The 72,089-nt window shown below is 34.4% G+C and overlaps 4 protein-coding genes and 2 pseudogenes across 6 annotated transcripts; 3 read left to right on the top strand and 3 right to left on the bottom strand.

The window, feature by feature from the left end:
• Positions 1-3,449: 3,449 nt before the first annotated feature.
• On the top strand, positions 3,450-11,281 carry LOC143613399 (zinc finger protein BRUTUS-like At1g74770). The gene is made up of 11 exons (XM_077087110.1): positions 3,450-3,977; positions 4,546-4,767; positions 7,202-7,396; positions 7,502-7,854; positions 7,916-8,147; positions 8,231-9,756; positions 9,842-10,063; positions 10,152-10,289; positions 10,355-10,589; positions 10,666-10,797; positions 10,875-11,281. The coding sequence occupies exons 1-11, from the start codon at positions 3,723-3,725 to the stop codon at positions 10,974-10,976; spliced, it is 3,612 nt and encodes a 1,203-aa protein (XP_076943225.1). The 5' UTR covers positions 3,450-3,722; the 3' UTR covers positions 10,977-11,281.
• A 36-nt stretch (positions 11,282-11,317) lies between these two features.
• LOC143613400 (pentatricopeptide repeat-containing protein At1g74750 pseudogene) lies at positions 11,318-15,212 on the bottom strand (annotated as a pseudogene). The gene is made up of 2 exons (XR_013150110.1): positions 15,183-15,212; positions 11,318-13,968 (listed from the first exon to the last, which is right to left on the bottom strand). The product of XR_013150110.1 is annotated as a pentatricopeptide repeat-containing protein At1g74750 pseudogene (transcript).
• A 29,157-nt stretch (positions 15,213-44,369) lies between these two features.
• On the top strand, positions 44,370-48,336 carry LOC143613407 (calcium-dependent protein kinase 10-like). The gene is made up of 7 exons (XM_077087116.1): positions 44,370-45,195; positions 46,568-46,711; positions 46,805-46,957; positions 47,041-47,156; positions 47,255-47,422; positions 47,509-47,736; positions 47,842-48,336. The coding sequence occupies exons 1-7, from the start codon at positions 44,532-44,534 to the stop codon at positions 48,013-48,015; spliced, it is 1,647 nt and encodes a 548-aa protein (XP_076943231.1). The 5' UTR covers positions 44,370-44,531; the 3' UTR covers positions 48,016-48,336.
• A 470-nt stretch (positions 48,337-48,806) lies between these two features.
• LOC143613406 (protein NRT1/ PTR FAMILY 2.10-like) lies at positions 48,807-51,974 on the bottom strand. The gene is made up of 4 exons (XM_077087114.1): positions 51,881-51,974; positions 50,598-50,815; positions 49,867-50,414; positions 48,807-49,782 (listed from the first exon to the last, which is right to left on the bottom strand). The coding sequence occupies exons 1-4, from the start codon at positions 51,972-51,974 to the stop codon at positions 48,879-48,881; spliced, it is 1,764 nt and encodes a 587-aa protein (XP_076943229.1). The 3' UTR covers positions 48,807-48,878.
• A 4,753-nt stretch (positions 51,975-56,727) lies between these two features.
• LOC143613405 (uncharacterized) lies at positions 56,728-58,682 on the top strand. Its single transcript, XM_077087113.1, has 2 exons — positions 56,728-57,173; positions 58,230-58,682. Exons 1-2 carry the CDS (start codon positions 56,728-56,730, stop codon positions 58,669-58,671), a joined length of 888 nt encoding a protein of 295 aa, XP_076943228.1. The 3' UTR covers positions 58,672-58,682.
• Positions 58,683-58,798: 116 nt separating this feature from the next.
• LOC143613404 (protein NRT1/ PTR FAMILY 2.9-like) lies at positions 58,799-66,069 on the bottom strand (annotated as a pseudogene). The gene is made up of 4 exons (XR_013150111.1): positions 65,917-66,069; positions 65,550-65,767; positions 64,709-65,268; positions 58,799-59,825 (listed from the first exon to the last, which is right to left on the bottom strand). The product of XR_013150111.1 is annotated as a protein NRT1/ PTR FAMILY 2.9-like (transcript).
• Positions 66,070-72,089: the final 6,020 nt, after the last annotated feature.

Genomic DNA, 72,089 nt, shown 5'->3' with positions numbered 1-72,089 from the left:
AATGAAATAGAAGGCATATGGGAAACAAGATGCGTCGCTGTCTCTTTTGAATTGCAAAAAACCACTTTGATGACGATACAACACCGATCTCATTCATATAAGAGACGAGATGGTCTAGAAGTTAACCCAACTTCAACTATAGTTGATAAACATACAAGCCAAGTATACTGTCACACCCTCAAAATCCACTAACGGAGTTTTACCGTCAGAGAGTGTGAACTAACAGGATCGGAATCATTAGTTATAATCAAACACCAAAAATAAAGTTTTCAAACAACCAATACATCAAGTATTAAGTAAAATGCGGAAGCGTAAATCGTAAACCAAAACAGTTGCGCCACACAGGACGACTTAAAAACACAAGTTGTCAAGACAGAAATTAAAAGCAGTTTTTAAAACAATGATGTTTAGCGAATGCATGTCCTAAAGCGCCTGCCCCCCTCGGTTACCTGAGAATAACATACTAAAAGTGTCAACACAGGGTTGGTGAGTTCACAAGTTTATATAAATAAAGCGTTTGCGTTTATGTTTTGCGTTTGCGTTTGTGTTTGCGTTACCAGATAGTGTTAAGTCAATTTATATATCAATAGGTAGCTAACCTATCAACAAGTATTACTAAGTGTTCGACACCGAAGCTGACTGTTTATCAACTGCCTTGCCACCATGTCAACCACGACCATGGTAATGTGTTAGCCAAGATTACACCCACTCGACCTACAGTCGAGTTTAGAGTTGGGTGGGGTTTGTCAAACCCAGTAGTACTACTCAACAGTGACTCGCTATTATCCAAATATTAACCGGTTCGATGTTATGAAGGACTTTAGTTGGTTTATTTGCCACTTAGCCTTACAAGTGATATATAAAAACTAAACAAAATCTACAACATTGGAGTATGTTATCTCCCCCAAATAAAAGCGTTTAAAAAGAGTAAAAAGGGGACGTGAAACTCACTGTTTGCGAAGATAACCAAAAAGATCCGAGAAAAGATGTGCGTCATATAAAATCCTCACTAGTGTTCTAAAAACAAAAACGAGATTTTATAAGTATTTAAACTACGAGTGAGTCCCTAGACTCGACACATACAACTTATGCATGAGATGCGTTTCGTGTTTCGTTTGTGAAATAAGTGCGACTCGACAAACACGTTGGTGATACGTTACATGTGTGAATAACTACTTAAGTGTCAAGTATTAACATTGTACATTACTAGCAATTATCTCCCACAAGGGCAATTTGGTCAAAACATAGCAAACATCGATCGGTTATGCACTTTTCATGACAATTTAAATAATACAGCAGCTAAATTATCCATGCAGATTTTCACTCGACAAGATTACTCTTATTAATAAATTCTAACAAGTCAAATAAATCACCAAAAATTGTCACAGAAGCACACGTGAGTTAGGTTTCTATACATATTTTTATTATATTTTTATCATATATGGTTTTATCACAAAGATCAAAACATCACAGCAAACACACAACAGTCATTATCATGCGCAACAGAATGTTATTTATTATTCCCGTTAAATGAAAAATCCAATTAATGTAAGACCAATTGGGTTAGGTTGCTAACTCAATGTATTTTCTTCCAGAAGTGGAACCAACCCATTTGGTCTTGTAGTTTATGAGATATCTTAGTCACAAAACATCCTAACAGCAGGTCTCCCAAATCAGCCTTGCACAACAGTTTTGTAAAATAATAAAAACAAACTTTTATACGTCCAAAAATTACAAACTCAGACTTTTCAGAAACTAGACTCGACCTAGTATATTATAGAATCAACAATCGCATCAAAACATAACATTAACATCGAGTTACAGTCGTCCAAACACGAATTCAATAATCTGTCCAGCATCAGTTTTCATCAAAACTCAATAAACAATTAACCTATGAACTAACAATCATGCATGTAACCCTAAATCATCAACAAACAACATATTTAACACTTAGGGTTTATGTTTACAGGTTTAATCATACAATTAAATGATAGAATAAATTAGATATGAAGCTTATTTACCTAGTTATCACCTAGATCCTTTAACAACCTTGTAAACAACTTGTATGTGTATGTGTGTGTGTGGTAATCGGCCAAGAATGGTGAAGGGGGGGGGGGGGGGTGGGCTGCCGTCGTGTAGGGGGGAGGGAGAGAGTGGGATTAGGGTTGGGTGATTATGTTGTTTATATATTTATTAAATATAATACATGTTACAAATCGCCCCCAAAACTTCAAGTGAACTTAATTCTAGCATAACTAGTTTATAATATCCATAATAAGAGGTTATACTATGCAAGCACACAATCATATGTCAACATAACACATATTTATACCGAGCACTTGTTTATATTATATATTGTTTGTTCACCAACGGTTTGAGTCGACTCGTGTGTGTCTCGATGGAATTCTGAAAGACTACTTGTGTAGTGATTGTCATGCGTCATCTAAACCCTAGTTTAAATGTAATGAGATATGCGTTACAGTTCGTGTGATCTTAAGTTTGAATTAACGGAGTTCGGATTAACGGAGTTAACCTGAAATTGACGAGTGTCACATAGACTCCACTAGACATGTCTACTCTGAACTTGAAAGCTCAACACGTTTTCAACTCGAGTAATTTTTATAGTTCTAAAATAATAGTAGGTTACAATAAATAAATAAATAATCTTAGATTACAAAAGTGTAAACAAGAAATTAGACTATCGATATTAAGAGCATTCACAGTCCAATCTCCATCTTCATTTTTATAATTATACTAAAAACATCATCTTTTTCCTCTTATTTTTAATTAAATAATATTTTTTTATACTTTTATCATTACATTTTCTCTTTCCTTCGTTAACAATCACTTTCAAAAACATTAAAAAAGGTTTGGGTTCTTTATTGCTACGTAGCACCCCACAACCTTTTCTTTCAACTATGAGCAAATGGTACTAGTACTGATTCGGTAGCAATTCAATACCAACTTTTTGAAATTTTGGGATCGATGCGGTATATTTTGCTGAATTTGTCTTTGCAACCGAGATTGTACTGTGCCTTTAAAACGAGACTCGTTTTTTACGAATTTCGTTATCGATATTTCCAATATCGTTACCGAGCTCAACTCTAGAACCGGGTTATATATGTTTATTCATGTGTTATTTCTTTTTGTAATTAAGATTTGTACGTAATAGTTTTTTTTTTTGTTTTTGTTACGATTAAAATTTCTATTTATCATGTGACTCATAATATGAGTTTAAACTAAAGTAACATGCATAGTAGTTTTCCTTTTTGTCGCAGAGTGACAATTTGTAGTTTAGTTATCATCAGAATAATAGGCGCGTGAGGCGAGTGGGCAAGACCAGAACCCACAGCATGTTTAACGCCGCTTCCTCTCTAACCCACAGACAAACGTGGAAGCCTTGCGCCGTTAAATAATAATAAGCGTTGGCCGTTTGGTATAACGTCCCAATCATCACACACATACACCCAAATTAAATAATCCCAAATAAACAATTAAAATAAACAAATACACACACACACACACACACAAGCCTTTGAACGGCCAATACCACAACAGGAGTCGTTATATTCACCACAACTTCCATGCCGGAACCTCCCGTTGTTGCCTCGCTTTCCTTTCACCCTTTCCGACGGCTTCTATGGCCGCCGAATAGAACACTTCCGCCCCTCACGAGGCGGCGGAGATAACGTCTCAACTAATTATTATTATTAGTTTTTCTAATGTCGGATTCCGAACTAACTGTTATTCCTGGTGCACGTCTCCGTGAAGCTCCTATATTGTTGCTGCTACACTTTCATAATGCCCTACGGCAAGAGCTCGCGGACCTCCGCCGTCTTGCGGCAGAGGCCTTGGACGGTACGAACTATGGTGGTATAGTTCCTCCTACCATAGTTCCAACCGTCATCCGCGAGCTCCGTCGTAGGTTTGAGTTTCTGAAGCTTGTTAATAAGTATCACTCCGTTGCTGAAGACGAGGTTTATTCATTTCCCCCTAAACACAAATTGTTTTACATCCAAAATAGAAGGCAAACCCCCCTAGCCCCTTTTTTTACAGCAAAACTAAGTCGTCTAAAAATTACATTCATATATCTTGTAACATTACTATTCATGACTCATGAATAGTAATGTTGCGACCTCAATGATATATGAATGTAGTTTTTAAACGACTAAGTTTTGCTGTAAAAAAGGGTTAAGCGCAGCTTGTTACCCATTTGCCTTCTATTTTGGATGTAAAATAATTTAACTTCATATATCTTCTTAGTTGATTTCAACTGGTAGAAGGCAAATGGATAACAAGTTGCGCCCCTAGCCCTTTTCTTTACAACAAAACTAAGTCGTTTAAAAATTTCATTCATATATCTTGTAACATTACTATTTATGACTCATGAATAGTAATGTTACGACCTCAATGATATATGAATGTAGTTTTTAAACGACTTAGTTTTGCTGTAAAATAAAGGGTTAGGAGCGTAACTTGTTGCCCATTTGCCTTCTGTTTTGGATATAAAAATGATTTTGTTTGTAATTGTTTATGTAATTTTAGGTGATTTTTAGAGCGTTGGATGTACATGTGAAGAATGTGGTGTCTGCATATACACTAGAGCATACGAGCACGAATGATATTATGGACTTGATATTTCATTACCTGGATGTGTTGAAGAAGGAAGATGAAAGACACATTTCGAAGGCGTTTCAAGAGCTAGTGTATTTTATTGGGACATTGCAGACTAGCATTTGCAAGCATATGGCCAAAGAAGAGGAGCAGGTACCACACATTATTATTGCTTACATTACAATCATAGATATATAGTAAACATCACTTTTACTTTCACTACACACAAAATTACACATATTACACAATGAGGTGAGCCAAACTAAGCTCAAGTTTGGATTGTTTAATTTAAAATCTTGAGTTTGAGCTTGGCTCATTTAGAGCTCTATCTCCAATAGTCGAGTTTGGATGTCTTGGCGTATGGAATATTGAAATTTTAAAGCCGAATTAGTACGTAGATTAGATTCAAAAGACCGATTTGAATTCAGAAAACTCGCACTAAAAAAATCAAAATTCTAATCGATCTGAGTTCTAATTCCAATTTTTAATCCAACAACAATAATAATAATTTATTTGCCTATATAGTTATTTTTTTATACAGTTATAGTTAAATATATAAAGTGATAAAACATAATCTAAATCTTTCATAATCACTATGCATAATAATACTTATTACGTAATTATCAATATTATTTACTGGCTTGTTTAGACTCTTAGAGTCTAATCAAGCTTGGTGTATGAAGCTCAAGAATCAAGATTGACCTTGATTATTAAACAAGCTCGAATATAGGTTTAAGCTCAGCTTAATTCGTGTTTTTAGAGTTTAGGATGTATGCAACAAGTTGGTTGACTTGTTTACACCTCTATATGTAATTATCTATTTGGTCCAAAAGAGTAAAACAAATATTGTGTATGTGATTTTGAATAGATGGTTGTGAATTTGATCAATATCTATAAGAAATTATGTCTAGGATTGGTGGCTTAGTGACATAGACAAAGTCTTTTAAACACCCAAAGATTCTGGATTCAAATCTCACGAACCGAAAAGATGCCTTAAAAAAACCGTGTCAAATTATATTGATAGTTCGAAGCCTGTAAAATAAATAACTGCTAAAAAGGATGTCAGGTTAAGCGTTTTGTTAATGATTTTTTTTTTATTCCATTACATGTATTATTTCTGAAGTCTTTAAATAAATCATCATGACTAGTGAAAGTCCATAACTTATCCGGTATTATTGATAAACTATTTTTAACAGTATAACGATAAGATTACAAAGGAAACCCAGTCGTATCATAATTTCTAGTTATGACAATTATATTGTAATAAACCATAACTAGTATATTCTCTCTAATACTCCCTGTAGTCGGAGGGGAGGAAATGGAACGTTTGGACAAGGGCGAAAAACAATGAAAATATAGTTATAAGAACACACAATCTAAAAGTGGAAAACAGAAACCAATAAAATAGGGAAAAGAAAATGCATGATGAACCGGATCTAAGCCCGGTGGTGGTAAGGCTTAGAGGTTTACCTTAACATCCAGGGCGTTAAAGCTGAGTTGACAAGGATTAACAAGTGGCATACAAGATGAGTTAAGATATTAACGAGCTTTAAAATCATCTAAACACACACAATAATATAAGAATCGATTTTACATTTAATAAACTACAACTAAATATTGTTGAACAACTATTTTTATGAGTTAAATGATGATAATCAAATCATATCTTTCAATTATAGTAATGATATAAAAAAAATAAACCTAACTATTATATTCTCTCTAATAACTATCATCAACCACCATACCTTCTCTCTCCTTGTATCCGTCGATTACGCCTACACAACTAACCCGCTCCCCTCGGACCACCATCACACTTCTTAACTATATAAACACACATCATTAACCAAGTCCAGTTAGTCTAGCCAACTCAACAGATAATAATAATTACACAGTATTAACAATATTTTGTATCCATAGAGCCCATGATTTTTGGTAACAATCAATTTAAATGCCACTGAACATGATCCATTTTTCTAGCTTTTCCTTGGGATAAGAATTATTCCTATCTACAGAAGCTTATGGTTGGTAGACCCACTAGACAACAACATTCAATCTTTTAGTTGTAAACAATCAGATTTAAATGATAAAAAAATAAAATATAAAATTGTTTTCTATGTCTATTTTTTTAATAAACTAGAAAAAAAAATTATGTAACAAAAAGTTTGTTTGATGTTAATAAATTGTGTTTTGTAATAAAACTCGATTATATTGTAGGCATTATTTCTTTTATGAGCTTATGCATAATAATAGTATTTGTGTCCTCAATTATTAGTATTATTTCACTAAAAGAGCATCAATCTAGTTAAAGCTAGAAACATAAGTGATATAAAGCTATTAGCTTCAAACTTTCAATATTGGATAAAGAGGACTAGGACTTAACTCTTAAAGTGAAAGGCAAAAGTAAAGACTGTGACTTAAATCTAGTGTGAAATTTACTACTGTAAAATATATACTAGATGTAATTAATGATATCCAAATTAGTTGGTTATTCATATTCAAAAACATTGATTGAATACATAACATGTCATTAGATAGAAAATTGGACTTTTAAAGGTTACATACTTTATACTTACATACCTTGAAACAGGTTTTCCCTTTGCTCACTCAGCAATTCTCGACCGAGGTACAAGCTGCCTTTGTCTGGCAATTCATATGCAGTGTTCCCATGTTGCTCTTAGAAGACTTCTTTCGGTGGATGAACACCTTTCTCTCTTCAGACGATAGAGAAAACGTGCTGCAATGTATTAAACAAGTTGTACCTAAGGACTTACTTCTACAAAGGGTAAAATGGTCATTTACTAACATTCACGCAAGCCATTTGATCGTATAAAACAAAGTAACCAGGCACTTCATGTACTGATGTAATGTTTTTGCATCCATCTTGAAGGTTGTAATATCATGCATTCAAGCAACAGAGCAAACCGTCACCGGTGAGTACGATAAATATGGCAAAGGATCTCTATTCCTCAACGACCGTGCTAACTTCCAGAAGATTCTAGAAGTGTATAAATCCGAGGGTCATTCTAAAGAAGCAATGAAGCCAAGTCATGAATATCCTGTCAACACAACCGCTCAACATAATCCTTTGGACAGTGCTCGTTTATGGCATACTGCATATCGTAAGGATCTTCTAGAAGCTGCTGAAGATCTATATTCAATTCGAGATTCAAACAATCTTTCGGGCCTAGCTCCTGCAGTTGTTCAGCTAAAGTTTTTTGCGGATGTCATTGTATACTACAGGTAAATAATTTACACGTCTTTTCATTTGTTTAACTTTGTTAACTAATATATAACTTTTCAGCAATTCATTGGATAAACTGTTCTACTCGATGTGCATCGAATTGGCTGAAGATTGTCCTGCTCCTTCGTATCAACGGTTCTTAGATGACAGTCAAATTGAAGGCTTACAGTTGCTGCTGTACAGCAAGAGTGAAAATGACGTGTCAGCAAGAAACTACGTTGACAATCTATGCGACAAGCTAAAACTATTCGTCACAGGGATCCGTAAATACCTGGCATTTGTAGAAACCGAGGTAACAATCTTCTTTACTTTTCACACATTTTGACAAAATTTTCAGTTGTGTTGAAACGTTTCACAAGGTTTTGTATTCGGCAGGTTTTCCCGTTTATAGTTATGAACTGCAGCCATGAAATGCAGCTGTGGCTATTATACACCGGTCTCGAGATGATGCCACTTGGATTGCTAAAGTGCACAGTTACTTGGTTCTCAAGTCATCTAACCGAAGATGAATCAAAATCCATTCTGCATAGTATAAAGCAAGGAGGCCATATGGTTAACAAATCAATATCTTCCCTTTTGTACGAATGGGTGCGCATCGGTTACTTGGGTAAAACGTCTATTGCCAAATTCAGAGAAGAGTTACATGCAGCGTTTGAGAACAGATCTTCATTTCTTTCCGAACAAATCAAGAACACTTCTGCATTTCCATACCTGCAGCTGAACAATTCGACATCGTATTCTAGCGGGATGAGTTTTCATGTATTTTTTCCTCAGAAACAGAAAACATCGACTCGTTTTTCAACATATGTTATTGAGAATAATAATATTGAAAGTTCATCCCGTTCTCTAGAGTCGAAACCGGTGGATCATATTATTTTCTTCCACATAGCTCTCAAGAAAGATATGGAGTATCTTGTTTCTGTTTCTGCCAATCTGGCTGAAAACGTGGCTTTATTTACCGAATTTTATCAACGCTTACATCTTGTACGGGTCTTACACAAAACACAAAGTGATGCAGAAGACGTAGTCGCGTTTCCAGCTTTAGAAGCAAAGGAAATAATCCAAAACAGTAGTCATTCATTCTCCATTGATCATAAGATGGATATTGAATACTTTAACAGAATTTCGTATATTCTGGGTCAGATTTCCGAACTGTTTGTGGATACTTTGAATGGAGGAATGGCGATGTATCGTCAGCTATGTGTGAAGCTTCATGGAATGTGTAAAAGCATGTATAAAATGTTGTCTGACCATATGAACCGTGAAGAAGCCGAACTGTGGCCCTTGTTTAGAGAACATTTGTCTCTTAAGGAACAAGAGAAGATCATAGGATGCATGCTTGGAAGAACACGCGCCGAAACTTTACAAGAAATGATACCGTGGATTATGGCATCTTTGACAGATGGAGAACAGAAGGCACTCGTGTTATTATGGCGCAAAGTCACCAAGAACACAATGTTTGATCAGTGGTTAGGTGAATGGTGGGAGGGTATGAAGAGTTATGACATTCCCAAGGTTAACAAGTCAAACGTGTCAACAAGCGTGTCACCTCAGTCAACTACTGACGTTTTGGAAATAATCTCGAAGTACTTGCCTCGTGGTGAAATTTTATCAAAAAGCGATACGGTTAATCATAATATGATTCACTTTGAAACCATTATCGAAAATGATAAAGATATGCAAGTAAGCAAAGACCAAAACGATCATCATTGTAAAGCTTGCAGTGAGTTTGGCAAGTCAAACACGGAGAGATTGACTATCGATGGTCAAACCGAGACAACTGAAAATTCTGTACTTGTATTGACACAAGAGGAACTCGAGGCTACAATCATGAGAGTGAACTGTGATGAAACATTGGAGCCGAAGCAGAAATCAGTCATTATACAGAACCTGATGATGAGGTTAATATCAGTTTTATACTTTTCTTACCTTTTCGTTTGTACTAATTTGTGAATTCTGACTTAAATTTCGTATTTTTTTTCTCAGTCGTTGGATCAATAAACAAAAAAAATCTCATCCAGACGACAACGCTCGAGAAAATAATAATAATAATAATCAAGGTGTTTTTCCATCATATCGCGACTCGCACAAATTAGTGTTTGGATGTCAACACTACAAGAGGAACTGCAAGCTTGTTGCTTCATGTTGCAACAAACTCTTCACTTGCAGGCTTTGCCACGATGACGCAACCGATCACATAATGGATAGGTAGCTTACACATACCAATATCTTTTAAACATAAAAACAAAACTCATAATAAAACATTTTACAAAATTCTTACATACTAAATGTGCAGGAAAGCCTCAACGATGATGATGTGCATGAAATGCTTAATAATCCAACCCATCGGTCCAACATGTTCAACCGATTCTTGTAACAATCTATCCATGGCCAAATACTACTGTCCCATCTGCAAACTGTTCGATGACGAGAGGTGATCATTTACTATACGATTATTAATACTAACTTTTTATTAATTTTTATAACTTATTTCAACAGGAAAATCTACCACTGCCCATACTGTAACCTGTGCAGAGTGGGAAAAGGTCTCGGGATTGACTATTTCCATTGCATGAATTGCAATGCGTGTATGTCAACGTCTCTTTCCGTGCATACCTGCAGAGAGAAGTGCTTAGAAGATAACTGCCCGATCTGTCACGAGTACATCTTCACATCCAAGAATCCTGTGAAGGCTCTTCCGTGCGGTCATATAATGCATTCCTCATGTTTTCAGGTATTCATATTCATAAAATTATTATTTTGTTTTTCTTCTTTAATCACATATACCGACTCTTTGATGCTCCTTTCAGGAATACACTTGCTCCAACTACACTTGCCCGATATGCTGCAAGTCATTAGGAGATATGCACGTATACTTCAGGATGCTGGATGCAATGTTAGCTGTAGAAAAAATTCCTGATGAGTATTTGGGCAGGACACAGGTTATTATTTATAAACATTGTTATCTAAGTATGCATATGTATTGTTGACATGAGTTTCTAATATGTTTTCTTTTCAGGACATATTATGCAATGATTGTGAGAAGAAAGGAACTGCACCATACCACTGGTTGTACCATAAATGCCCTCGATGTGGGTCCTACAACACCCGGCGTATCTGATCTGTCTTGGATATACTGTGAGTGTGGTGGTTTTGTTTGTATTCATACGTATACGTCCCACGTTATGTATACTTTTTTCTACACTTGTTTGAACATATATAACATGTCAGCTTTGTGTATTGTGTATTTTTTTAGCCTGGCTTTCAATGGTTGCTTGGAATCTTTGGTATTGAAGAAGGATCAGATTTGTGATATAATTATGTATAAATGTGTGGTTTGTTTGAATTACAATAAGTCAATAAGTTAGTTCCCTTGGAACTAAATAACATTGTGACTAGTGACTACTTTGATTATGAACTATTGTTGGCAAAAAGAATGACAAAAGATGATAGTAATAATAATAATAATAATAGATACAAGATAACCAGTTCCAGCATAGGTAAAAAAAGCTAATGTTTGACCCTCAAAATCTATTACCAAAACTTGTCATTATTAGCAGCTTAATCAACCCTACAGCAAATGCATCCGTTCGACATACGATTGAACCAACCATCGGCTTAATGGCTCACCGCACCCAACAAAGCACCCGGTGTTCCCGTTCTCTGTGAAAAACGGGAACTGAAAGATATTAAGCAGATCATGCACCGACTGTCTAACCAACGAGGTCCCTGTAACCCTACTCCTTCGCCCCCACCCCGTCACAATATCAATCCTACTCGGACGAATTCCCGACTTCAACATCTCCCTACGAAACCACGCCAAAGTCCTCGATAACGCAGTCACCGCGGTCCCCTCCGACATCACATGAAGATTAATTAGCCAATAACACGAGCTCTTCTCACGAACCGCGTCTGGGTACACGTTTTTCTGGGCCGCTACTTCCCAAACCGAGCCTGCTTCCTCCTTCAAACCGGATTTGTGTAAGAAATCGACAACAGCGTCAATCAGCCCGCGTTTACTCTCGCGGTCCTCGCTATGCATAAGATCTAGAAAGTGGCCAGTGTGGTCTCGAACGTTTTGTCCGTCGGGTCCCGCTGATGGCATCGATTGTAAAAAAGTGTGTGCCGGGTGGCCCGTGACACCCATCAACTCGCAACAAAACATCATGTTAAACGACGTTTGGGCCTCTGTACAACAACTGAGCAGCAATGTATAAGTCTGTAAAGAAGGGTTTAATCCTAAACTGTGCATACTCCGTACCAAATTATAAGCATCCGAAAGCCTATGTACCCGAAGAAAAGCACTCAACAAAGAATTGCATGTTGGCACATTCGGAAGCAAGCCCGCGTTAAGCATGGCCCGATACCAAGCCCACGCCTTTTCAACATTCCCAGACTTCCCCCATAAATCCACAAGAAGCCCGTAAACGGGCTCATCCGGAATCCAGTTTTTCCAAGTCATCTCTTCAAAAACCGCCTCTGCTTCTTCAAGATACCCACAATGACCTAAAACCTCCATAACTATACTGTACGTCACCTTATCGGGCTCGAAACCCGCAGTTTGCATATCCCGATAAAGCTGTAACGCGATCGGGTAATTTCTCGCTTTCGCCTGTAAAGCAATCATAATATTATAAGTAACCAAATTCGGAACACAACCCTGGCCGACCATTTCATAAAACAGTTTCAAAGCCGCATCCAAGTGGCCCGCTTTCCCAAGACAGTTAATTATAACACTGAAAGTAAACGTATCGGGTGAAAGCCCGGCTTCTTGCATCCTTTGATACAACCCCATCGCAACATCCAAATAACCCGCTTTAGCATGAATATCAATTAACGTGCAGTACGTGACCCGGTCGGGTTCGATACCTTCTTTCTGCATTTGATCAAAAACTTCAAGCGACTTGCTTAAAAAATTAGCACGACCGTAGCTATGAATAAGACGATTATATGTAACCACATTTGGCGGGTACCCGTCTTGAACCATTTGATCAAGCAACTTGTTGATGGCCCCAAACTGTTTAGCCCGGCCCAATATCCCAACCATGGTCGTGTAAGTATGACCATCGTGTTTGAACCCAGGTTGCCTTTTTAACCAGTAGAAAAAGCTAAGAGCTACTGAAGGATCTTGAAGCTGTTTTAGTACTTGGTTCGCTTGGTACGCGTCTAACAAACAGTTAAGATTCCATAACGCCTCTTCGGCTGCTGGTCCCCACTTTAGCTGTCTTAGAATCTGGGAAACACTCTCCACCTTATGGACCGAGGCTGAATATTGTCGGCCCGTTTGAGGTACAGGCTTTGTTGGTATCCCCCGGGTTTCCCTTACTGTAATCATTTCAGCTGCATGAAACTCGGGACCCGCGTTGACCAACGATGAAGTTGTTTACAGAATCTTTCGACTTTCTCGACACGGATTTGACCGTGTGCTGATTTTGACTTTTACCCGAGGTATATTTTTCAGCTCTGTTTTTACTGATGTTTGTATTGATTTTGGGATTCGGTTTTGGTGTTGGTGTTGGACCAGAAGCTTGCGGGTCAGCTTTTTTGTATGGTTTCACGTTTGATGAGTTAGCGTTGTTGTTAACTGAAGATGTTGACTCAATTTCAGTTTTTTTGTAGGTTTTCACGGTTGACGAACGGGCCTTCTCGACCACGTAGTTTTGACCCGAGTCAACGGTAGCACTCCCTTCAGTCATTGGAATCTTGTAGCTGACCACATCATTTAAAAAGTTAACTGCTGCAATCCCGGCTCTAACAAAATGACCAGTTGTAATACCAGGCGGGTGCATCTGGTCGGTTTCATCAGCATAACTTACACAATCTGGTTTTGCCGACAATACTGATTTTGGCGGATGGGAAGTTGACCGGTCAACTATATTGGACTCCGGTTTAATAGAGCTCAATACAGCGGCGGAAGGTTTGGGCACCAACGCGGGCCCCTTTTGTGGGTTACGAGCCGCATTTGGGCTGGTAATTTGCCTCTTAGTCGTGCAAGTTTCATCTTCTGAACAAGTGCATGATGAGCTCCCGTCTGCACTACATCTCGACCCGTTGAGGAAAAATGACCTAGCTGACTGGGACAGAACACCTAGCTGCTTTGTACGCAACATGGTCTGTAAATGGTGTACCAAAAATGAACTTGTTAAGTTAAAGTTACAATCTTGATCAAACAAGATAGTCAATTGATATCAACAAATCCTTTAAACCATGTGTTTGTACATATCTATATAACATAAAGGTGACTTTGACAACAATTTGTGTCTGCAACATAACAATAATTAGATTATATGTGATGAAATGCTATCTAATATGTCTCATTTCTTGATTCTTGAAAAATCAACCTGATTTATTAAGACCAAAAAAGAAACTTTTTTTAAGCTAAAGTGATAATCTTGATTAAAAAGATTTATTTTATGAGGTCAACAAATCCATTAAAGCATGTGTCAATATATCTCTATAACATAAATGCCATTTTGACAAAAAAAAAATCATGTCTGCAAGATAAAGACTTCTTCAAGAATATGTAATGAAATGCAATCTAATAACACCATTTATCAAAACAAAAAAATTTACAAAAAAAAAAAAATTAAGCTAAAGTTATAATCTTGATAAAAAAAGATTTGTTTTATGAGGTCAATAAATCCATTAAACCATGTTTCAGTGGATATCTTAATCTCTATAACATAAAGGTCATTTTGACAAACAAAACAAAATGGAGTCTGCAAGATAATAATAACTTCAAGAATATGTGATGAAATGCAAGCTAATATGTCTCAGCTCTTGAAACTTAAAAGATCAAATCCATTTATTTGAAAAAAAAAAAAAACTTATCAAACAAAAAAAGCCTTTTGTAAGCTAAAGTTACAATCTTGATAAAAAAAAGATTGTTTAATGACATCAACAATTCAATTAAACCATGTTTCAGTACATATCTCAACAACATAAAAGTAATCTCCTCAACAATCTGTGTCTGTGACATAATAATAATAATAATAATAATAATAATAATAATAATAATAATAATAATAATAATAATAATAATAATAATAATAATAATTTCAATAACATGTAAAGAAATGCAATCCAACAATAGTTTCACCAAAAAAGACCCAATTTTTAACCATCCAAAACTCATTTTTCTAACTCCAACATCATTACATCAACCACCATACCCCTTTCAAGATCCAAACAACACAAACCCTAATAAAGATCACAGCGTTTGACCAACAAGTGAACATTACAAATGAGAGCAAGAATCAAGAAACCCAGATGGCAAAATCAAAGATTGGTGAAATTAAAGGTGAAAGATGAACAATTAGATGATTACCTGAGATGGGTATGAGGTAATATGAAGAAAGAAAGAAAGAGGTGTGGCGGCTGGCTGGCTACTTGTCCATAATAATATGTTTATGTTTGCAGGCCAATTGTGAATCAAAGAGGTTTATCATTTATGTGTGAGATTTTATTATTATTATTATTATTATTATTATTAATTAATATTATTTGTGAGTGTGTAAAGTAAACCCTACGTAGCAAATTTATTTCTGCTCATTTTGGTGTCCACGTGTTCCCACCTTCACGGGTTTAATCTCATAGATACTATGCTTTTTTAGCAAACCCTTAAGTTATTTTTTTTGTACTTTTTTTTTTATTTTTTTTAATAAATTAATTAGATTAAATTTTATTTTAACAGATTTTTAGTTTCTTCTGTTAAAGTCATTTTTTTTTCTCATGATAACCTGGTGAAATGGTGAATACACAAAAAATTTGATACTAAATAAAAAAGTTTAGTAAGTTTTTATGTGTATATATATATATATGTAGATTATCATTCTAAAAATAAATTTTAATAATGAAAAACATATAGTTCAAGAGTTCAATATCAATCTTTTATGGTTTACAGGTTAAAAGAATGGTAGTGGTAAACTCTGTATATGAACTCATAAAAGAACAACAAATATAACATAAAGAAAAATAAAATGGCACCAAACCATTTAGAAGTACTTATACATACACTTCTAAAAAAGTCTATACGAACGCTAAGGCAAACGAATGAGACATGTCCAAGAATGCTTATTCTGGAGCATGTACTCAAAGAGATGCAAGTCTAGCAAATTTTGTCTGATTTGGTTATTATATGTGAGTTTGGATTTGTGTATGCTTCTTCTCCACTTCGTTGTGAGGGTTTCACAACTAGAGTTGTTATTTATATTGTCTTTGAATACTCAAACCATCTTCGTCTCCTTCCATGTCTTATTTAAAATACATCACGTGACCCCAAATTCATCTCGAAAACTTTTATTTTTTATCCAGTTCTATATTGTGTACCCATACATCTATCTTGACATCGTTATCTTTGCAACCTCTAGCTTTAAGCCTTTAACAAATCTATTTTCTTAATGGCTCAACAATCGACCTGTATAACCTAGTAAGACAACCTATAACCATACAAAGTTATAGTGATGTGTGGATTTACTCCATCAAGTATTATTTTGATAATAAAACCAATTTTCAATTAACGTTACAATTGAGTTGTGCAATGCTATTAAAATCCAAACATGTCACATCATTCAACACACTTATTTTTATAAAATAATGAATAAAAATATAAAGTTTGGACAGTATGTGAACAACATATCAAACTTGGTTTTTATGAACCATCACATACCGAATGGCAAAAGCGCTCTTTAACTCTTGCTTCGTTTTTTCTTTTCTTTTATTTTTTTTCTTTTCTTCTAAATGTTAAACAAACATATTTGAATAATTTGTTTTAATCAGTTTGCATAATTACCTTTTAAGGTAGAGAATTTAAATAAAAACCAATTGGTCCAGCGGTAGTCTTCTGACTTTCTTTATGGGAGTTTGTGTGTTAAAGTTTCGTCTTAATTTTGAGTTAAACTAGGGGTTTTTCTAATTGTGGGTTTCCTTATGGGTGGATAGGTCGGGTCATCACATTATGTTCTTTTTCAGGTGAAAAGTGTTTTATTTGTCAATGTGATCCCGAGTGTCCAGGTATTTGTTGTTTAAAAAAAAGATAAGAGAATTTAATACTTAATTCTATATCAAATTTAAATAACTCACTTATTCAAAAACGAATTTTCAAAGTTTTTTTTAAACAACTACACACATCATGCTATTTATATTCGTACTCCAAGTTTTAAACAAGTATACTCTCATGTCAAGTTTTAAACTATGGTCATCACTTCTTAAAAAAAGAGCCATTACCACCTAGACCTAGCCAAGGTTGAAATGATAAGTTTTTTAGTTATTTATTGGGTTAGGAGTTACGACCTAAAAAAGATTTAATACATGCCCCTTATATGCTTCAATACATCATGTATGATGATTGTATGTGAATATATAAAAGTAATAAGCATAAATTGACTTGCGAAACAAGTTGCTTCAATATTTTTTTAAGTCCAATATATCGTTCATTGAATAAGTTTTAAAATCGGTCGGTAAAACTCGGGTGTCGCAGCAGCGAGTCAACGCGAATTTAGTCGGTAGTAGCTACGTTCGTTACGCTATTGGAACTAAAACAAAATGAAAACAAAAATAATAAAAAAATAAAATTGAATCGGGCCAATGTGGTGGCGTCGATTGGTACGAATTCAGTCAGTATTTGCTACGTTCGTTACGGTACTGGAACTAAAACAAAAAGGAAAACAAAAATAAAAATAAAAATGGTCAATTGGATGGCGTCGGTCGGTCCCAAGCGCTGAGACAGTAACTCTACGACACTCGTATAACATATTATAATTTTTTTTGTTAACATATTTAAGACAATGTTTATTTGGTCGGTAAGCCTGGACATTAGAAAAACCCGATCGTTGCAGTTACGAGTTGACTCGTATTCGGGCGTTCTGGTGATGAGTCGGTAAAACCAGGACGATGGTAAAAATTCTAGCATTTCGGTGTTGGGTGAACTTGAATTTTTTCAATTTATAGAAATCAGATGACACTTAATAATAAAATAATAATTCAAATAAGCCAATAAAATATAAAAGAAAATCAGAAAACATATTAAAAGAAAAAAAATTCAATTTAAAAAGTGAAAGAAAAATTTTGTTTTGGACAAGAAGCGAACCTGGGCTAATCAAGGGGTCATAAGCAAACAACAACAAAGCCAACAGACCAGCCATCATCTTATTGATTTTGGTGCACAAATATCTAATATATATAAAATATGGATCCAATCACAACTCTATGACACCAAGTTTCTCTTTTACTATATAGATAATATTCAAAGAATCATATTGTTGATCACAATATATCATTTTATTGTATTTATGGAGATATGCTTTGTACTTTTTCTCGAATTATATTTGACATGTTTACTGTTTTATTATTAAAATATAAACTTTTTTACTATTTAAGCACGAACAAATATTATACTCCATCCGTTCTATTATAAATATTCTAGTTTGATTTTTCAAGTCTTTCTTATTTAACTTTGACCAATAATATTTTTGTTTGTGTTATATAATACTTGATGTAAAATATATAAATGGATTGGGTTTTAAATGTATTTTACATTGATATAGTTTTCATCAAGTATTATAATGGGACGGAGGGAGTCAAACTAGGACATTTATAATGGGACCGGGAGGGGGTAACTTTTTTGAATGAATATTATGTATAACTTTTGTAATTTTATTTTTTTAATGTAGGCATCAGGACTATCCAAATTCAAAGAGTGTGGTGCTCTAATACAAGAAAGACAGTATTCTAAAAAAAAGTAAAAGTTTAACTTTAGACTGATTTAATCCAACTATTATAACGGTTCAATTCTAGCATCCTACTACCAAAAATCTTAAAGAGTTATTAAATGCACCTATGTTGTTTGTAATATTTATATTTTTACATGAAATAGCAGTATATCTATTATGGTCGTCCCTGAGAATCCATATGAATTTCGGGGCCTGAGGTGAAGTAAAAAAATACAGGCCACTAAAATATAAACTTGATTAATAACTCATATATTATTTATGGAGTTGTGATAACATTTAACAAAATAAAAGTATTGTAGCCAAATGATCTAATTTATATACTTAAACGAATCGTGAATCTCTCCTAGCATTATTGGAAGCAAGGACCTCGATCAACCTTTTGTAATCCATACTCTCTAATATATCGTTCTCAATAACAATAATGATTTAAATGTGCTAATTGCAATGGTAAAATTATGATTAAATGGTCATATAAGATAAATCATCATCATCATCATCATCATCGTACTCAGTATATCCCACCAATAGCAAAGCTATGGTAGGGTCTGAGGAGGGTAAGATGTAGACAGCCTTACCTCTACCCCATAAGGATAGAGAGGCTGCTTCCGGTGAGACCCCCGGCTCGATAGTAGTTTTGCATCAAGCCTTGGACATAAGGCACATAGCACTCAATCATCGGGACACCGACTGATCGGTGCATGTACCCTTGTCTTTCGGCTATCAACGCCACTACATGATGCCTGATTAACCGTCCGTCACTTTTAACGTTATTTTCACGAGATTAGTAAAATAACGTCAAAATTAGTGCAATTTCACTTTTGCCCACCCGAGGGTTCACACATATATACATCATATGTGCATATAAGATAAATCACATGTAATTAAATAAGTAATCAACAATATTTTATCTCAATAAAATTTGGATTACTAACAATTTATATGGTAATATATCAATTCTGTGTAAAAATATATTATAAAAACGGTGAGAGATCAAACTTATTTTTAACAAGTTTATTTGGTAATATATCCATTTAGTTGGAAAAAAAAACCTATAAACATTGTAAGGGTGTGGAATCAAACTTGAGTTGAGATACAAGCAAACACGTTTTCTCACTCCAATATTTTAAAATATGTTGTTATATTTATTAAAAACAAATCTACATACATAAATATTTAAATATATATTTTTTTAAAATGTTTCCAGCCCTATGAATGACTTGGCCTTGGGCAGATAGCCCTCCCTCCTTGCCCTTCCTTAGGTCAATTATTTATGACGTCATCCGGATCAAACACCGGTTCACTCTTCTGGATTGATGCGACCTTTGACCCGGTAAGGCGTCCGGATTAACGTTCGGGTCGGGTCTGAAAAATAAAATTGACTTGCATAACAAGTTGCTTCAATATTATTTTTTTCTTTGGTGCTTTAATATTATTAAATGATATTTGGATAAGTTTTAAATTTGAATCTTCTGGATACTATTAATATTCAAAGATTCAAAGAATAATATGGTACGTTGAGTGTTGTCAATAAATACTGGGCAAACTAAATAGATATTAAATATATAATTTTATCAATAATTTATCGAGACATGCGACATTGCGATACACTTTTTCTCAAATTATATTGACATGTTTGCCGTTTTGATATAAATCTTAAATTTACCATCGCATATTTTGAAATATATATAGCAATCGGTTTTAACGTTTTATAGTTTATACAATGATGGTATGTATTTTGGGAAAATAAATTAAGAATCATAAACTGTATTATGCAATACGTATGTTGCATGGTTTTTCTTGCGTAAATTCTATTTGATTAATACCATCTTTTTTTCTAATTATTGGATGAATAAACAAAAGACTGCGGCCAAGACTGTAACTTTGTCCCCAAGATATATACACATAATATATCATACATGACGACACTCGTTATTTATTTTGTCACTAATGCATAAAGTACAATTAAAACAACATTCATTTTTTTCTAATGTTCCATGTGTAGATTAAAGGCGTTAATAACATTAGATGCTTTAAGGTGTACCATAAACTTTTTGTATAATTATATATTATATAGTCAGAGAAGAAGAGTGAAGTTTAATCTTTGACTCTTGATTGATGCAGCAGTTTTCATGGTGGTTACCTGGTCCATTTCTACGCTCCTGCAGTTACGATTATTGGTATGGTCAGTTCATAAATCATTGGATAATTTTCTTCCATCAATGTCTGATTTTCTGATTATCAAGAAAATCCAATTCACGACATGCACACTATCAACAAACACAATTAAGATCAATGGAATTCGACAACACAATCAACCCTACATGAATTGGCAGAACCACCACCACACCATCTGACTCTGGAACCATCTGTTCAAAACCAAGGTATTGTTAAAAATCTGTTGATTCATAGCCACACGTTACTTTTTCTGCTCGATTAAATCTTAATAGAGGGTTTTTGATTTTGTAAACAGGAAGTTGAGTTATGCATAGAATTTAATTTAATTTTTTTTTTTAATTTATATTTGGTTTTAAAAAGTCTGCCCACCAAGTGTTTGTGAAAATGTGTAGGTGAGATTTTCTATATTAATTTGATTGTAAGTTATTCATAGATTCAAGAATGATGAGTAGTTGGTAGTTTTCATTGATTTTATTTTAAATTAGTTGATTAGTTTCTAAAATTTACAGATTATCTGGTTGTAATTGTAAGTTGAAGCTGTTAATATTGTCAAGATCTCATATAATCATATTCAGTTCTTCTCTTCATAAGCATTGCGAATTTGATGCTATATCTGTGTTATTCATAATTTTTGATAAGTCGGGAGTTACTAATTGCAGGGAAAAGCAAATATGGTGGAAGAATATGCGGTAGTGAAGCAAGGGACTCAAGCATATGCTAGATATGTGTTATTCATAATTTTGAATAAGTTGGGATTTGCATTTAGGCACCTCGATTTCTTATCAACCACCAAGTAAATTTGCAATAACGATACTAGTAGAGGCTGCAATTTTGACCCAGAGTTAAGTTTTGATTTGATCTATTTGCACATGATTTATGAGAATCATCGTTTTTTTTTTTGCAAGGTGTTTGATAAATTATATATTATATAGCCAGAGAAGAGTGAATGCAGTTGTAACTGCAATTTCCTTAAATCTGAGCCTTACAAAAGACCTGAGGTGGAATCATGACCCCTTGATGATCACATAAACGTCAGTTTTCATAGCAGTTGTTTTACTTTTGTCAGTTTCTCCACTCCCCATTTTCCTCGGCCCCTCTTCTGTGAATCCCATATGAATTAATACGCATGATCAGATTCCAGAGCAAATCAAAGATTCAGATGGTTTCCATTCAACAGGTTCAGTCATCTCTAACGTTGCAAGTATCTACATCATTGGTTCATTTTTATAAATATCATTATTCTGTTATTCGTTTCTTGGTTGCTGGATTTTGAGTTAGTGTCTGGTTCGTCCTCTCAAGTACGTTCAATTCATTATTGTTGAGGTAATTGGATATGTTTGTTTTCCCTAATTTAAACTGTTTGATTTGTTGACAGTTCAAAGGAAATCGAAAAGGGAGATCACCAGATTTCATTGTTCACTGATGGGAACTATTCAATTCAAAAGGACCAGGAAAACTCAGGATGGTTTTTGGTATTTTAGAAATTATCCCATTCTGAATTAATTTATACTTGAAAACATAAGCTAGATTTTTATACAGTGACTATTTCATGATTTGCTCAGTTTTTGAGGATGGTGAAACTCCCATGGAGTTTGGTGTTTTTAAATATAAACTCCCATTATTTCCTCTCAAGTACCTTTATATTTGAGCACCAAAAAATACTATTATGAAGAAATATGATGGCAGGTAATCCTGTAACAGTATCATACTTTCTTATTACAATTCTCTTATATTTTACCATATTTGTAGTATTATTCTATACCTAATGTTGATCACCGAAGGTTTAAGTATATATTTCAGGAGGTATATGAGGAGAATTGGAAGGAGAAATATGAACAACATTTAATATAGTAATTTTCTTTATCGGTTTTGTTTTTGCTTTTTGTTTATTTTTTCCTGGTAATGATTGTTGCATGGTATATGTATATGAATATTAATCGGTGATTGTTGCTTAATTCAAGGTATGAGCATTGGTTGATTAATGACATGGTGACTTATGCATTGAAGAGTGATGGTGGATATGTATGGGCATGCAAGACTATGATGGAGATGTACAGAGTGATTTTTTAGCCCAAGGTGATGTTGTGTTCTGATGTTGGGCTGTAGTTATATGATCAAAAGATAAAGAGAACAGTCGAACGCCAATAGATTATTAATAAGCATAACAAGTGTTATCTAATGGCTACAAAATGGGTGGGAGGGCAGGCTGGGTAAAGGGTAAAGAAGGGTTGTGTGAAGTCGACCTGAAAACACTCCTTTAATTAGTTTGTGAGTTCATAGTATTTTATATGTGTAAAATGGTTACAGAGGCCATATTATTAGAGATTACATCTGAGTAGAAGTAAAGGAAGCTAGGGTTTATAAAGAAATAGATTTTACTTTAGCGAATTATATATGGAAATTATGGCAGTTTCTCTTATCTATATTATAAAATTTTAAAATTTGCTCTCAATTATAGTTCATGTTTCCTCTTACCCCAGATGTTGCTTGTGTTTGCTTGGAAATTAGAGTTGTTGGTTATGATAAAGGAGAGAAGGTATACAATTATATGCATAGTTAATATAAGGTTCTATGTGTTTAATATTTTGCATTCACCACTCTTTTGTGTGATTCCAATATTATGTTTATTATTATTTTTTTATTATTTAGTAATCTTCTATACTTGTGGTACGGATTACATGTTTAGTAGTATATAAATAGATTTTCTTTTTCGATCTTTCTTTTATATATCGTAACTGTTTATTGATCTGCTGGTAATACTAAATTTTATGTATACTGTGTTTGTGGATATATGGACTTTTCTTTATTATTTGATGAAGTATTAACCAAGTCTTATTTTTCTGCAGGGATAACTACAACAATTTCAATACATTTTACATGCATGCAAGCTTCTTCAATCTTCATACTTGTGTACAATTATTGCCTTTTTCCATTTTTCTATATAAATGATACATATATAGTTCTTTTTATTTATTATTTTTGTGTTTTGACAACAGGCGGCTTCAAGTACTAAAGATGGTTCTAGCTGTCCTCCAGTCATCCATAGGCAAGGAGCTGGAAGCAAGTCTTAAAGTGCTTCAGCATTTTTCCTACCTTCAGAACGAGTAAGCATAACATATATATTTTTTATATATTCAGCTCAGCAGATTTAAATTGTCTTTCATAATGTTTTGAACAAGCAATATTCAAAGTTTAAAAAACATTTTTGTATGAACTTACAGGTGGTTAGAGCTTTGACTCTTTGAGTGTTTTGCAAAAGGGAAGAAATTATTTTAAAGACAAAACTGAAGTTGTTACAATATGTCGTGGTACCTTTCAGGTTTGCGTGTGTGTCAGTTGTTTGTATAACATCATTTCATTTACCTCACTATTTTATGTTAAGTTTCATGATTTGTCTCCCCATAAAGGATTTGAGGAGACATATCAGCTTGGTTTTCAACCTGAAACATTGAGACAGAGCATGTTCATATTTTCTTAGTTGTTTTATTTTTGAAGCCTAATTTGAAGTTTTTAATTGACTTAGTCGGTTCGTAACTCTATATCAAACCCGAACCGAACAAGTTTTAACCTGGACAAACCCGAACTGAAGAGGTTTTATCCCCGTCAAAGCTGATAATTTTCCCTTTAAAAACTGGTTTCAACCCTAACCAGTTGGGGAAAAAACCAGGTTTGACTTTCTTTGACCAAACTGACCCAGTTGCAACTTGAACCTACCCGGGCCCAAACCTATTATTTTTTATTTTTATTTTTTTTTCAAGGTTTGGTGATTTTATTTTCTCCTCCTCTCTTAAGCATCATGGTTGATGTTTGTTCTTTATCACTAATATTTTAGATGAACAAATGGTTATATGTGAGTGTACGTCATCAAAGTTATAATTTTTTTTGTGCTTGATGTTTAATATGCAAGGAGATATCATTTTATTAAGTGGATACATTTATATTATCATTTATATCCGTACTTTATATTTTCTTACTACATAGACAATGACAACTCACCTATATCTCTAATCCAAATAAATTACAGGTAGGCTAAAGCCAATGAAACACATAAAAATCGAATTAGTTGCTTCTTTTTTGGCAAATTAGTTCATTTCAGTAACTCAGACGTGAAGCCCGCTGCAGCACGTGAATCAAGAGGATTTCCTGAAGTACTTCACTTGCTGCCATTGTGAATCAAGAGAACTAAAGAGAGTTTGGGCTGGGAGAAGTACTAGGCTCATATATAGAAACAATTATGACTATTGCATTATTCATGAATGCAATCAAGATATTCATGAATGGATTTATCTATGTTCCCATTATAATCTATAACTCATGAGAAATGGTGAATTTTCTATATTATATATATAACCCGTTTGGTTCTGTTAAGCCACTTGCTGCAAGTTCATAACCAAAGTCAAACCACAAACTGCAATATATTTCCAAGCATGCCTTCTGCTCATTCATTATACATAATTAATGTAGTCGTTATATTCCCGCGTTAATATTCCCGTCCACCGGACGGGTAAAATACTAGTTTGTATTTGTTGATGTTGAACAAGTCAAAAAAAATAGCTATACAAATCAAACTATTTGTAAGGTAATTACTTTGGCGAACAAAAGGATTGAATAATCGAATCATTACAAAATGAACTTACCGAACCAACCAAGAAACGAACGGTTTAGTTATGGATATTGTATAACTAAATTTTGTGGTTCGTTTATCATTTTATTTGTATAAAGAACAAACAAACAATATTGAATCCTTAACTATAATCAATGTGTTCGGTTATGTTTTCTTTGAAACCAAAAAATAGTGATTTGATTTTTGTTGTGTTGCTCTAAAACCAAACTGCACCGAACTGAACCATACTCCAAAACTGAACTGAACTCTAAAACCGAACATATTGAACTTGTTCGAATGTTTGTTATTGGATTCATACCCAATTTTATTATTTTGGGACAAAAGTTCTATACATAATTTCGTTAATGAATAGTTAACACGAAATGTAATTAGGCCTAAGTTCATTAATTTGGTTCGGTTATGAACTATTGTTGTGCTATTGTGAGAATATATTCTTATTCCTTGTTTTGTTTGAATTTTAATATAATTCCAATGGAATGGTTATGAACTATTGTTGTGCTATTGTGACTTGTGCCAATACTTTCAAGCAACAAATGACAATAAATAAATAATACCAATAATACATTTTGTTACTTGATCATAAATATTAAATACAAGACAACTGGTTCCACCATGGGTAAAAGTTAATAAATATTAACTAAGCAGATCATCCATTGTTTTCTTGTTTCCGAAAACTACAAGTCAGTACAAAATCATCATATTTGAATGGGTCATGATACATTGATACAGCCACGCCACCTCAATCTAATTTCACAGCACCGAACAACGGTCCACAAAACATTCATACGGTCGTTTTGACCAAAAAAAGTCAAACTTTCAAGATTATTGGTCAGAATGGACGTCTGACCAATATCCAGACAACCATTCTGATCATAGTCAGTCAAACTTTGAAATCTTTTGGTCAAAGTGGTTGCCTTAACCCTATCTGGACGGCTCTTTGAAACGGTGACCATATCATAGTATTTAATGAACATAATCTTAGATGGACGTGCTAGAAATTATCAAGTGATGTATCTAAATGAGAACATAAATGAAGTCAAATAACATATTTTTTACTAAGCTAGTGAAACAAATGTTAAGCAATTTTCGCAAAAGAGAGAATTGTTTTCGTACTTGTTTCACTACATGAGGTACGCGATGTTAGATCGTGTAACACAAAACCAGAACTAGAAAGTACCTTGACAATCCGTGACCTAGTGGTCTAGCTAGGTGTTTACCCTTAGAAAGTGAGGTGATATGTTCAAATTTTTACAAATGCAAGGTTAGAGGAATTTAATGTGTAAAAGTTTACTATAAGACGATGATCAAATTTTTTTTTTTTTTTGTTAAATGGAAATGACGGGATGTATATTACTTTTACTTTTATGGAAATAAAAATACTCTGTATGTAATTAGTTATAAGAATGGTGATTTTTTTTATATACAGATCAATTTTGGTTTCCAGTGTTGCTTCAAATTCGACTTTTTGTATGACTAGGAGAGTTTGGGATCCGTAGAGAAGTTCATCGTTTAGTCGAATCATTGAAAGTATTAATATTCATTATACTCAAAAATCAAGAAAAGAAATGAACGATAATGTACAATTGGACTACTTTGCAAAGTAAGTTCACATTCATGTCATTTTATTTTTAGTTAGTGCAATTTTGTTTGTAATTCTTTTAGTTAATTTATGCTAAACTTAAATTAACTCTAAAAAATTTTGAGGGAGACTTGGTTGGTACTTGGTAGTTGTGGAAGGCATGCTTTTAATCTGCTTTGAATGCTTATGTTCATTTTTGAATCTGTGTTCTATATTTTTATTTTAAATCTATAAGTTAATTTCCTTTTATTTCTTGATATTATTTTGATCCCAGTTCCTTATGTTTTAGCAACTATATTGGTTTTTAATATTTTTGAAAATTTATTATATAAAAAAATTCACACTATTTTGTGTTGAAATATACATCACTGAAGAGTAACAGTGTAGCACCACCTTTATACATTATACTACTATCATAGTACCATATAGAGGTGTACAAAATACCCGAACTCGATTAACCTGACCCGAACCCGAATAAGCTAATTAGGGTCGGATTAAATAGGGTCAAAAAGTATTAATCGGGTAGTTTTTTTAGATACTTTATGTTACTTGTATTTTGTTTAATTATAATATAAGATGGCCAAGTAACTAAATTAGATTGAATTGTTGCAAAGTAACAGATGGACTGTATATTAGTTTGTCATTGTACATGCTTAATTACAAATAAATAAAGTGATGATTTTCTCAAACGAAGCATGACCATAAGATATTACAAGTCACAATCTTTGTTTTCCTTCCATTACTCATCATTCACATAAGCCACAAAAACATAATTTTATTTTTTTTTACACTTTTGCATCATATGGCTATTGTATCACAATGTTGCTAAACCTGATGATATTTAGTTAATATTTCAATACGATAACACTTGTGTGTACTTTTAATCACATTAACGAAAAGTAACCCTTAGGACAAACAGTTGGTTCTTTAGATCACTTATTATTGGTTATACCTCTCTTTGTAACCCACCATTTGCCAACACAATTAACTAACTTAAAAAAATAGAGTAACCCGATTAACCCGACTAACGCAACCCGATTAACCCGAAACCCAATTAACCCGAACCCGACAAACCCGAACCTTAATAGGGCCGGGTTGCGGGTTATATATTTTGTTTGAAAAACCAGAATAACCCGACCCGAATAAGCCAAAACCCGACCGGATTGACCCGATTAACACCATATCGTCTTTTATAATTCAGTGCTAATAATGTTTCATTCTTGGTTATTTTTTCGTATTGGGCTTGAGGTGTTGAGGCAAGCTAAGAAAATGTTTGGGCTTAGAGCTGGAGCTAGAAGCTGGGCTTTTTGGATAAGGAGTGTTGGGCTCAAGCCTTAGAGATAAAAGGATGGACAAGGGTTTCGTGACTTTCGTCCCATTCATTCGAACATTTTACTCGTTCACATAAGCTCTCGTCTCTCTCGTCTTATGTACCTTCATTGTTGGTGTAGTTACTTCTTGAGAGCTTTCCCTATTTTGTACGAGTGTGTTCGTTTCGTCTTTTATATTAGTTTAAAATTGTTACCTATAGTATTTAAGGGTCTATGTTGTGTTTAGTTGATTAAGAATAGGTCCGGTCGCAAACAAAGTATCATAAATTGTCTATAAAATAAAATCTTCATACCAAATTATTTTAAAAATGGAAAGCAACAAGTATACAACCTAAACTTATGTTATTTATTATTTACTAATTTAAGAAAATTTTTGTAATTCATGGTTTGTTAAATAGATAAAAAATAAACTGCCATTACCTTAAACATCATTATTATGCCTCCATCTCACCAACATGGCGTTCTTGTCTACTTGAGTAAAGGCCCTTGGGCCCATTGCCCTTACTTTAACTTAAAGGACTCTTCTCATCATTTCTATAATTTAAAGGGGCCTTAATCAAACTTTATATTCTGTATCTTCACTTTACCGGTTTGGACCCCTCATTTCAGTTTTTCAATTTTTTTTAGATCTTAGTTTAATACTCACCTATGGCTTTATTCATGCAAACACCAACTGTTTTGTGACCATTTACAGTTCATATATATGCACTTTTTTGGTCATGTGCAAATGGAGTTTTGCTCCAAAGGTAACATGCACCTTTTTATCATTATTTTTAATGTCACAATTTTTATAAAATATTCAGAAAGACGGTCGTTCAAAAAAAATTTGAACCAATTTACACACACGTATGTTTAAAAAAAATTGGCTCCTACTATCTGAACCAAACTTTTTTAGTTGTTGTATCAATCGATTTGACTTTTGCTAATATATCTTTTTATTTTTGTTGTATAACTTTTAACGTACAATGTTTTATATAAAAAAATAACCGAATATGTCTTTGTAATTCATTTAGTTTTAATAAGCTCTTCTATAAATTTTTAAAAAGAACGGAGTCTATAAGTAATAGTGATATTCATTAAAATAGTTAACACACCTCCATTTTTATAGAATTTAAATCGAAGTAAAACATTAACACATTGCAACACCATATTTGATTTGTTATAAACTATTATCTTTTAATGGTTTAAAGGAAAAGGGAAAATATATATATGAACAAAATCTATTCAATTGGTGCAACTAGTAAAAACCTTGATACAAATCATCCTTGAACCTTTCTTTTAATAAAACAAGATGACATAAAGCATCTATAGTATTTAATATGAGTAAAACAGTTACCGGTTTTTTTGTTATTTCTTTTAATTAGAATGGTATTTGTTGTAATCTCGTCTCGAGTTAATAATCATTAGTAAATTAGTGTTTGACAGTTTCCAAGTCGTGTTGTGTAAGACAATGTTGTTTTGTGGTTAATTAGCGTTCACTGATTAAAACAATCAAACATGGGTAATGGTAAACAAAGTTGTTAATTATTGTTGAAATTGAATATGGCCACACTTCTTTCCCCCTAGGCATCCTTACCATACTAAGGGGGGAGGGGCACTGCGTGAGGAACCCCCATCAAGCGTGATGGGTTCACCTCACACCGCCGCCGGTGGTTTATCACGTGAGTGATGGGGGAGTTGAGTGATGGCCATCACGCGTGGAGAAAGCTGAAAATCAATGAAAAAAGCCGTTGGGATGGAAACCATCACACACCATCACACCACACCACCACCTCTAGTAAAAAACCATCACATGTGATGGATTTTAGGTTGGTGATGTGTCACCATTTGATTGAGTGAGGCGTGTGACGAGTGATGCCATCACATCCACCACCCCTTCCCCCTAAACTTTAAAGTCATCCCATACAATCTTTTTTAAACGGGCCCAAAAACTTTTGAAGGGTCTCTATTTTGTTTCTTTGTTGACTTTTGAGTATTTGTTTGATTATCTGTATAGCGTGAGATTTATGGATAAATTAACTATAGTTTAGCTATTGAAATGGTAAAGATGCCATAATCAAGAGACAAAGTAACCATGCCATGAAAATAGCAAATTACAAATATCTTAAATTTATACTTCTCTATAACAATGTATATTATGGTCAGGAAGATTTTCAATACGACTCACATGAATCTTCTTGCAATAATACGAGCGTTGCACTACTTAGAAGATACAACATCCACAATAACTTTTCTATATTTATCTACTATCTTTAGAGACTTCCTATATTTTATATTTTGCGTCTCCATCAAGATTTATGTCGCTATTTTTATCTTTAACGTTTAGAGTTCACTGTATAGTGATTCTCAAAGCTTAAAGATCGATATTGGTGTGGTAGGTTAAACAGGATTTACACATAAATTTAGAGAATTGTAATATTTAGTCAAATTATAGAGTTTGAGATGAAGATGAAACAATTGATGTGAACGTTCTTAGCCCGACGTGCTCACTTTAAAATCAATTCTCAAATCTATTCAAAACTCAACGAGTAAAGTGCTATTTTCGTCCTTGTGGTTTGGTAAATAATGCGAATTTAGTCCAAAAAGTTTATTTTTTGCATATGGACCCTTCACGTTTTCCAGTTCTTGCCAATTACATCCAAATCACTAACTCCGTTAAATTTAATCGTTAAGTCAGGGGTAGACATGTCTTTTCACTATTTCTTTATTATAATACTTGTTTTAGTGAACTGCGGTTTTCGTCCTTGTTTGTCCAAATCTGCGATTTTAGTCCAATAGTTTCAAGTTTGCAATTTTCGTTCTTAGAGTTTCATTTCACTTGCAATCAAACTTGAATTTATTAACCTCGTTAATTTTGGTCGTTAATCCATTTGCGCGACCCTCACGTGACGACCAGTTTTGTCGTTTCTCTCCCTAAATAAACTTTAGTCCTAATTCGCAAGCCCCCTCACGTGAGGGGCTGACGTGTATTTGGGGAAAAGAAAAAAAAAACAAGGAACAAAACTGCCCCTCACGTGAAGGGCACACTGATGGGTTTAACGACCAGACTTCACGATATTAGGGAATTCGGGTTTAATTGCAAGTGAAATAAAACCATAGGGAAAAAAATTGTAAATTTGAAACTACTGGACTAAAACTGAAGATTTTGGCAAACTAGAGGGACGAAAACCGTAGTTCACTAAAATAAGTATTATAATAAAGAAATGGTGAAAAGACATGTCTACCCGGGACTTAACGATTAAATTTAACGAAGTTAGTAATTTGGATGTAATTGGCAAGAACTAGGAAACGTGAAGGGTCCATATGCAAAAAATAAACTTTTTAGACTAAATTCGCATTATTTGCCCAACCAGAAGAACGAAAATGACCATTTACTCAAACTCAACAATGTGAAATACCTATTTAAAACTCAACAAATCTATTGGTCAAAGTCTTCCATTACGGAGTCAACAATTCATCATCATCTCAATGTTTTTTTTTTCATAGAACATAGTTATTATTCTACCAGAAAAAGAAAAACAAAAAAAAATATATATTTTATTAAACCGTAATGAAAAGAGCGTGTTCAAGACTCCATCTAGAAGGTCTCGTGTACCACCGTCACCATTTTGACTTGTTGTGCAACTTAATACGACTTGGTCCTCACCATCACCAATAACAATAACAAGTATCTATAAACTAATGCAATTAATTACTATTTTTTAGGCCATTAAATTTACATTGCATCAAGATGAAAAACCCCAATGTTCAATGCTTTAATCTAAGCTTGTGCTTAATTTTTTAACCTTGACAAAAAAAAAAAGAAAATAAAAAAGTGGCGATCGTCAATCAGAGATCCAGACTATTCCGATCCACAATCATCAAATTGAAATCGTGCCATACCGATCGCCCCTAACCCCCCTATTATGCTATTCCAGTCTCTCCAACGGCTCCATTCTAATCATCACTTCATATATGCGGCACACTATTCAACCGCTTTGAATCTTTGATGTTTTTTTTATTTAGGGCTTACAAAATTGCTAGTTGGATGAGAAATAAAAAACATGGCAAAATGATTGAATGAAAAAAAGAATAAAAAGGGGTTATTTTTTTTTATTTGTTTATGTAGATGTCATTATGTTATCTTCACCTTTAGATATTTTTTTTTATGTTCTATATTGTTACATTGATAAAACCTTGCTTATGAGTGTCTCTATATACAATGTTTTGACGCTATAGACGACTAGTTCAAGAGGTTTCCGTTAAGTGAGCGATTCCCGATTCCATTGTCAGCTGCTGGTTTTGACTGGTTACGAGATCATTGATATTTACTTCACTAAGTTGAACTATAATTTTGTAATTTATTATAGCATCGATTTTACCGGTCTTTAAGAAATATTCGTTTGTTTTTTCAATGTCTTGGATAATATTAAGTTATAAATTTAATAAATCTATACTATTTAATAAATAAAAATTTGCTTAGCATAGGCTATCCATAATCTCAAAATCCCGCCTCCTACAACACTTAAATTATTTGGAAACCCCTAAATCAATTGTGCCTATTCGTAATGTTTCAGATCTCTCAAATCTCATTCCCAAACTCTAAAATCACCAGCGACCAAATCTTCCAGTTTCATCTCTATCACCGTCGAACTACATGTTCCTCGCTGTCGGTGACTATTTGATCGGAATCTTTTATTTCGGCCGGCATGTTACAAATTCCGCTCTTTGATTACCATCATATTTCTGATTTTTTTTTTAAATTTAATTTAATTGTTTGTGAAACACCCATTATGTGTTTAGCATATTTTGATTACTGTGTGTTTCTATCTGTGTAATTTCACTTCGCATATTGCATTAGGGCAATACAAATCATTAATTAACAATTGATGGATAATGAAACAAAACCTAACTATACTAAATTTAGATCATTGTTTACTTCAATTTTGTTCTATATTAATTGTTGAATCTCATTGGGTTACCAAATTATTTCTTTAGCCATTTTTACAATGATAGTTCATATGCGATTTTGATTATTTGTATACGAGTACATATAGTAACTTTTTGGACGGTGTCGATTTAAGGACTTATAATCTACATATTTGCAGCCGAAGATGAGATTACTGGCTGCCCAACCGGAAGTTGCAGCAAGGGAACAAGACTATGTAGCAAAGATTTGCTCACATTTACTTTTCAGTTGTGTGTTCATTTGGTTTGTTCTTTAGATTATGAGATATATACAGTTTATTATGTACTTGATAACATATGTTACTTATATGAATAACTAAATGTTAATGACCAACAAGTATGTTATTTATAGTAGATTAAGTTATAATGATTGTACGCGAAGGTATTGTGTTTCCTTCTTTATGCATATATCCAGTTTTTATTTTTTTTCTTTTTTCCATTCATCCATTTTTTTCATATGATTTATAATATACATGTTATACCTTTCACATTTTTATTTGTTATTAGTGCAGTTGCTTTTCGATCTGTTTAGAATGCATCAATCTTTATTCAAAGTTCTAAATGATCCTCAAATCACCTAATATGGTACTCATTTTATTAACAACATTCCATTTCCTAACACCTTTCACATTTTTTACTTATGCTGACATTTTAATTTCTAAATTTTTTTCAGCGACTTTGTAACATCATATTGTTTAAGCATTGATTCATGATACGATCTTCTTTTCTCCATTTTCAGGTGATTATTCCTTTTGGTGATATAGAAGAGGTTTGTTATCTTTGTGGGGCTTGGTTTTGGTACATACTATTTAGTATTAAAAGTTGCATTGATAATGGCTTTTATTCGCAGATAAGAAGAGTTCATCATGTTCATGTTATCAATCTCGCTGTAACAATTTTTTTCGCCTCGGTGCTGGTGGGCATTGTGCTCCTCTTTTGATTAGTCCATATGGTTAGTTTAAAGACAATCTGGTAAGTAATTGGATATTAATAAACGTTGTGAGGGGTAAAACGGGAAATTTGCTTCTTGTGTAGTTCATGTGGTTAGTTTGAACAACTTACACACACATATAGGACAACGTTCCTTTTCGGAACCTATAGTATGTTGAAAACCACGAGTAGTGTATAAGAGGCGTATGTTAGGCTATCAATATTTTATTTTTAAAAGTAAAGGTCTTAAAAATATTGAAATCTACATCCATTCAATCGACTTATATAACAAATAGTAGAAAATTTAATGATATTCATATTATATATTCTGAAAATTAATAAATATCGGTATGGATGATGTAGGCATGTATGTGTGTGTACAGGATATACCCAAATAGTTTGTTTTGCCTTTCATTTTATGGCAGTTGAGGACATACATACTGCTTGAACTCTTTAATCATTTTAAAGCATTCACATGGTCCACAAATGCGTCGAATAATATTGTATCATCCCACCTTAAACACAATCGAGCTTTAAGTTTAATTGGACCGTGTGTTAGTTCAACTATGTATTTACAATTTGTGTGGGTCAATCTTCATGTTATTAATATAACAGCTTTACTCACAAGTATGATATTCCTGATCATAAGTAGTTCTTGAATTCGTGAAGCCCCCTTTTTTGAAAAGGAAACTAAAAGGTCACTATAATTGATTTCTATACGCACTTAGTACAAGTATGCATCCTACATGTTATTTGTTACTTATTTTGAGTGAAAGGTTATTTGTCTCACTTTTTCTAAGCTGGTTTAATTACAGGTCGAGGTATATTTTTTTTTTCGCTTCATTTAGGAACATAAATCATGCAATAAGAAATTTAAAATGTGGAGCTAAGAACCGTCGTTCAGTGATTGATGCTTAGAAGAAGGAATACATAGAAATGGGTCAATTTGAATGGTTGTGTACAAGGAAATATTTAGAGATTTATGATTTGTTTATAACTTTATGAATTATAATAATTGTAACTTAGCTTTGTCTTTATTTATTTAATGTAATATGCAATCTTAATGTATCATTGTTTGATTTATTAAGTTACGACTTAAATAACTTAAATTGTTTAACCCGTGTAGTACACGGGTGCCTAACCTAGTTATTATATATTTAATTGTTACTCCTCGTTGATCTTACTTCTTAGTGTCGCGTAGAAGAAGAATCCAACCATGTATGGACGAAATTGAGACAAAACTTTTAAATGCGTGTAAATGTAATTAAATTGGAAAACCTCTTTAAATCTGAAATTACTTTTTGTAATTATAAGCTACTAGAGGTGGGCATAATACTCGGTTCCAGACCAGATCCGGAACTAGGATACCGGACACGTGGGTACGAACCATGTTTCAGTTTCTCTACTGAACTAGGCCCATTGAAAACGGTTCCACCTCTACCCGGTCAAAACCCGGAACCGACCTAGCCAAAACCTGATAAAAAAAAAACCGGTTTATACCCAATCCAGTTCCTGACTTTGTTGACCAAACCCAAAAACAATTATCCGGTATGCCAACCTCTAGTTTTTATATTCTTGTAGATATTTAGACCAATGATTCCGTTTTAAAAACAAAACAAAATAAAATAAAAAGGTGAATTATTTAAATTACATTATCACTAGTAAGCCCATATCAAAATTCTAATTATACGACAGCTACATACATGCATTATAAAAAATAATAATAAAATAAAATAAAATACGTTATTATAAAAACTGTATTTCGGCTACTCAAAAAGGTTTATGAAACTTATTTTATGGCATCCATGCGTTATACAACAAAAAAACAAACAAGATAAGTTGACACCTAAAGTGAGTTGTCTATTTGTTTATACACCTAACATAACAACTAAAGTTACAGTTAGCCGATCTTCAACCAACGGGTACAAATGGACGGGATCAGACGTTTTACGCATTGGACATTTGCAACAATTATATATGTATAGCCAGACTGTCAGAATATTTTGAGAAATACAGTGAGTTTTGAGAACCGTAAGAAAGTCATTCAAATCATATAAAAAAATCATCTTTCTTTCCTTATGCATTATCGCTTTGTTCTTGAGTTTTTTAACCAAGGAAAGAAAATGAAAGGAGAGGGAAGGATAAGAAAGGGAAGAGAAGGAAATTTATTTTAATTAGGTGTGTTCTTGAGTTGGAAGGAAATTAGAGGAAAGTAAAGGATAACTATGTTAAAAAATAGTTATCCTTAGTAATTATCTCATTTTTGGGAGGATAACTTATTGGGAAAATACATTAATTTAATCCCTCCTAACTCCTACTACTCCTTTCCTTTCTTCCATCCTAAAAAAAAAACTTAAAAACACCCATTTTTTAACTATTCTTAGTTTTCCTTTCTTTTTCCTCCTTTAAAAAAACTCAAGAACTGGGCGTATACGCTCGTTACACATATGAAAATATACAAAAGACATATGTAGTGTAGATATACTTTCAAATATAGTATAAATATAATTAGTGTAGTAACAATAAGTAATGTTGGAACTTTACATAAAATAGTAATTATTGTAAGCTCTATAGGATTGTACAATATGTTTTAACATTTATAATTACTTAATTAGCTCTTAGATTTTATGCAAAATTACTCTCCTTTTTCCCTTTTCATATCTACATACCTAAAAAGAGTTTTAAGGATTCCACTTATGAATATTTGTTTCATCAAAGTTATGCTTATAACCAGTAGATTTTATATTTAATTAAATATAAAATAGAAAGAATATATTCTTTGTATAATAAAGAATGATTAACATTAAATAATCATTAAAATATAAAATGACTAAAATCAAAACTATTATAGTACTATTCTTACATCAAAAGCAACAAAGATTATTTTTAAAGTTGGTTGTAATCATTTTCACTCCTAAAGTTTGTTGTAAAATTTAAAAAGAAATTGCATTTTCTATTCTCTCATTGTACCTTACTTAATTTTTACCTTTATGCCATACGCGATGGGGCTCCGTTAGAGTGGTTTTTTGGGCGTCAAGGGCGCGGAATACCACAGTGGGGCGCGGTTGAAGGGTGGGCGGCAAGGGTCCCCCTCCAACGGCTATATTAACGGCTACATAAAAAAAATAATTATTTTGTTTATAAATACCAAACCATTTTATTAATTTTTACTCAAACAAATACCAAAGGGCCGGCACGGCAGGAGAATTTTTGGTGGGCCCCCCTCCAACGGCTATATTAACGGCTACATAAAAAAAATAATTATTTTATTTATAAATATCAAACCATTTTATCAATTTTTACTCAAACAAATACCAAATTTCACATGCGGGATACAAAGCCATGCATGAAGAAAGAAATAAGGTAAAATCGGAGTGGCAACGAGAGAAGAATTTCAAGCTCTTCACAAAGGATCTCTTGCATCTAGATCCGGCCACGCGGACATTTTTGGAGAATAAAAAAAACAAGGATAATGGCAAAATATGCAAACGAGGACTCGGACGTCGAATATTAGTTATATATTTTTTTTCTATTTGTACGCTTTTTTTATGTTTTTTAGTTTAACTGAGTTTGATTTTTATTATATTTTAAGTTTAATAAAGTTGTTGGGTTTTTTAGTTTTATATAAAAAAGTAAAAAATTAAAGAGGCTTCGAAGCCCCCTCACCATAGAGGAGCATCTTTAGGGTCTGGCTTTGAAACCCTCAGGGCCCACGTGACGCTGACGTGGCACTGAAGAGGGCTTCAATACCCCTTACTATATAGGATAGCCTTATTTATTTACGTGAACGAATCTTTAGACGTTCTAAATATATTTTTATTTATTTAAAAGGTGTATACTAATTGACTTTTGTTTAGTATAAAACACCACCATTAGTTATTTATAAATAGCATTAAATTATGTACAGAACACCATTAAACTCTCCAGGTATAATGTCAAATCTACATCTTGTAACATATCAAACACATGACACATCTAATTCAGTTGTCACATGCTAGTCTGTTTTTTTAGAAAAATTCTCAAAATAAGTATCTTCATAAACAAGTTTCTTGTTTTAGATATCATTTATAAAGAATTCCAGAATCAAGCATTTTAAACTAGTCATGACAAGTAGCATATGTTAACAAACGAGTAGTTTAAAGAACCAACCAAAACATGTCACGTTCAATAATTGTTTAGTCATCACGAATAAAAAAGTTGCATGTCTCGTAATCAACGACCACGACTACTACAAAAACCCTTTAATCCTGAAGAGTATATCTTACAACTTTTCGACACACGAGTAGTTTACCAAACTAACCATGACGATGTGTTTTGTTTACCAAATACATCGAACCAGTTAGTTTTACAAATATGTAATTGTAATTGGAACGGTTAAGAGTTATAAGTTAAAACCAATTTCATTGTCTTGAAATTTTATAGCCAAACGAGAAATAAAAAATCAAACTTTAAATATTAACATACGTTGAATAGTCCCTTCTAACTAAATCTTATACAAACTTTCTAAAATACAGGTCAATCATAAATTAGACATGTCGTGTTTGTTATAATCTATCAACCTAAAAAACTTAAAATCTGATTATTATCGTGTCACTTTTTGAATCATGTTAGGATTAGACATTTAGACGCCATGATAGGATTCCTTTATTTGCAATATCAAGAAGGGCCATTGATTTTTTTTTAAGTTACCAAATATCATAACAATGAAAAGCATTTACATAATTAACAGAGTTAAGTGTCATTTTAATGTCTGTGGTTTTATCAACCACGCAACTTTAGTACTTTTTTTGAATTTTTTGTAACTGGCTACTCCATGTTTCAAAAACTGGTCATTTTAGTACTTTTCCGTAACCTCGTTTAATTTATCCGTTAAGTCAAGGGTAAACTGGTAATTTGTTTATTTTTTTATTTATTTTCCTTTTTTTCTTTAATAACCTAACCAATTTGCATCTTCTTACCATAAATCTAAACATCACAGTTACCACCACCCCTCCCCACATCCCTAAATCGGTCGTCGATGAACGGATTTAGATCCACCGAAACTGGTAATCTTAAGCTCCGATTTGTGTTCTCAGATCTGATCACAATTTGACTTACCCGATGAGAAAAAATTTCAAAACCCTTACATTCCTGTTAAATCTCCAAATACAGTGGGTTATTCCAAATATATACAGAGGAGCAATAGGGGAAGACGAAGAGAAGGGGAGGGATGTCGTGGTGGTCGAGTTTGGTTGTGTCGGATTTGAGATGGGAGAGGTGAGGTGGTGTCGGGACTGCCGGCGGTTTTGTGGTGGCGGCGGTTGTGGTGGTTATTGTGGCGTGGTGCAGTAGTGGTTAACTGGTGGTGGTTCACCGGAGGTGATCGATGAATAACCATGGTGGTTCACCGAAGGTGATAGATGAATAACAATTGTGGTGGTGGTTTGAGATGATTATAGTTGTGGGTAGAGACAAACAAAAAGATGGATGATTATAGAGACAAACAAAAAATCTGGTGGTGGTTTGAGATGATTATAGAGAGAGAAGAGAATATAGAAAGAGAGGAGAAAGATAAATTGATTAAAAGAAAATAAAAAAATAAGAAAAATAATGAAATTACCAGTTTACCCTTGACCTAAAGGACAAATTAAACGAGGTTACGAAAAAGAACTAAAATGACCAGTTTTTGAAACATGGAGTAGCCAGTTGCGAAAAATTCAAAAAAAGTACTAAAATTGCGTAGTTGATAAAATCACAGGTACTAAAATGACACTTAACTCTAATTAATAAATTAAATATTCAATAAACGAATAACACAATTTAATTTCCGATTACAAAACATATTAAATAAAAAGTAGCAAAAAGGTAATTCTAAATTCCATTATTCTTTTATTTATTTTTTAAAATGACTACTTTCTTTTATTTCGACTAGAGATGGTCAAAAAAACCGGTTGGGGAACCGGTTTACCGGTTTAAACCGGAAACCGGTTTTTCCGAAAACCGGTTTTTTAAAAACCGGTTTGACCGGTTTACAAACCGCCGGTTCGTATTTCGGTTACAAGTTTTAGATCCAAAACCGGTTAACGAACCGGTTAAAGGAAAAACCGGTTTTTTTTAATAACCGGTTATGGAAAAACCGGTTAACCGGTTTATAAAAAAACCGGTTTTTGACCGTTGTGGAAAAACCGGTTAACCGGTTTCTCCATAACCGGTTAACCGGTTAAAAACCGGTTTTTGAACGTTGTATAACGGCTATATGCCCGTTTTTTTTTTTGACCGTTTTTTTTTTACCATTTTACCCCCACAAACATCTATATATAGTTTAGGTTGGGTATTGGTTAGATCACACTCGATTATACAACTCCAAACGCTCTAAACGTTTATTTCATACGCGATTATTTTGTTATCTCACGCTCAATTATACCACATTACCACTCCATACGCTCTTATTTCGTAGTTGATTATCATGGCCTCCCAAAGTGCTGCTTCATCCGTCAACATGGGTGCCTCGAACACGGGAGAAACGGTCGTTCGAGTCATCCCCACGAAACGAAACCATGATGTTTGACAACATTTCGACCTATGCTATATGTCTAACGGTAGCCAAAAAGCTCGATGCAAACATTATTTGAAGTTTTATGGCAAAGATGCAAACTCCACTTTAAAAGCGCATGTACAAAGGCCCTTTTGCAAGGCCTTGAAGGACGAATCGGGAAGTACTTCGCAGCCGGAGATGACGAATTAAGGAGCGGTGTTTACGTACGACGTTGAAGCGGTACGTCAACAGTTTTCAAACTTTGTGATTCAACAAACACTTCCTTTCAACCACTTCGACAACCCTCAATTCACGGAGATGATGCAAAACTATGTTCAACCACGCTACCAACACGTAAGTCGTTCGACCCTTAGAAGAGATTGTCTTAAAGCATGGAAAAACGCTAAATCCGAACTAATTTCATACTTTTCAAACTTACAAACTGGTGTAAACTTAACAACGGATGTGTGGTCGGTACCTCATGGTTCGCCCGACTCATACATTTGTGTGACGGCTCATTGGGTTGACCCCGAGTCGTGGCAAATGATGAAACGAACCGTTGCGTTTCAATTGTTTGATTACCCGCACACGGGTAGAAATATTTTTCAAATCTTGGATAAAGTCATTCGACAATACAAGATTGAACATAAAATCTTTTCAATTTCGTTTGATAACGCGTCCAACAATACGGCCGCGGTTGGCCATTTAAAATTAAAGTATAAACCTATTTGTGATGGAGCGTTTTTTCATAGCTGATGCATTGCACATATTATCAACTTGGCCGTGCAAGATGGGTTAAACGTGATCGAAACGCAAAGAAACAATTTTAAAAGAATGTTACGAGATGTTTTTAGCAACAATAAAACATTTTCAAGATACAAAAAATTTTGTGTAGAAGCTAATTGTCAATGGTTGGGGCCAAATTGGGATTGTCCAACAAGATGGAACTCGACTTGTAATATGTTTGAGAAAGCCATCCAACAAAAAGAATCATTAATTGCGTTTCATCAAATTTTGTCAAGTAGGGGTAAATGTGCACCGTACGATCCTAGAAACTGGTTATTGATTGAGATCGTTACGGAGGTCCTTCAAATTTTTAAATCTTGCACAACTACTTTATCCGGGGTTTACTATCCAACAAGCCCCATTGCTTTACCAAAAATTGCTGTCATGTGCACAAAGTTGAGTGAACTTCATTGTAGGGGTGCACCTTATTTTGATATGGGTGTAAAAATGAAAGAAAAATTTAGAAAATATTTTCAAGAACTACCCGCTGTTTTGACATGTGCTGCTGCGTTAAACCCTTGCATCAATGTTGGTGGTGTTGAAGCTTTAATAGAAAAAATTTGTGATGAGCTAGGGTTAAACGACGATCAAAACCCCTATTATAGCCAAACTTTAAAGAATGCTTTCAACACCACCTTGTCAAACATGTATGATGTCTACCTTACAAAATACGGGTCGTCTTCCCAAATTCATGACTCGTTAAGAGCTGTTGCCCAATCCCAATCCCAAACCGAACTTGAAATGGGGATGTACTACATGATTTGGGAAGACGCCGGTAAACGTCAAAAGGTAAACACCCCAAGCAGTGAACTTGGAAGGTATGGTGGTACCAACTTTGTGAAACACATGACTCCGGATGAATTTAGAAGTCTTGATTTGCTGGCTTGGTGGAGAGGTAAGGAGGATGAGTTTCCGATCCTCGCCGCCATGGCCAAAGATTTACTAACGGTCCAAGCTTCCACGGTAGCTTCGGAGTCTGCTTTTTCTGTTTCTGGCAGGGTTATATCGATTAGGAGGACTCGACTCACTCCACCGGCTATAGAGATGTCGATTTGCTACAAGGATTACTTGGACTCTTTAGATAGGGCACAACATCAACGCTCACTCGAGGAGGAAATGGAGTATGAAGCGGGCTTGTATGAAGACGAGGTCAATGAAGGACACACTCAACCAATGACCGATGAAGAAGCCGCGTGCGACGATTACCTAAGAAATAGCTCGGGATCGGGTAGCAAAGAAAATTAGTTAAAGAAACAGCAAACATGGAGGCAAATAATGAGTAAGAAACAGCAAGTTGTTCATGTAATCGTGTCTAAGCATTCTTTAATGTTTGTATTTTTGAGTTACGAATATGCGATAACGATTTAATGTTTGTATTTTTAATGTAAAAACTATAAATGAAAGTTATGTGTTTTTAATCTTTGGTTTGTTGAAAACACATTCACCAACACACACTCATACTCATCTTCCAAGCAAAGAACCCTAACAACGAAAGCAAAGAATGGCTTCGGTCAGTCCGTTTTGCCTTGTAGTTACCGGTTTGCCTTGTAGTTACCGGTTTGTTTATACTGTGAAAAAATAATGGTTATTAAAAAAAAAAAAAAAAAAAAACCGGTTAACCTAAAAACCGGTTATTAAAAAACCGGTTAATAAAAAAACCGGTTTATTAACCGGTTCTAACCGGTTTCTAAACCGGTCCTAACCGGTTAGACCGGTTAGGGTTTTGACAGACAAAAACCGGTTATTAACCGGTCCGGTTATTTACCGAACCGGTTTTTTTCCGGGCAAAAAAAAACCGGTCCGGTTAATAACCGAACCGGTTTTTTTAAAAAAAACCGGTTTGTGCACCTCTAATTTCGACTATCACACTCTTTAAATTTTGAGAGCCCCGTTGCCCTGTTTTGGCTAGACTATGTTGTTTTAACTGGGTTTACGCTCATTTCAGAGTTTGGCTGGGCTTCTGTTGGGAAACCATACCGCCGGGCTCCGATTGCCACTTGACAGTCGTGCCACCACAAGAGCATAACTCTCAGCGTTTAACACACGATGAGATGAAAACCCGGATGAGCTCAGCGTTTGAATTGACAACCTTTGCATAAATGAAAAGCATCTAAATAATTAAATATTCAATAAACGAATAATACAATCTAATTTCCTATGCAGTCGATATTGCCGATAAATCACCGATATATCGGTTATCTGTCCTTTGGCGATATATAAGTCAGAATATCGGTACCGATAATATCAACGATATTGACCCATACTGGACTAATATTTGACCGATATTCCCGATACAATGTTTTAAGTCTTAATTATCAACCATTTTATTCATGAAATGGATTGGATTGCTATTAGTTTGGATACGGAAAAATCGATCTATTCGGAAGTACATTCTATCTAATAAATACCCTGTGTCAGAATTAAAAAAAAAGATGGCTGGTATCTTTAGTATTTTATTATTAGTTACCTGTGTATACTTTTAGTGTTAAATGTTAGTGTTTTAAGTCTTAATCAATTCTTACTTGCTACGATTGTTAGTGTTTTGCAATTTGCAAAAGGTTAATTTGTTAATGGTAGGAGACTATACTGAATTATTAGTGTTAATTTGCTATACATATGAATTTTACATGATATTAAAATTACCAATATCCCACCAACATTTCACTGCAATAACTGATGCTGACCGATATCCGATATTTTTTCGCATTAACTGCTTAGCTAATTTCCAATTACAAAACTTGTTAAATAAAAAGTTGCAAAAGGTAATTCCATTATTCTTTTATTTAACAATATTAAACAATAATAATATAAAATAATATAAAGTAAAATAATAACAATAAATATCATGGAACGACATATTTGACTTTTAGCCTTTTAGGCGAAAAGAAAAGAAACCTTCCTTTTCATTCCCATACTTCTCCTTTTGCCGTGAAATGCCCGCCTCTCCAAATCTTCACTCTCCGGCAACAACAACAATAATATTATTATCAACAACCCTCTCCTCTAACCACCATCCAAAAATATTTTAACAATTCTCGGGGACGACCCTGATCAGTTAGCATGGGCAACTGCACCACATGCCTCCGTCCTGACACACCAGAATCCAATGGTTCCAACCACTACCAACCTCCTCCAACTCCCCAAGACAAGAAAAAACATAGAAAACCCAACCCGTACGCCGAAACACCCGTACCAATACGCGTCTTAAACAACGACTTCGCACAGTTCGCCACCCACCGAACCCGAATCTCGGACAAGTACATACTCGGCCGAGAACTCGGACGTGGGGAGTTTGGAGTAACATATCTATGCACTGATCGTGAGACCAAACAAGCTTTCGCTTGTAAATCAATATCCAAGAAGAAGCTACGTACTGCGGTTGACGTAGAAGATGTTAGACGTGAGGTGGCGATCATGTCCACGTTGCCCGAGCATCCGAATATAGTGAAGCTGCGGGCAACGTATGAGGATCATGAAGCGGTTCATTTAGTCATGGAGTTGTGTGAGGGTGGCGAGCTTTTTGATCGGATTGTTGCTCGAGGACATTATAGCGAACGCGCTGCGGCTGGGATCGCGAAAACGGTTGCCGAGGTTGTTAAGATGTGTCATGAAAATGGCGTCATCCATCGGGACTTGAAACCAGAGAATTTCTTGTTTGCGAATAAGAAAGAGAATTCCGCGCTTAAAGCGATTGATTTCGGGCTTTCTGTGTTCTTTAAACCGGGTAATTTTAATCTTTTGTTATTGATTTTGTTGTTAATTTGAATTTAACTGGGTTAATTTTAATCTTCTGTTTCGATGTAATTAGTGCTGTTCTTTAAACCGGGTAATTTTACTCTTTAATTATTGATTTTGTTGATAATTTGTTAATTTGTATTTAACTGGGCTAATTTTAATCTTCTGTTTGTTTCGATGTAATCACTGTTTTTTTTTAAACCGGGTAATTTTGATCTTTGATTATTGATAATTGGTATAAAAATTTCTGGGTTTATTTTAATCTTCTGTTTTGATGTAATCACTGTTTTTCTGGATTATTAAGCAAATGATATATTTGTATTTTAAGATGCTAAAGTTGCAAACTTTTGTTAATGGGGTGTTGCAAAATTGAAATATTTGGATTTAGCTTTTAGATCTTGATCTTGATCTAGCTTTAATTACTTGATTAAACTATAATATTTTGTTAATTATTTGATTAAAATTAAGATGTTTTACAAAAGGGGTTTTGGGGATATGGAGTAGGTGAGTAGCTGGTAATGGGTTGAATGATTAGATTAGATTAGAAATTAGATTCCATTTTGATGTCGTTTTCATATTAGTTTAGTCAATTTGAGAAGACATGGTCTGTGCCAAGATCACATGACCAAGAATCTTATAGCTGCCTCATTTTGACTAACAACTCATGGGCTCGAGCCATGGTGCGTCGCCCACGCCGGTTTGTCTTGTATAAAGTTTCGTCCCGTGTGCACCTGGCGGCCTATTTGCTTATACATGAGCTAATTTAAGTGTGTTACCAGGGGCGGACCTATGTTAAGGGTAAGGGGGGCGGCTGCCCCCCTTAAATTTTTTTTTTAGTGTTATTTGTATGTGAAAATCCCGATCGCCCCCCTTAAAATTAGTGTTAAGTTCCGACATCGCCCCCAAGAAAATAATTCATGGGTCCGCCTCTATGTGTTACTATATTATCTCAAACGGGTCAAATAAATGTTTTAGCCTAAAAGGAACAAGTTTGAGTAGGTTAAAATTAAATTAACAAAGAACTATAGTTTTAATGTATTTAATGCATAAAGTTATTAAAACCAACTAATTGCTTTACTCAAATAATTGTATCATTAATTAGTTATATCTAATGCATTAGTTGTTTTACTAAAAAAATCTTTACAAGTAGACAAAATTGTTTTCGGGCAATTTGGCCCGAAAATTTTTGGCATTTATTAACATTCGACATGTTTCGACACAAATTCATTTTGACCTGTTACCCGATAAGTTATCTTATGATTAAAAAGACAAGGCTACAACAATTATTTAGTGATACAAAACTAGTAAAAAATATATGGCTATATCAATTATATAACCTTTTATATAATTCTTGTTGTCAGGGCAAAGATTTTCTGAAATAGTGGGGAGCCCATACTACATGGCACCAGAGGTTTTGAAGCGAAGTTATGGTCCAGAAGTTGATATATGGAGTGCTGGAGTTATTCTATATATATTATTATGTGGGGTTCCTCCATTTTGGGCAGGTAATGCAACCACTAGATATATTGATTGGATTTTATGATTTGATATGTTGATGCAATGATGCTAATCTTTTATATTTACTTGTTTGATTATAGAAACCGAACAGGGTGTTGCGTTAGCAATTCTTCGAGGCGTTATTGATTTCAAGAGGGAACCGTGGCCTCAAATTTCTGAAAATGCTAAAAGTCTCGTTAAACAGATGCTAGAACCCGATCCCAAGAAGCGATTAACTGCCCAACAAGTTCTTGGTAAGTTTAAGAGATGTTTGACTTATGTTGACCATACTAGTCAAAGTCAACGTAACATTATCGGTCATTTTTTTCTTTTGTAGAACATCCATGGATACAAAATGAGAAGAAAGCTTCAAATGTTCCGTTGGGAGATATAGTGCGAACGAGACTCAAGCAATTCTCGGTGATGAATAGATTCAAAAAGAAAGCGTTGCGAGTAAGCATTCATTTTAGTAATCAATAATTCAATATTAGATCTTACATTCGACTATTCGAGTGTTATTAATATTTTGTTTAACTGGTTGGATGATGTAGGTGATTGCCGAGCATTTGTCTATCGAAGAAGTCGAAGTAATTAAAGATATGTTTACATTGATGGACTCTGATGGTGATGGGAAAGTTACATTTGATGAACTGAAAGCCGGATTAAAGAAAGTCGGTTCACAGTTGGCTGAACCCGAGATTCGGTTGCTCATGGATGTGGTATGTTATATACATTTATACAAATAATATTTTGGAATAACATTAAGATTTGAGTACTAATATGCTTTCATTTGTTTATTCACAAGGCTGATGTTGACGGCAATGGTGTGCTCGAGTATGGGGAGTTTGTAGCGGTGACAATTCATTTGCAAAAGATGGAAAACGATGAACATCTTCGCAGAGCATTTATGTTTTTTGATAAAGATGGTAGTGGTTATATTGAGCTTGATGAGCTAGAACAAGTGTTATATGAACCGGGCCAAGTAGATATTCAAGTACTTAATGAAATCATGAAAGAAGTCGATACAGACAAGGTATGTTATTGTAATCTCACTAGACGTGGCTAAATGGGCGGGTTGAATAACGGGTCAAACAGAAAAAAAAAATTAGTTTTAACGGTTGGTCAAACATTGTCACAGGATGGTCAAATTAGTTTCGATGAATTCGTTGCAATGATGAAAGCGGGAACTGATTGGAGGAAGGCGTCACGCCAATACTCAAGAGAAAGATTCAAGAGCTTAAGTGTTAATTTGATGAAGGATGGATCGCTGCGGCTTGAAGATGGGTTGACCGGTCAAAGTGTTGTAGTTTGAACTTTGAAGTAATAAGTAACGAGTAACGACGTCCACGGTATTCTTTCATTTTGTTTGTCTTCGGGTTGAAAGGGATTTGCATGTCGGGTTTAGAGGAGTTTGTTGCAAAAGGATTGTGGATTCGGCTTTTGTTTTTAAGTTGTATATATCTATATTTATAATTTTCTGTTGTATAAATGTAACCGGTTTCTTTTTGGCTTGTTTCATGGCTAACAGGGCTATTTTTTTTTTAATTTTTTTTAAAGTTTTAACTTCTTGTTTTTTGGCTTTCTTATATACATGTATTGATAATATGAATCCAAAGAAATTTGTTTGTTTGCATGTTCTAGTTGCCTTTGATCGTAAGCTCATGCTTTATAGGTTTTTATCATGTTTTTAATTTATGGACATTTTTGTTGTTTTGTACACCTATATAGTAAATATCATCCAACCTTAACTTATAACAAGGCCTCACTTTTGCCATAAAATTCACACGACTAATCTAATACCCTGTTAACTAATGAGAATAGGTAAAATACAGCCTGCGATGGACACACGGCTTTCAAGAGAGTTAAAGGTAGAAAATAAGTGGAAGGTGGATTCGAATATTAGAGCTCCGTTAGAGAGATTTTCGACGCTTAAAACTATATGACCTCTTAAATGTTATTAATCAACTTCATCTTGCAAACCTAAGAATTTTTAAGCAATCATATAAACCACATCTATGATAATCACTTAAAACATATCACAAAACATTTACAATATTTAGAGAATCTATCCATCTGGATTCTTTTAAACCCAAAGTTGCATTCATATGATCTTTCATGATCAAATTATTAGTGACATGCATCATGACTCACTTAGAACATATGATCACCATGTATTCAAACCATAGGTTTGTGGGTACCTGACATATCTTCTAATGAAACGTTACCTGGTTTGTCTCCGGTTCCTTTATATTTATACCATCTTGCCACCATAAGAAAATATATTAAGTTCAATATCTCCAACCCCATGCAAAAGTAATAAAAGTAATCTAACTTCGCTTCGTTTAGGTCTTGGGCTAACCAATTTCTAGTCCCACCTTCACGGGTGGCTCTATGAACAATTGATATCAAGAAACTGCTCAAGTAACTCGACATTGCAAACGCACAACAGAAGAAAGAACCCGCAAGACTCTTCATATTTTCAGGAAACTGCTTGTAGAAAAACTCAATAAACCCGATCATAGCAAACCCTTCCGAGAGCCCGGCTATTACCATTTGAATTACAAGCCAAAAGCTTGACATTGATGAAATCACACCTTTTCCCCTTTCTAACCAGAGCGTTGGTTTTGAATGTGCAACGTCTCTTCTTTTCGTTTCAATTACGGCTGCAGCAAGCATTGTGAAAATGTAGATGCCTATTCCGACTCCAATCCTTTGGAGGATTGAAATCCCTTGCCTTTTGTTTGTTATTTTCCGAAGACGAGGAACTATCAATCGGTCATAAGTTGGGACCCATACGGTGAGAGTTAACATTTGAAAGACGGTGTAGGACGCAGCCGGGATTTGAAATGAGCTATGCTTTAGTCGTCGGTCAGATTGTAGGGCTTGAAAGACTGTGAAGATTTGTATATTGTTAAATGAAACAGTGTAGAGTATGCAAGCAAACCAAATTGGTATTGTCTTAATCACACATTTCACTTCCTCTATTTGTTGTATGCTACATAGCGTCCATTGGTCACCCGACGATCCGTCTGGGTTAATATCGTCATTTGGGGTTATGATTGCTGCTTTGTTCAAAAACCTGTTATGTTTAAGCTCGTAAAACGTTATCAACAATAAGATGTTTAAGCATTTTATATTAAATGTTTAAGGGCTAGATATGTACTTGAGTTGGTTGTTATATGGTAGTTTTTCGTTAACGGATTTGGTAGAAACATGATTAAACATGAAAATCGTCGGTCCCTTGGGAACGATAAGTTTCCTCTTCTTGATTGCGGCCACTAGGACTTGAATAATGTTGGCCAAAGGGCTACCATTGGGTTTCACTTTCACATATATTCTCGCTCCCGCGAAGAATACAACACACGAGAGGGACATAAATAACGCGGGGATTGCTAAGCCTATAGCCCAACTGATATTTGCTTGCACGTAGACGATGATAGTCAGCGCCACCATCAAAGCAAAGTTGAACGAAAAATAGTACCAATTGAAGAAACTAGCGATTCCTTGTTGGCCAGACTCCGTATTTGGATTAAACTGGTCGGCGCCAAAAGCCAAGTTACATGGTCGGATTCCACTTGCTCCAATGATCAAGAACATGAAACCGGTGAGCAAGAAAGCCATTTGCCACGGTGTTGGTCCGACACAAAACGCGTCCACACAATGAGGATGAAGCGTTTTGACTACTGAGGTTAGCGCTAGCATAAGCATACCCTGAAATGATTAAAACTGTAAAAGTTTACATATTCATATGTCATGTAGAAAACAACCACTAGTCTGGTATAATGACAAATGTGTATGTCTTACAACCAAGTGATTGTAGGTTCTAGTTAAAAAAAAACAGAAAATTAAGAAAATCGATATGATACTATGTTGGAGATGATTGTTGGTACGTACCAGGAAAGACGAAATGGAACAAACTCCTAAGACCTTGTACCGACCGAAATAAGTGTCGGAAAGAAATGCTCCAAAGAGGGTACCAAAGTTGCATGTGCCTTGAAATATGTTGTTGAGATTAGTAGCACTAATTGACTTCATATTGAATACTGTAGTTAGGTACACCAGTAGATTTGCCGATGTTCCCATCGTTCCAAGGTTCACAAATGTCTCATTTCCTACACATGAAAGAAATATATATAACAAAACTAGCAAGTGGGAGCCGGGCCGACAGGAACGAGGGTTGTCGGTTGGGTTTACCCACAACTTAAGCAAGGATGAGCTCAATATCAGTACTGAAAATCCTCAAAAATGGATACCGGTACAAAAAAATACTTTATACGACAAAAATTCCAAATTTTATTTTACCTCCCACGTCTTATTCTCTATCTCACAAACATTTAGCTTAATATATTTTCTTTTCCCAATACACTCAAAGAATATAGAGTTTGATAAAGAGTGCCGCTAAACTTAAAGAAACACTATTTAAAAAACTCAAAAAATTAGTAATGAGAATGAAGATAGAAAGCTAATGGAGGTGAAAAACATAACAAAAATCAATAAATAATAGATATGAAGATGAAGATTGAGATAGAGACTGTAAGGCTAAGTGTAGTGAAATAGCTACAAAATGAGACGATTTGTGACATTTGACGTCCAATCAAGCAAAAAGAAGATTTTTATTTTAAGGGTTTAGTGGTGTTGTAGCCCAAAAATCCCCCTTAGGACTTGTCATTGTTCCATTTATCCAACCCTTCCCATCTTTAAGATGTAAAAAATTCTTCCAAAATTACACTCCATATATCATTTCCATAATTTTATTTCTCTAACCTTAAATTATAATTAAAAATGTTGCTACAGTAAACTTTCATATGTGAAAAGCTATTAATCGTCATCTATCAAATTTATATGAGTGTATTAAAACGATAAAAGTAATAAATTAAACGTTTGTAAGTGAGATAAAGATAAAAACAGAGAGAGAAAATTATCGAATTATATGATTTTCAGTTAAAATATAGGATAGAACATGATGAAGAGGATGTTAACCACGCTTTAAGAGTCTAAGAACACTTATTATATTATTTACTCTTTTTCCTATACATTCATAATAATAAAATTTATAAAAAGTGATGAATATCAAATCTTCATATTTAGTGAGGCCAAACGTTAAATTTTAAAGAGAGGACTAAAAATAAAGATGAAGACGTAAAAAATATCTTATTGTATAATGTGATGTGTCTTACCTATCACAAAGGGAATGGCTTTGACTCCTCTATAGTTGAGTTCTTCCACTTTCTCTTCTCCATTACTTACCATGCCTTCAATTTTCAAAGCCATTACTCAACCCTTTAAACATATGTATGTATATATATCTAGTTTATGTGCATGAATAATAAATGATGATTGATGGAGGTGTCGATACACGTGGCAGACTGTCACACCGTGTGTGGTTAATGTGAGTAAATTCTTTAGGCCAGGATGTCAACATGCAGTTTCGGTACTCTTCACACTTACAAAAACATAAATATAAAGCTACCAAATGAAGTAGATATATAGTGCATGAGTATGATCACCATCTATACAAACACGTACCCACATTAAATCTCCAAGTGTCTCCTTCACCTTTACCCCGAGTACACTCCTCCACGGTCCGGGGCGGAATCAGGGGAGGGCCCATTGATCTCCAAGTGGCGGATGTAGGAATTTTAGTTAGTGGGTGTCAAAAATAATCAACCTAGAACGAGTCAAGTCAAACGTAAATAGGTCGGGTCATAAGAAATTGCATTAATTAAACACATACAGAAATGCAAGCAATAAGTTTCATCAAAACATAATAAACAAAATATATGGTACAATTGACGAAAACCTTTGCATAGTTGTCAACGTGTCATAGCTCAAAATTGTTACTTTACCAGTAAAAAAAATTATAAAGTTAAATGACGTAGAATTATAAAAAATAAATGATATTTTAAATACTCACATACTTTGGTATAATTTTCATAACGGTCCAATAAAACTCATGAATTTATCACTATATTAATAACTAATTGATGAAGTGGTTAGACAATGAAACAATCTAAGCTTAATTGATATTTTGTGAAATCAAAATTAAACTTGTGTTTGTTGGGCTTAGAAGGTTGTATTTGGGGCACTTAGAACCTTTGATCCTAATATATTAGAAGTTTATATAAGAAAATACAAATTTGAGTGAGTGTCTATGCTCCCCCTAACACAACACTGAATCCGCCCTTAGTCACCACTACCACCTCCACCACCCTCTGACCAGTAACGCTACCACCACCACCTGGTGCACTAAGGCTACCACCACCACTACCTTTGCCGCCGCCATCACTACCACCACTGTCGCGGTAGCCTCCGCCACCATTGTCACCGTCGTCGTCGCCACATTTATAATGGGTGTTCAAGTTGGATTTTCGGACTTTCGGAAGTCCGGATATTCGGATCATTCGGATATCCAAAAATCTAAAAAAACTAAATAACTACCTTAAAAAATATTTCGGATATCCAAAAAACCACAAAATTATCCAAAACATCCTAAAATTATCTGAAATATACGAAAACTATCCGAAATATTTTAAGTATCCGAAAAATTGTCCGAATATCCAAAAATTATTCGATATTTAAAAATAATGTTTATTACTTAATAATTAAAAAATAATTCGGAAAGGATATCCGAACTATCCGAAAATCTTCAAAATCGCTATTCGAATTTGAATCCAAAATGCAAATATACGATTTTTCGGATAATTCGGATTTGGATTATTTATATACGGATTCAGATTCTTTGAACATCTGTAACCACCGCCACCACCAACCACCATCATCGACACCACCACCCACCATTACCCCCACCTCACATCATCGCCGCTCACCATTGTTTTTTATTTTCTTTTCGTTTTTTCTGCCTACTTAACAACATAAAGTTATAATTCATTTTATTCCTGATTACTACATGATAACTAAATCTAATATTATAATAAAACAAAGTTTTATGGACATGTGTCCTCTTCACAATAGCCCTTCCCTTTAATTTTCACTTCATGTTAATCAGACACGTACAATAAAGAATTTTGCAGTTGCATTTACGGTTTCATCCAACTCCCACGTCTTCCTTCCCAAACCTACCTCTAATTCAACCTCTACGACCAAAATCTAGGGCCATCGACCACTTGACTCCAACCAGATTTGTATATATCAATGGTTTGTATATGGAGCGACTTGAAGGATTCGAAGCCACAAGTCTCGCTTTTATCACTAGCTATTGCAGGTGATTTAGGGTTTTTGTTTACAAAGATTTGAAATTGAATAGGTTATGGTTGATTTGGGTATACGTATATTACTATTTTGTTGATTTATCTTTCTGATTCAAGATGATTATTGTTGTGGTGAAGTTACCGGTTGTATAATTATTGTGGCCATGGAAGTTAAAAGTTTCGAGGGGCAATTTAAGTAATTATGAATGATTTTGATTTCTTCCATACATAATTATACCAGTAATGTCACTTTCAGTTTTGATCATACTCTTTTGATGAATTTTAAATTTGTTTTGTGTCCGGATCATTATCAAAAGCCTTTTGTTGAACAATCTTTCGGGTTATAACTAGATGCATATGTGAGTACCATCTAAGTCATCATTAATTGGGATAAAAAAAAATGTCCACCTTCATTTCTTTCAGAATTTGAACTGTGTTGTTTAGTTAGCATCTCATCTCACTTCAATTTGTTTGATTAGGTACATTTGGGATGCATCGTCTCCACTTCTGACTTCAATTGTATCATTTTAATTAAGCAGGTGGCTTCTGATTACAACTACATTTTAATAGATTGTATGTTAGAATCATCTTTAATCAGTTAGTTGTTCTTATCCTTTTTTTGCTTCAAATAGTGCATCCCTGAATGCATTATGTTATGATGTGGAAGCCCAACACCTCATATCTGGTGATCAAGTTAGAATTTGCAATTTTTAGCTCGAACCATATGCTTTAGAGAGCAATTTTTTGTCCTTACAAGGTACTAACTTGCATATTGTTTACTAAAAAATCAACTATAGATGATTACATAATATGATATGTATTACTTAATCCTTCGCTTTTCATCGCTTCCACAGTTTGGTACCTTTAATTTGGTTTCAGTGATTTTACCTTTAATTCGTCTTCGTTGAGTATGATTCAATACTATTGTATTTTCTTAATTAGTAAATGTTTTTGTGACAATACACGAATTACAATTAAATTGACTATAATAGCTCGAGTCTCATAGACGTGTTGCTATAACAACTTCTTCTAGGAAGTTATCATCCTGTTCATAGAAAGATGCACACACATATAATAAGTTTGTAAATATATGAGTTAATAATTGATCTATATTTGACCTTTGACTTTGAAAAGTAGTTCGATTGACTTTTGAATGCACACATAATATGTAAATATGCGAGTTACATTAGATATTAGTAATAGGATATCTATTTTGCATTACTATCCATAACTTAACTAATAGGATATCTATTTTGCAGTTTTTACATTCTGAGAGAGACAAAAATCATGAATTGAATCTTGCTCTTCTTTTAATTTACTTTTAAAATTGTGATGTTTTTTACCAGCTACTGGTGTGCAGTAAACTGCTTTATTTTCTTATAGCTATATATATTTTTTTATTTTCCTTTTACAATTTGCTGATTTTTAGTCTCAGTAAACGTGTAATTTTGGAATTTGATTTTGACTATCAAGAAATCAAAGTTTCAGTTTGTTTTGCATCCAGGGTATTTTGTCATTTCGGTAGTGCAACTGATTTGATAAACTGCAGGTTTGTTGTTGCTTTTGGTCGTTGATTTGGTCGGTTATATTGGACAAAATTATGCAGCAAAATTGAAAATCTGAGTTCATATAAGGTTCAAGGTTATTTTCAGGATTGATGAACCTACGAGTTTGACAATTGCAGCCAAAGATGCAAGGTATCACTCAATTCTCCTTATATATCTTGCAATGGTTGGTTAGAATTGTTGTTAGTGTTTTGCTTTTTAATTAGGAATAAATTATAACCCAAATAGTGGTCAATGTAATTGCAGCCTTATATGTTGGTGGTGGATATTGAGGAATTCGCCTCACCCGAACAAGGTATGGCATGTTTTTTTACCGGAAGTTTATAAATTATAATGTAATTTGCTTTTTATCCTTGTGTTATATAAACCTAATTGTTTCTATTTTCTTTGTTGTAATTTAGAAGTTTGGGGTATTCAAGATAAAGATATGATTTGGTGGTAATATGCAACATAATATCATCATAAGTCATAACTGCAACAACCCATGGTGTATATATTGTTACATGTTGGATCAGTTATCTGCTTGTTACACTATTGTAATACGCGGTAGCTGGAATATTTTCATTTGGAGTGGATCACAGTCAAGTTTATTCGTTTATATAACTTGTGTAGTATAACTCAACATTCCATCATTACTTGTCATGTATATAGTATTTGGTTTTGTAATAGTAAATGTAACGTTGGTACGTAAATTGCAAATGTAAAATATTCAAATATAGTATGTATTTATTTATTATTAAATTTTCTGAACTTCAATTATTTTTGTACCCAATACCGTGTAATACACGGGTTTATAACCTAGTAAGAAAATATAATAACAATAATTCATTTTGTCATTTATACTAGGGATGAGATCGGTACCGTACTAGTACCGACCGGTCCCGGTTTTGAAAGTCCCAATCCTGGTTTTTAAAGTTTGATTGTTCTACGGTGCAGGTATTAAACGCAGAAAAATCGGTAAATATCGGTACGATACCGAAACTCAAACTTTAATACCAATTCGATACAGACAGTACCGGTACCGAATTTATACATTCCATTCTATAGATCATTCCATTAGTCACCGCAAGTATTTCTAAGTTTGGATTTGAACGCTTCCATACAACAATATTGTTTTTTTCAATTTTGTATGCTAGGCGTGGTGGACCTTCTCAGGCCACCACCATCTCCGGCATATTTCCTTGATCCGGCCACCACCATCTCCGGCACATATTTCTATTAATTTATTAATTACCAACAAAACAGAACAAAATGGGTATCGATTATTACAACATACTCAAAGTCAACCGTAACGCCACCGACGAAGACCTTAAGAAAGCCTACCGTCGTCTCGCCATGATCTGGCACGCCGACAAAAACCTTAACAATAACAAATCCGATGCCGAGGCCAAATTCAAACAGATTTCAGAAGCCTATGATGTCCTTAGCGATCCTAACAAACGTCAGTTATATGATCTCTACGGCCACCAATTCAATAATAATAATAATAATGGTAAAACAAATTATGGGTTTAATCCTAGGAATGCTGAGGATATATATGCTGAATTGTTTAGGAATGTGAATACTGGAGATAATTCGAGTTCGAGTTTTTCGGGTAAGAAGGCGCCTGCTGTGGAGAATATGTTGGCGTGTAGCTTGTTTGATCTTTATAAGGGTGCTAAGAAGAAGATGAAGATCTCTAGGACCTACGGTTTTATGTTATTATTTGTGAATGTTGTGAGCTTTGGATGTTAGGATATATAAAACCATGTGTATATTTATATAAAACTGAAAATTATATATAAATTACAATCTGATTAATCCCAATTAATCGCTAGTCCCCAGCTCATCGCCCGACTAGCGAGTTCTGCAACATTGTATTTATGGTTATTAAAATGTTATGGCAGATCACTGATAAAAGTTGTGACTCGATGTTGTTTGAGGCTTCTACGGTGCATTGATATATATATATATATATACATGGTTTAGTGATTTTCGTTTGATTTATAGTGCAGTAACAGTTGAGCTAATATAGTGGCCTTTACTCCTTTAGGTCTGAACATACAAATGGTTTTTTGTTATTCTAGTGCCCGCATGTAGCCAGAGTTTAACTGATAAAGAATTTCAATTTTTTCGACTTTTATTGGTTTGTTATCCTTTTGATTAATCTGGCTGGATATTTAGGTTGCTACTTGTAATATCCTAGACTTCAAACTTATGACTTGTGTAACATCTCTAACAGAATCTCTAAAATAACATGTGTTTCAAAAGTCTTAAATGTGTAATATTCACGGTAAACTACCTTAAAACACTTGAAATAACATGTGTTTCAGAGAATCCAAGCATTATCACATATTTAGAACTTATTCTGTCAAACATGATCATAGCAGTGAGAGTTAAAAGTAAAACTGAAACGAACATTTTCTTTTAAATTTCTAAACACGCGTATGATATTCAAGTATTCAACTTTAACAAGCGTATTTGGGTGTAGACAGAGCAACGTCTCACATACATGAAGCTCTCGCCCTTTGCCTTGGCTTTCGGAACCTTAATGCATCATAACCCTTAAATAACGAAAACATTGTCTACATCCTTAGTTAATAGAGTTTAGCATTTTCAAATTTAAACCTTTACATCATACTCATGTGTTACACTGCAGTTAAGCTACAATATTCTTAATGTCCAGACACACAGCCATCACAATTCATGGATCACATTCCTTTATTCTTATGTATATATTTTTTATATGTTTAATTTTATTAACCTTGATGCAGTAAGATTCGGACTGTGGAGGAGATCTTAACCATTGAGATAAAACACGGTTGGAAAAAAGGCACCAAAATAACCTTCCCGGAGAAAGGTAACCAAGAACCCGGTGTCATAGCAGCCGACTTAATATTTGTGATCGATGAAAAACCACACGATATTTTCACAAGGGACGGTAATGATTTATTGGTAAACCAAGAAATATCACTACTGGAAGCTCTCACTGGAAAAACCATTGAACTCACAACTCTTGATGGAAGAAATCTAGTGGTCCCGGTCACGGAAATGGTCAAGCCAGGGTATGAGTTGACCATTGCTAACGAAGGTATGCCAATTTCAAAAGACCCGAGAAAAAGAGGAAACTTGAGGATCAAGTTTGATGTCAGGTACCCATTAAGGCTTACTGCTGAACAAAACTCTGATTTGAAAAGAGTTTTGGATGGAAGTTGAGTAATATTATTCTTTTTATACTTATTGTAAGTCAAAAAAAGTCAAAGTCAATGTCAAAATTGTGTATATCAGTATATGATATGAGCCATTGGTTTTTGATTTTAAGTATATTTATTAATAGCAATGCTGCAAAATGTAATACTGGTTTACTGGACAAACAAAAGGTAATTAATTATACATATGCATAAATACAATCTAGATTCTAGCATTCTCATTTTCTATATATAAATATAGTTTTTGGTTTTCAAACTAGCGATTTTTCGGATTTTTTCTCCATCTCAACCGAGGCAGCGCCGCCAGCATGGGCGGCACTGACATCTTTGTACCTATACCATCTTGAAATACCGAGAAAGTAGCCTAAGTTCAATATCCCAATAGCAGTTATCAAGAAATAGAAATAGTCCAATCTACCCTTGTTAAGATCCTCCGGCAACCAGTTTCCAGTTGCCGCCTTTCTAGTCGTCCGGTGAATAACCGTCACCAACAAGCCATTTAAATAACTAGAAGCCGCCATCCCACAAAAGTAAAACGCACCCGCAACGCTTCTCATGTTTTTAGGAAACTGTTTGTAGTAAAACTCTACTAACCCGATCGAAGTAAACAATTCAGCAAACCCGGCTAAAGATAGTTGTGGAACCAACCATAATGCCGACATTGACGAAATCTCCCCTCGGTGCGGTTCATAGCCTAATGTGGGTTTTGTAATTGCAAGATTCCTTCTTTTTTGTTCAACTAAAGCGAAAACGAGTGAAGCTAAAACCGTTAACGATATCCCAAACCCGATTCTTTGAAGGAGTGATATCCCGCCTTCCTTCTTGGTGATGCGGCGGAGTTGGGGGACAATGATGCGATCGTAAATCGGTACGAAGATGACTAATGTGATCATGGTGAATACAGTGTAGGAAGCAGCTGGTATTTGAAACTTGGAGTTGAAAACATGTCTGTTGGATTGAAGTGCTTGGAAAACAACATATTGTGTTTGTTGGGTCATTGCTATGGAGTATGTGATGGCTGCAGCCCATATAGGTAAAACTTTTAGTACACATTTTACTTCTTCTACTTGTTGTATGCTACAGAGGTTCCATGGGTCGGATGCTGACCCGTCTGGGTTGATTTTGTCTTCAGGTGTCATGATTGCGGCTTCGTTAAGAAACCTACGACAAAAACATCGTATGATTATCGGTTTATCAAAGTTAACGTGTGATGATATACGCACACCATCAACATTACTAGTTAGCAATTTAGCATCCTGTTGATTACATGGTTGTACAGGCATTAAATGAAAACTATATGGTTATAACTATGGTGCAAACGAGTCGAGCCTCTCGCAAGCTACTTGAGCTCGAACCGAGCCTGGGCCTCAAAGAAAGTACGTTTAGTTATCGAGGCTGAGCTCGACCATTGTGTGTTTTTAAGTTTTTATGCCTTTTAAGCTTCTACGCATTAGTTTTACATTTCTCAGTCGAGCTCGAGCCGAGCTTAGGCTCGTTCAAAGTTTTTCTCAAAGTATATAAAAATAATTATTAACATATATAAATTAATTAATAGATAATAAAGAGCCAAGTCCGAGCTTGAAACGAGCCGAACTTGAGCTTGAGCCCTCATAAGATAAAATAATCCGATCTCGAGTCTAGTCAAGCTCGAGCCTACCCCTTTACACCTATACATCTGTCTAAATAGAAACTACGTGACTAATAAAATGACCAAAATCAAAAGTAACTTCTAAAACTGGAACAATGGATGTAATTAGTGGCAGTGGTGTACACTTAAGATTACACTAGTTAAAAAAAACATCCTTATAAAAAATCTTCTAGAAAACTAAGTTGTTAGTTTTCATGGAACACAATGCAACTTATCTTCTAGTCATAGGTGGTTTGATAATTGATTGAATTATTGAAATTTGAAAGCAACTTAGGTTATCAACCAGTCAAAGGTGGTTGATTGTAAATTGACATTTGACCAATCATGTGGAAAAAATATGACTTTCCAAAAGGTTCTTTTATCATCAAGTATAAAAGGTTCAAAAAACTTTTATATTAGAGCACTTTAACTTGCCTAAACATATCTTTTAATTATTAACTTTTTAGTATAAAGCATAATTTTACTTTATAATTTTAAATTTATAATGCTTTATATAAAGTGATGTGACATGGTTTTAAAGCCATGCACACCGCGCCAAGGCTGTAAGAGAGGGACGGTAAGAGGAAAGCAAGTGGTGTGGTGTGTTAACGGGCAGTAATGGAGAAAAAAAGTGAGGTCGTAAGGGTTTAACAAGAAAATGAAGGCTTTAAATCATAACGAGACGTTAAAGTAAACATGACATGGTTTTAAAACCATGTCGCAATAAGTAATCTAATAAATATTATATTTGCCTTGAAAATATCTACAATTATTGATATTAGGTGAACTAGAAATGTGAACTCGATTTATGGGAGTGAATGAATGTGACAATTGCACGTCATTTTCAACATTTTAAGTTGGTCCTACACCAATCAATGTCTTAAACCATACATTTCTAAATTCTAATGAAATACCGTGTTCACGTGATGTTTTGCGTGTTCATTCCATTTGCCTTCGACACTTTTGGATCCCTAGCTTCCGAGACGGTTCGCTTCTTAGAGCGGGTGCAGAAGGTGGTTCACAGTGACTCGCAGAGCCCGAGGAACCAAGGATTTATATTTAGTAGAATAGGCTTTGCGATTCAAAAGGGGATAGCGGCGCAGCTTGTTGCTCGCTTACCCATTATCCAGATGTAGTTCGGTTTGTGTTATATATAAAAGGATTTACGGGATTAAAAAAATAAATTAACTATTAAAAAAAATCATTACCTTAAATGATAATAGATATTAATCCAACAAGAAGTTAAAAGCACCACAAAGAAAAGTTGAAACTACACAAACTTGCCTACTTCGTTATATTTTTGTCGGTAGAAAATTAAGTGCTTTTACGTCTTTATAGCTCTAATCATTATTATGTTTTCATTGAAAACTTTGTCATTTCTTGATCTCAAATATTATTTTTTTTATGACAAGAAAACATGAATTATATATTGATGATTTTTAACAAATATTTTGTCTTACAATTGTCCATTGTACGATTATATATAATTGATTCCATACATTATGTCAGAACTATCTTAGACCATGTGTAGTCATAAAGCTCAACTACCAGGGGTTATGCGTCACGTGACGCCCAGTCAGAGTTATAGTTTTGTACAAAAACAGGCTGTAGTCATAACTCTCCACATCCAGCGGTTATGCGCCACATGGCGCCCAGTCATTATTAATTTTATTTGTTTTTTTTAATACTAAATCATTTAAATAAATTAACATAAAATTAAAAATTACATTAAACTTTCAAATAAAAAATACATTAAACTAAATTAAAAAAAATACATCAAATTAAAATAAAAAAACATAAATAATACTAATAAAACTAAAACTCTTTATATTTTTCTAAAATTTTCGCTCGTCGATTGGCTTTTAGAGATTGGACTATTGGGCCGTCTTCGGATAGCTCGTTTGATAAAATCTCGATGTCTTTGTCCATCTCATTCCTTCGAAGTAGGTCGACGGCGTCCAAATTTACTTGAAGTCGTTGGGTTCCAAGTTTGTGTAAATCTTGGAGTCGAGAGTTCATTAATTGGAATTGGCTTTCCAATTCTGGATTTGAACCCGTTGCCGACGACGAACCGGCCCCTTTACCCTTTCCTTTGCCTTTGGTTCTTCTACCCCCCGGCCGAGGCATGTCGGTAGTATTCACGGGGTCATTATCGCTTAAGTTGAAGTTTCGAGCGTCGCAACGGGGCGTGTCTGGATCAACCGAAGATGATATTTTAGACTTTTTTTTACGCGGACCACCTTCGCCTTCGGCTTCGGCTTCGGCATCCAACACCATGCCCCATTTTGGGTGATGCCTCAATAGGTCTTTCCAAATGCCAAAGTAGTTGAAGGTCTCGCCGACCTTATGTTGAAACTCAACCAACGCGTTATCCATGACTTCCGCGTCCGAGACACCGCTACTCCTAGTTCGATTAATCCGAGAGAAAACCGTATGGAAAGCCATGCATTTGGTGTTTATGTCGTCCCATTTCGACAGTAACGAATCTTTTTCTCGACGCGAGTCCCCGCCAAGGTTGTTAAACCTCTCTATAATTTTGTGCCAAAATACCCCCGTTTTTTGATAGTTCGCTAAAAAAGTAAAAACATTACAAGTTTAATGTTTGTTATAAGAAATTTAAAAAAATATATATGCATTTTAAAAACCTACCGCATTTGGCATCTTCCGATATTTGGCACCAAGCACGAGCACATAGTACGCACTCATCGATACTCCATGCTATCACCGTCTTTTTAACCCGAGGTTCACCGGCAGGCTTCTTTACGTGTTTTTTCGAACGTCCGCGTTGGCTCGAACCGCCCTTGGGTTGTGTCTCCGGCACGAACTCGACCTCGGGTTGGGTCTCCGGGGCGGGTTGGGAACCCGAACCCGCAAAAATGTTTATCATTGGGTTTTGGAAACCGGGCACCGCATTTGGCATAGAGCTTTGTAGAAGTGCAATGTACGCGGCCATTTGCGGGTCATACATTTGCGGGACGGGTACGGTTGGCGTCGGGGCGGTAGATTGGTTCGGTTGTGGATTTTGGTTGCCTTGACGGGCATATTGGCCGAAATCGAGAATATTTTGGTTGTTGTTTGGAAACATTTTGGTAGAAATATTTGTGTAAAAGATATAAATTGGTATAGAAGTAGAAGGAGTGTGTTAAAAAAAATGAGTTTGGTTTGTTTATATAGTATAAATATAATTAATATATATATATATATATTTAAATCTCAACGGCTCCAAGACCCACCCACCCCAACGGCTAGTTTTTTTGATTTCTGTGCCACCATGCGCGTTTTGTATACAACGCACCAAAAAAAAATTTATCATAACGCAGGGGGGGGGGGGCGGTGTACCCCCCGCGTTTTCACCCAAAACGCTAGCCACAACGCTAGCAGTACACATGGTCTTATACTATGTATACATTTTAAAAAATGTTGCATGTTAAGACCACCCGCTATAGGGCGTGGTCAGGTGATTTGGCGGGCGCCCTTGGGCCGGAACACCACCAAGGGGTGCCCTTGGTGGTGGGGTGCGGACCCAAGGGTCGTCCAAACGATGGGCGCGATGCATGGTGATTGTGGGTCCCCCCCCCCTCTCTCTCTCTCTCTCTCACACACACACATCTATCTATAATATATATAAACGAAGACATAAAAATCCTACGTGTCGCGATGTGGTCGCTCCCCCTTTTTTTGGAGTCACCAGATTTGCTTAATTTTTAAATGGAGGCTTCTCATGCATTTGACCCGAATTCATGGGTATGGGTCTTACCAAACCCAAATATTCCTTAAACGGCTTATAACATTTCATTAAATTAAAAATTATTCTCACCAAATTATTTATGTAAAAATCCTATAAAATAGGATATAATAAAAAATAGTATCTTATTTATTTTAAAAAAGATATATATCTTATCAAACCATAAGTATATTATTAACTTTTATAAATATTATTTATAATTAAGAAACCAATTTCATAGTAAAAAAATTAACGGGTCTTGGGTCTCATCAAAACCATATAGCTTTTAAACCGGGTTATAACATCCCATTTATTTGTGAAACAATTTATCATTAAACCATAAGTATATTATTAAATTTCATACAATAAAAAAATATAAATTAACAAGATAAATAAATATTAGAACAAACAATATAAAACAACCCCCGTCATACGGGAGATAAAAACTAGTGTGTATATATATATATATATATATATGGGGGAACGAATGGGGGCATTAAATCATAGCGGGGCGGGCTTCGATGCCCCCGGTGCTTACGTGGCGCTGACGTGTCACGGTGAAGGGGCTTCGAAGCCCCTCACCATAGAGGATGATCTAACGGTCTAGTGTTTATTTAACTTCTTCATAAATATGAGTTAATTAATCAAAATAAAGATTAAATCAAGAATAGTCACAAGAATATGATTAGTTACCTGAATTGATTGGAGTGTGGCAAAGCTGAGTTAATAGATTTCGCTGGTCGATAGTTAAATAGCGACAACCCGGGTTGTTGCGGCAGTTTCAACCGTCGCTTCTTCACCGCCACCACTACTACCCGCGCCATACTTGTAAAAGGACTTCCTTGCGGCTTCACTATCACGTATATTTTCGTACCACCAAAAAACAACACAACCGAAATCAACATGAAAATCACTGGAATCGCTAACCCGATGGACCAGCTCACATTCGTCTGGATGTACACCACCAGCGTCACCGACGCCATTTGCGCGAATGTGAGGGTAAAGAAATACCAATTAAAGAAACTATTAATCCCTCTCTTCCCGGATTCCGTGTTTGGATTGAATTGATCAGCTCCGAAAGCTAGATTACACGGGCGAATACCCGCTGCTCCTATTATCATTAATGTGAATCTAGTCAAAAGAAACAGCCACTGCGCTGGTGTAGGACCAGCGCAGTGACTGTCTATTTTAGATCCGCATTCTGGCGGATGGAGTCCTTTGAACACCGCGGTTAAATCAATTAACGACAACCTCTGATTACAAACAAAACAACACATCATATGATCATAACATATTCATATTATTAAATTAACACTTGAAATATTAGTGCATGTTTAGGATTGCTTATTTAAAATGTTTTTTACTTTTTTGAGAGACAAAATGTCTAAAATGCCCCTCCAAAAGCACTTAAAAGCACCAATTTGATGCTTTTAGGTGTTTTTCGGAGGGATATTTTGGACATTTTGCCTCTCCAAAAAGCAAAAAACATTTTAAATAAGCAATCCCAAACACCCCCTTAGTCTAGGAAACTTACTGCGAATGATGCAATTGAAGCAAAAACCTAAGGTATTGTAACGACCGAAATACGTGTCACATAAATATGCACCTAGCAAAGTTGTGAAGTTCGTGGTGCCATTGAAGATGTTTAGCAGAGTCGTCGCGGTTATGCTCTTCATGTTAAAAACAATCGTTAGGTACACTAACAAATTCGAAATCGTCCGATTGCACCTAGCTTCTCAAATGTCTCATTTCCTAATAAAAAATGTTACAAAAGAGTTAGGATATGAAGCTTAAGTATAAATAAGTGTTGTAAAAGTCGGTCTAGCAGGCCAAGTACTCAATGAGTAATCCCATAGTACTGTACTCCCTGTCTGGGTCGACTTTTACAACACTGTACACACCTATGATGCAAGGCATAGCTTTGACTCCCCTGTAGTTGATTTGGGGCTCGTCGTCATCAGGTACTCTTTGCTCATCTTTCTTGTTCTCCATTGTTGAAGCAAGCTCTGTGAATGAGCTTTACGGAAGTAGGTTTGATGTTTGTTAGTTGTGACTTGTGACTTGTGACTTGTGACTTGTGAGAGTTGCTTATTATATGCATTTTAATAACATAGATTATTTTTTAGAGCATTCGAATGTGACGTTTGTCCATGAGAGTTTTAGCATATCTTTTTCTGTTTTCTTTTTTAACAATATTTTTCCTTTTTAATATAACCAAAATATTTTGTGTGTTATAATTAATAAATTTCTCTTTTAATGAAGATATATTACTTTTAATATAAGCTAAAAGATGAATTCAATCTTTTAATGAAGATATATTACTTTTAAATTTTAATATATTACATTAAAAATTTGAATAATTAGTAGGCCTGAAAATTGGCAAAAAGATTTTATATATGTGAATTTTTAATTTTTTAAAAAAATATGTATTCTTAATGTTACAGACTCAATTATCCAATTTATTTAAGCCAATCTTTATAATAATTATAAAATTATTAATAATAATAATTTTGCAAAATTTAGATCAAAACTCAATGGGCCTATTTAAATATACAATTATTTAAACCTAATAAAAAATATTATATTACTTAAGGCTCTTATAGAAATATATTACCCTTGATAATATACGTCCATTACTGGGAAATTTTTTCATAAATGGTACTTTTATAAAAGTTGTTTCAAAAATGGTATGGTTTTGAAAGATGGTTACAAAAATGGTATAACCGCGGTTTGAAATCATGGTTTATGAATTTTCTATGAATGTGTCACATGTGTATGTCAAAAAGTAGTAATTTTGATTAAAATAAGGAAAACCTTGGTTTCAAACCACGGATTGCATAAAAAAAATAAAACCTAATACCACTTCCAAATATGTGGTGGTTTTGCCATCCAGTCGTGGTTTGAAACCACGGTTTAATCTTTTTTTAATGCTGATAACTATACATATTAATACGTTTTTTTTCCGGTCAATCCATGATTTCAAGCTTATTTTTCTTTTCTTTTATTTTTTCTCTTCAATATATTTAGGATGTTCAAGCTTATTTTGTTTTCTCTTCTTTAAGATGACATTTCACTATTTTTAACTATTAGTCACTTGTATTTTTTTTCTTCGAAATATTTTAGTCACTTGCATTACATACTCATATTTTTCGTACCATCCATTCATGAACTATATTTTTAATTTGAAAGATTCTTTTGGAATTTAATTAGTAGTTATCAATACATGCAATGTAATTGTATACATATATTGAGTTTGATATTCTCATCAAACCTTCATAAAAATTTCCAGCTTCGTATACACCAGTGTCGTGGTATTAGAAAATGAATTCATGAGTATAACCCGGTCAAGTATTATTTTATGAAATTCTCATCTGACACATTCAAAGAAAAATACCCAAACCGTGGTTTTCAAACCACGGTTACACCATTTTTGTAATATCTCTCAAGACCATACCATTTTTAAAACAACTTTTGCATAAGCACTACAAATTTCCCCATTACTGGGGTGGTGTGAGAAACCGAGGCTATTTTTTTTTTGTTTTTAGTAAGTAATACTTATGACTAAGGGCTTATAGGCTTATAGCCCATTTTAAAAGTTTTACCTTATCTAATGATTCGTACAAAGAAAATATTTTTTTTCCGGGTAACTAATCAACACTAGATATGTTGATTACTTAAAAGGGTACGCTTTTAATTTAAAATAGCAATTCAATTTGTGATCACAAAAAAAATGTTATTTTTAGATTTGTAACAAGCAAAAAGCAACTTGGATTGCTCTTCCACGTTCTTTTACTAGTGGAGACAGGTCATATGTAGTCCTACCACCATCATACAACAATAATTGCTCCTTCGGTTTCTTCTATGTTATTATCACATTCGTAACTCTCAACGTATCAATGGATATTTGTATTTTGTGAAAGCATAGTTTTATAGATATATAATCAAATTAATTTTGTAGTGGTCTTTTATTTCACAAATTTAAGTTGTTATGTTATGAAATTATGATTAGATAATGTTATAGCTTCTATTTCACTTTAGATCCGCACATGCTCTTCTATTATACGAATCAACTTGAAATAATAGTTGAAATTTGTTTGTCTATCTATCACTTGATGTGATTATCCCTTTATGATCCGGCATCACCACCATTGCCATGGTTTTGTGATTTGACCCTTCCATTCCATCTCCGAAAATTATGACAACTGTGACCAGCGCTGAGAAACCCACCGAAAAATCAAGCTTGAATTGATGGTGGGGTGCTTGAGTGAGAGAAGGAGAGGGAGAGAGTTAATATATTTTTAAGAGTTAAAGTACCATTTTAGTATTTATGGTTTGGCCAACTACGCAATTTTAGTACCTATTTTTTATTTTGTGCAAATGGCTACCTCAGTTTTAAAAAACTTGCATTTTTAGTAGTTTTTCCTACCCCCGTCTATTTTTTTTGTTAAGTCAAGGATAATTTGGTAACTTCGTTATTTTCTTTGTTTTTTTTCTATTCCTTAAAGCGCTTATATCTTGTAAACCCTAAATCCCCAAATCATAACATCAATTCAAACACTAAATCCCCAAACCCTTTCTCCTTTATCAATCATTGATTCGTTATAAGTACACAACATGTATTCAATCAGCCTCTCGATTACCAACATGTTATGATTTGGGGTTTAGGTTTTACAAGATATATAAGCGTTTAAAATAAAAGAAAAAACAAAGAAAATAACGAAGTTGCCATATATGACTTAACGAAAAAAATAGACGGAGTTTAAAAAAGTACTAAAAATACATGTTTTTTGAAACTAAGGTAGCTATTTGCACAAAACAAAGAATATGTACTAAAGTTGCGTAGTTGGCCAAATCACAAGTACTAAAATGACACTTAACTCTATGTTAAATATTAGGGGTTGTCTTTGGTTAACCAGTATATATTTATTTTGCATTTTTAATAATAGGGAAAGAAATCCCTCCAAACTAAATATCTAAAGACCATCTGCGCGCACCAGAGAGCATTCGAGTGCGCTATATCAAACTATCAGAACCACCCATATCATTTGTATATAGCATTTGTAACACATGTTTTTATGTTTATTAGCATAGAATGATGCATTAATATTAATAATTATGGTTTGTGTATATATTAACACCATGGGTAAAAATTAACTTGGTGCATGCATTGTGAACATATTGGGAATGTTCATATAACATGTAAACAATAGAATATTGTGTTGTGTTCTCGATTTATTCATTAAATTTCTAGCTTGTTTCGGGATCGGTATGTTATTCAGTAGCTGTTTTACTCCATTATATAACTAAATGCTGAAAAGTTATTGCGGGTCTCAGTCGTTGGTCACGAATATTTGCTATGTTTAAATTGCTTCCATTTTTTTATTGTTCTGAAAACTAAGACCAACACCTAGTCACACTAAAATTTTTACGAAACATTTAAATTTGTTTATTTTAAGGTGCTTATCTATAATTCTATATACATTACAATTAAAGAACTACCAACTTGCTTGTTTTTCAAATACCTATCATCAAACAATCGATTCAAAGTTTGATCATGCTCGTTGTATATATATATTGAGACCAAAATAAAATGTGTATCATGAAGGTAGGTAGAATGTTATATAAGAATGAATGTTTCTGACTTTAGGCGTTGTGGGTCATGTGACGTCACATTACTATATGGACGTTTTGACAAAAATGGGTGTAGTGGATGGAGCCCCAACCAATCATTACATTATTATATTAATTATCAAGAAACAAAAACAAATAAAAAACCCACCAATCACATCCCCCCCCCAATCTGGCGCTTCCCACACAGCGCCCATCATCAAAATTCAACCAAAAGCGCCCCGGGGCGGTGTTCCTAAACGCTTTGAGGCTTTTTGGGTATGCAAAACGTCCCAATACACCAGATCTAATAGTGCCATATAGTCCACTGAAAAAGGATGGTATGTGTTTAAATTGTAAATACTAAATATGAAAATACATATAGAAAAAAATATTTATATATAGTTTAGACGCCACCGTCTTTCTTATTGTTTGATGGAATATCAATTCACTAAATAGTAGAAATAAAGGAAATGTTAAATTTATCTTATTAAAACAGGGAAATAGAAATGAGTTAGATCTTTTAACGTTTTTAACTAATTTAACAGAATTTATTATGAAACGATTTAATTTGGCTCGGTAATTGTTTTAATAAAATCAACAATTATTCATTTTCGAAACTCTTAAAAGGCCTATGTCTTACACTTGTGAGAAGCTTGCTTCTACACATCTCGAGATTTTGCAGGTTCGATTGTCAGTTTGGTAATTGGATGAGATGAGAGTATACGAGTGTTACGAGAGTTCACGAGCCGACTGGTCCTTCTCCAGTCACGTTGATATCAGGTGATTTCAGTTTCATAGTTTAATTTTGTTTCTATTATTTTAAACGTTAAAAGTGTAATTGTATAATTGTTAGTAGAACCGCCACACATGAGCCCCGAAATTTTAAAATTGCTTAATAGTCCAAAAGTCAATTTCAACCTCGTCCCTCAAATGTTTATTAATCGTTCTATCATTTTTAACTTTGAGGACAATGTTAAGTGTTCTTACATTGAGGACAATGTAAACCTCAAGTGTGGGGATGGGGGAAATTTGAAAAATTTTAGCCCGATAGTACCTCGAAGAGTGTTCAGAAACTAAAGTTGTTAACTGTTAATTATTGTCATTAATGTCAAGTTATAGGTTTCTGGTCATGGTTGGTTTTTCAGCTTCTCGATAGTCTTACTCACAAATGTTTTCAAAAAAGAGAAGTTGAAAATGGGGTCGTTTAAGCGGGGATAACGAGTCAAGGGGACGGGTATACATGTTTCATATCGGCAGCCCATTATTCCAGACATATTGTGAGATGGCCCCCTATACTTAATACACATATTATATAATAGATATAAAACATGTCTTACACCATTGATTGAGGGAAACCGGTATGTTTTACAGAGTTAGAACTTGCTTGTCACATGCTTATCAAGATCTTAATACCACCACCTGTATGGAGATTAAGACTTTAGAAAACCTTTACATACACTTCTCCTCCACTAAATAAATTTCCTTACCCGACAATATCTCCCTAGGAGCCCATTTGGACCTCATTCCTGTTTATTTGCTAAACCAGACATTACACACCATTTCAGCCTTGGCCTTCATTATATTTTAACCCTGTGTGATGAAATCCAGTTCGTTATCGAGTTGTATATAGTCAGTTGTTGAGCATAGTACACATTGTACGTATGTCTCGGTTTAGTTGTAAATATGTGTTTGTCAGAGTTGTATAATATATGCTTCAGTGTATTGTCTATTAAAAAAAATGGAGAAAAAGACAAAAAGATGTATGTTTATATTCAGTTATGTATTCTGTAGTTCGTTGAAGTTCGTTTAAAAAAAAGTCAGTTCTTATTCAGTATTGTAATTAGCAGTCTGTTTATTTTTGATTAATTGTTTGTGTATTTGTAAACTGGGTTTCATTCACCTTAGTCACTAGATATGCCTATTCCGCACCCAACCTAAGCCTCAGCAAAACCCTAGTCCGAGTCTTTATGCAACCGGTGGGTAATGGGTGGAGATAAGACTGACCTGCAAGCTTATTAAGTTGTAACTCATATTTGGTATTTGAGGGCAGAGACATATACTGGCACATCTTTTGCTAGTCCAGATATTAAACCGAGAGGAGTGTTGATAGTGTGAGCGGTATGAACATGTATGCCTTAACCGGAAACAAAGTACACTCGTCTGGGCGGCTCTGTTGTTTTTATAATATCATTTAACCTTATTTGTGGGATGTCAATCTAGAAAGTGTCAGTCTGGAAAACTGGGTATGACCTTAAACCTTACTAGTATTAATGGCGATAATCTACATACCTATGATGGCGGTTGATGTTTGCTTTAGAGTTTGCTTGAGGGAAAGCAAAAGATAAGTATGGGGATGTGATGTTCGGGTATTTTGTATATATATTAGCGTATTAATTATGTAGTTTTATTGAATATATTGTTAGAACTTTGGTACTTAATACGTGCTTTTGTATTTCAGGTAATT

Source organism: Bidens hawaiensis, unplaced genomic scaffold, assembly GCF_021521415.1.
Source record: "Bidens hawaiensis isolate Kalapana, Puna unplaced genomic scaffold, B.hawaiensis_p1.1 tig00037310_1, whole genome shotgun sequence".
Taxonomy (NCBI): domain Eukaryota; kingdom Viridiplantae; phylum Streptophyta; class Magnoliopsida; order Asterales; family Asteraceae; genus Bidens; species Bidens hawaiensis.
Note: the sequence above shows the minus strand (reverse complement) of the source record. Positions and strands in the feature narration are given on the sequence as shown.

Coding starts and splice junctions, on each gene's coding strand:
- LOC143613406 (XM_077087114.1), bottom strand. CDS start 51,974: ATGGCTTTGAAAATTGAAGGCATGGTAAGTAATGGAGAAGAGAAAGTG. Junction 50,415..50,597: donor GTTCCATTTCGTCTTTCCTG/GTACGTACCAAC, acceptor TAATCATTTCAG/GGTATGCTTATGCTAGCGCT. Junction 49,783..49,866: donor CCATATAACAACCAACTCAA/GTACATATCTAG, acceptor TAAACATAACAG/GTTTTTGAACAAAGCAGCAA.
- LOC143613405 (XM_077087113.1), top strand. CDS start 56,728: ATGGGTATCGATTATTACAACATACTCAAAGTCAACCGTAACGCCACC. Junction 57,174..58,229: donor TCTAGGACCTACGGTTTTAT/GTTATTATTTGT, acceptor ACCTTGATGCAG/TAAGATTCGGACTGTGGAGG.
- LOC143613399 (XM_077087110.1), top strand. CDS start 3,723: ATGTCGGATTCCGAACTAACTGTTATTCCTGGTGCACGTCTCCGTGAA. Junction 3,978..4,545: donor ACTCCGTTGCTGAAGACGAG/GTTTATTCATTT, acceptor ATGTAATTTTAG/GTGATTTTTAGAGCGTTGGA. Junction 7,855..7,915: donor GATGTCATTGTATACTACAG/GTAAATAATTTA, acceptor ATAACTTTTCAG/CAATTCATTGGATAAACTGT.
- LOC143613407 (XM_077087116.1), top strand. CDS start 44,532: ATGGGCAACTGCACCACATGCCTCCGTCCTGACACACCAGAATCCAAT. Junction 46,712..46,804: donor GGTTCCTCCATTTTGGGCAG/GTAATGCAACCA, acceptor GTTTGATTATAG/AAACCGAACAGGGTGTTGCG. Junction 46,958..47,040: donor AACTGCCCAACAAGTTCTTG/GTAAGTTTAAGA, acceptor TTTCTTTTGTAG/AACATCCATGGATACAAAAT.